The sequence below is a fragment of the Scyliorhinus torazame genome, chromosome 1 (assembly GCF_047496885.1).
Source record: "Scyliorhinus torazame isolate Kashiwa2021f chromosome 1, sScyTor2.1, whole genome shotgun sequence".
NCBI lineage: Eukaryota > Metazoa > Chordata > Chondrichthyes > Carcharhiniformes > Scyliorhinidae > Scyliorhinus > Scyliorhinus torazame.
This window is the reverse complement of record NC_092707.1, coordinates 286,053,091-286,125,179: the sequence shown is the minus strand read 5'-3', so window position 1 is coordinate 286,125,179 and position 72,089 is coordinate 286,053,091.

Genomic DNA, 72,089 nt, shown 5'->3' with positions numbered 1-72,089 from the left:
TCTCAAACTTTATTATATTGAGATTTTCTTGTGAGGGTGTGAGCCATGCCATATTTGAATTTATTTCTGTGTCAGTCAAATGCGGATTGATTACGCCAATGGGGCTGAGACAGAGGTGGGTAATCTCATGGTTGCTTGATCTGTAACGTTAGCTTTGTCCCTGCCTGGAGGTTGAAAACTGACCCCAAGCTTTTGCTGGTTTGCTGGTTGTTCTAATTAATGGGTTTTCCAAATCTCAATTGCATCTAACAGTCATTTGTGTACTTTTAGTAGCTGTCTGTCTGTATTTGCCAGAGCCTAATCTTGGAATGGATTGGTTAACTAAGTATACAATCATAGAATAGAACCATAATATGGGTACAGCACTGAAGGAGATAATTTGCACCATTGTGTCCATGCCAGCTCTCCGCATATATTGCAGCATGTTCTGTAAAGACTAACTTGCTCTTACAGACTTCTTTTTAAATAGGATAATTTCAATACCACTGTATGCAAATATTTTTGCCTGGATGCGAGTAGGGGAAGATGCTTATTACTCAGAATCAAACATTATTCAAGAATGATGAAACTAATGATATAAATTGTCTAATCTTACAAAGTCTTTTAATAACAGTGGACTTTCTATTGTAAGGTGAAATTAGATTCATAGATGTTTACAACATGGAGACCATTCGGTTCACCCTGTCCATGCCGGTCATCTGACTACACTAATCTCATTTTCCAGCCCTTGACCCGGAGCTCTCGAAGTTGTGGCAGTGCAAGTGAATATCTAAACACTTCTTAAATGTTGCAAGAGTTTCTGACTCAACCACGCTTTAAGGTAGTGAGCTCCAGGCTCCCACCACCCTCTAAGTGAAAAAGGTTCTCCTCAACTCCCCTCTTAGCCTTCTACCCCTTACATTAAATCTACGCCCTTGGTTATTGACCCCTCTACTAGTGGAAAAATGCTTTCCTATTCGCCCTATGTATGCCCTCATAATCTTATACACCTCTATCCGGTCCCCTCTCAGCCTTCGCTGCTTCAAGAGAAACAGCCGCAGCCTATTCAATCTTTCCTCATAGCTCACTCTTCACCCAGGTAGCATCCTGGTAAATCTCCTCTGCAGCCTCTGCAATCACACCCTTCCTGTAATATAGTGACCTGAACTGCATGCAGTACTCCAGTTGTGGCCTAACCAGCATTTTATACAGTTCCAGCATGGCCTGCTGCTCTTGTATTCTCTGCCTTGGCTAAAAAAGGCAAGTATCATACAGGCCTTGCTTAGACACCTTAGATATCTGCTCTGCCATCTTGAAGGATCTGTGGCTATGCACTCCAAGGTCCCTCTGACCTTCAGTACTTTCAAAGGTCCTACCATTAACAGTGTAATCCTTTTCCTTGTTACGCCTCCCAAATTCATTACCTCACATTTTTCTGGGTTGAATTCCTTTCGCCACTTCTCTGCCCACCTGACCAGTCCATTGATATCCTCCTGCAGTCTACGGCTACCCTCCTCACTATTAACCACCCTACAAATTTTCAAGTCATCGACAAACTTCTTGATCATATCCTCGACATTTAAATCCAAATCATTAATGTACACCACAAATTGCAAGGGCCCCAGCACTGAGCCCTGTGGAACCCCACTGGAAACAGACATCCAGTCACAGAAACATCCCTCCACCATCACCCTCTGCTTAATACCTCTCAGCCAATTTTGGATCCAATGTGCTACTTTGTCTTGAATCCCATGGGTCCTTACTTTCTTGACCAGTCTGCCATAAGGGACCTTACTTGGGTATCCAGGTGGCATGAACTGGGCACAGAGCTGCACAAGCTGAACCTGGCTCGGCTGGTGGAACAGATGATAGCAGATTTTTTTTTTTTTTTATTAAATATTTTATTGAAAATTTTTGGTCAACCAACACAGTACATTGTGCATCCTTTACACAATATTATAACAACACAAATAACAATGACCTATTTTATAAACAAAAAATGAATAAATAATAAATAACAAAAAATGAAAACTAGCCCTAATTGGCAACTGCCTTGTCACAAGTAACACTCTCCAAAAATATAATTTAACAGTCCAATATATAATTATCTGTAGCAACGACCTATACATACTATACAGTATATATTAACAACCCTGAGAGTCCTTCTGGTTCCTCCCCCCCCCCCCCCCCCCCCCCCCCACCCCCGATCCTGGGCTGCTGCTGCCTTCTTTTTCCCATTCCGTCTATCTTTCTGCGAGGTATTCGACGAACGGTTGCCACCGCCTGGTGAACCCTTGAGCCGACCCCCTTAGGACGAACTTAATCCGCTCTAGCTTTATAAACCCCGCCATGTCATTTATCCAGGTCTCCACCCCCGGGGGCTTGGCTTCTTTCCACATTAGCAATATCCTGCGCCGGGCTACTAGGGACGCAAAGGCCAAAACATCGGCCTCTCTCGCCTCCTGCACTCCCGGCTCTTGTGCAACCCCAAATATAGCCAACCCCCAGCTTGGTTCGACCTGGACTCCTACTACTTTTGAAAGCACCTTTGTCACCCCCATCCAAAACCCCTGTAGTGCCGGGCATGACCAAAACATATGGGTATGATTCGCTGGGCTTCTCGAGCACCTTGCACACCTATCCTCCACCCCAAAAAATTTACTGAGCCGTGCTCCAGTCATATGTGCCCTGTGTAATACCTTAAATTGAATCAGGCTTAGCCTGGCGCACGAGGACGACGAGTTTACCCTGCTTAGGGCATCTGCCCACAGCCCCTCCTCGATCTCCTCCCCCAGCTCTTCTTCCCATTTCCCTTTTAGTTCATCTACCATAGTCTCCCCTTCGTCCCTCATTTCCCTATATATATCTGACACCTTACCATCCCCCACCCATGTCTTTGAGATCACTCTGTCCTGCACCTCTTGTGTCGGGAGCTGCGGGAATTCCCTCACCTGTTGCCTCGCAAAAGCCCTCAGTTGCATATACCTGAATGCATTCCCTTGGGGCAACCCATATTTCTCGGTCAGCGCTCCCAGACTCGCGAACTTCCCATCCACAAACAGATCTGTCAGTTGCGTTATTCCTGCTCTTTGCCACATTCCATATCCCCCATCCATTCCCCCCGGGGCAAACCTATGGTTGTTTCTTATCGGGGACCCCCCCAAGGCTCCAGTCTTTCCCCTATGCCGTCTCCACTGTCCCCAAATCTTCAGTGTAGCCACCACCACCGGGCTTGTGGTGTAGTTCCTCGGTGAGAACGGCAATGGGGCTGTCACCATAGCCTGTAGGCTAGTCCCCCTACAGGACGCCCTCTCTAATCTCTTCCACGCCGCTCCCTCCTCCTCTCCCATCCACTTACTCACCATTGAAATATTAGCGGCCCAATAATACTCACTTAGGCTCGGTAGTGCCAGCCCCCCCCCTATCCCTGCTACGCTGTAAGAATCCGTTCCTCACTCTCGGGGTCTTCCCGGCCCACACAAAACCGATGATGCTCTTTTCAATCCTTTTTAAAAAAGCCTTCGTGATCACCACCGGGAGGCACTGAAACACAAAGAGGAATCTCGGGAGGACCACCATCTTAACCGCCTGCACCCTCCCTGCCATTGACAGGGATACCATATCCCATCTCTTGAAATCCTCCTCCATCTGTTCCACCAACCGCGTTAAATTTAACCTATGCAATGTGCCCCAATTCTTAGCTATCTGGATCCCCAGGTAACGAAAGTCCCTTGTTACCTTCCTCAACGGTAGGTCCTCTATTTCTCTACTCTGCTCCCCTGGATGCACCACAAACAACTCACTTTTCCCCATGTTCAATTTATACCCTGAAAAATCCCCAAACTCCCCAAGTATCCGCATTATTTCTGGCATCCCCTCCGCCGGGTCCGCCACGTATAGTAGCAAATCGTCCGCATACAAAGATACCCGGTGCTCTTCTCCTCCCCTAAGTACTCCCCTCCACTTCTTGGAACCCCTCAACGCTATCGCCAGGGGCTCAATCGCCAGTGCAAACAATAATGGGGACAGAGGGCATCCCTGCCTTGTCCCTCTATGGAGCCGAAAATATGCAGATCCCCGTCCATTCGTGACCACGCTCGCCACTGGGGCCCTATACAACAGCTGCACCCATCTAACATACCCCTCTCCAAAACCAAATCTCCTCAACACCTCCCACAAATAATCCCACTCCACTCTATCAAATGCTTTCTCGGCATCCATCGCCACTACTATCTCCGTTTCTCCCTCTGGTGGGGCCATCATCATTACCCCTAACAACCTCCGTATATTCGTGTTCAGCTGTCTCCCCTTCACAAACCCAGTTTGGTCCTCGTGGACCACCCCCGGGACACATTCCTCTATTCTCATTGCCATTACCTTGGCCAGGACCTTGGCATCTACATTTAGGAGGGAAATAGGTCTATAGGACCCGCATTGTAGCGGGTCCTTTTCCTTCTTTAAGAGAAGCGATATCGTTGCTTCAGACATAGTCGGGGGCAGTTGTCCCCTTTCCTTTGCCTCATTAAAGGTCCTCGTCAGTACCGGGGCGAGCAAGTCCACATATTTTCTATAGAATTCGACTGGGAATCCATCCGGTCCCGGGGCCTTTCCCGCCTGCATGCTCCTAATTCCTTTCACCACTTCTTCTACCTCGACCTGTGCTCCCAGTCCCACCCTTTCCTGCTCTTCCACCTTGGGAAATTCCAGCCGATCCAAGAAGCCCATCATTCTCTCCCTCCCATCCGGGGGTTGAGCTTCATATAATTTTTTATAAAATGTCTTGAACACTCCATTCACTCTCTCTGCTCCCCGCTCCATCTCTCCTTCCTCATCCCTCACTCCCCCTATTTCCCTCGCTGCTCCCCTTTTCCTCAATTGGTGTGCCAGCAACCTGCTCGCCTTCTCCCCATATTCGTACTGTACACCCTGTGCCTTCCTCCATTGTGCCTCTGCAGTGCCTGTAGTCAGCAAGTCAAATTCTACATGTAGCCTTTGCCTTTCCCTGTACAGTCCCTCCTCCGGTGCTTCCGCATATTGTCTGTCCACCCTCAAAAGTTCTTGCAGCAACCGCTCCCGTTCCTTACTCTCCTGCTTCCCTTTATGTGCCCTTATTGATATCAGCTCCCCTCTAACCACCGCCTTCAACGCCTCCCAGACCACTCCCACCTGGACCTCCCCATTATCATTGAGTTCCAAGTACTTTTCAATGCACCCCCTCACCCTTAGACACACCCCCTCATCTGCCATTAGTCCCATGTCCATTCTCCAGGGTGGGCGCTCTCCTGTTTCCTCCCCTATCTCCAAGTCCACCCAGTGTGGAGCGTGATCCGAAATGGCTATAGCCGTATACTCCGTTCCCCTCACCTTCGGGATCAATGCCCTACCCAGCACAAAAAAGTCTATTCGCGAGTAGACTTTATGGACATAGGAGAAAAACGAGAACTCCTTACTCCTAGGTCTGCTAAATCTCCACGGGTCTACACCTCCCATCTGCTCCATAAAATCTTTAAGTACCTTGGCTGCTGCCGGCCTCCTTCCAGTCCTGGACTTCGACCTATCCAGCCCTGGTTCCAACACCGTATTAAAATCTCCCCCCATTATCAGCTTTCCCATCTCTAGGTCCGGAATGCGTCCTAGCATCCGCCTCATAAAATTGGCATCATCCCAGTTCGGGGCATATACGTTTACCAAAACCACCGTCTCCCCCTGTAGTTTGCCACTCACCATCACGTATCTGCCCCCGTTATCCGCCACTATAGTCTTTGCCTCGAACATTACCCGCTTCCCCACTAATATAGCCACCCCCCTGTTTTTCGCATCTAGCCCCGAATGGAACACCTGCCCCACCCATCCTTTGCGTAGCCTAACCTGGTCTATCAGTTTCAGGTGCGTTTCCTGTAACATAACCACATCTGCCTTAAGTTTCTTAAGGTGTGCGAGTACCCGTGCCCTCTTTATCGGCCCGTTCAGCCCTCTCACGTTCCACGTGATCAGCCGAGTTGGGGGGCTTCCTACCCCCCCCCCCTTGTCGATTAGCCATCACCTTTTTCCAGCTCCTCACCCGGTTCCCATGCAGCTGTATCTCCCCCAGGCGGTGCCCCCCCACCCATCCTCTCCCGTACCAGCTCCCCCTCTCCCCAGCAGCAGCAACCCAGTAATTCCCCCCTCCCACCCCCCCCCGCTAGATCCCCCGCTAGCGTAATTACTCCCCCCATGTTGCTCCCAGAAGTCAGCAAACTCTGGCTGACCTCGGCTTCCCCCCGTGACCTCGGCTCGCACCGTGCGACGCCCCCTCCTTCCTGCTTATCTATTCCTGCTATGATTATCATAGCGCGGGAACCAAGCCCGCGCTTCTCCCTTGGCCCCGCCCCCAATGGCCAACGCCCCATCTCCTCCACCTCCCCTCCTCCCCCCATCACCACCTGTGGGAGAGAGAAAAGTTACCACATCGCAGGATTAGTACATAAACCCCTCTTTGCCCCCCACATTCGCCCCACCACTTTGTTCGAACGTTCTTTTTAATAACCCGCTCATTCCAGTTTTTCTTCCACAATAAAAGTCCACGCTTCATCTGCTGTCTCAAAGTAGTGGTGCCTCCCTCGATATGTGACCCACAGTCTTGCCGGTTGCAGCATTCCAAATTTTATCTTCTTTTTATGAAGCACCGCCTTGGCCCGATTAAAGCTCGCCCTCCTTCTCGCCACCTCCGCACTCCAGTCTTGATAAACGCGGATCACCGCGTTCTCCCATTTACTGCTCCGAGTTTTCTTCGCCCATCTAAGGACCATTTCTCTATCCTTAAAACGGAGGAATCTTACCACTATGGCTCTGGGAATTTCTCCTGCTCTCGGTCCTCGCGCCATCACTTGGTATGCTCCCTCCACCTCCAACGGACCCGCCGGGGCCTCCGCTCCCATTAACGAGTGCAGCATCGTGCTCACATATGCCCCGACGTCCGCTCCCTCCACACCTTCAGGAAGACCAAGAATCCTCAGGTTGTTCCTCCTTGCGTTGTTTTCCAGTGCCTCCAACCTTTCCACACATCGTTTCTGATGTGCCTCCTGCGTCTCCGTCTTCACCACCAGGCCCTGTATATCGTCCTCATTCTCGGCTGCCTTTGCCTTCACGACCCGAAGCTCCCGCTCCTGGGTCTTTTGTTCCTCCTTTAGCCCTTCGATCGCCTGTAGTATCGGGGCCAACAGCTCTTTCTTCATTTCCTTTTTGATCTCTTCCACACAGCATTTCAAGAACTCTTGTTGTTCAGGGCCCCATGTTAAACTGCCACCTTCCGACGCCATCTTGGTTTTTGCTTGCCTTCCTTGCCGCTGCTCTAAAGGATCCACTGCAATCTGGCCACTCTCTCCTCCTTTTTCCATCCGTATCCAGGGGGGATTCCCTTCTGGTTTACCGCACAGTGTTTTTAGCCGTCAAACTTGCCGTTGGGGCTCCTATCAAGAGCCCAAAAGTCCGTTTCACAGGGAGCTGCCGAAACGTGCGACTCAGCTGGTCATCGCCGCACCCGGAAGTCCTGAAAGCAGATTTTAAGAGGTGGGATGTGCTGCCAGTGTCACTGGCAGGGCGGGTGCAGACAGTAAAAATGATGGTGCTGCCAAGGTTTCTGTTTGTGTTTCAGAACCTCCCAAACTTCGCCCCTAAGTCATCTTTTAGGACGGTTAATGGGTTGCTTTCTGGGTGTGGGAGGCGATGACATCGTGGGTTAGGAGGGCTTTTTTGGAGCAGAGGCGGGGGTGGGGGTTGTGGGTGGGGGGTGGGGGGGGGGGGGCAGGCGTTGCTGAATATGATGAATTACTACTGGGCGGCGAATATTGCTATGGATAGGAAATGGGCCATGGGAGAGGGTTTGGTGCGGGGACAGATGGAGGCAGCATTGTGCAGGGGAACGTGTTTAAGGGCTTTGCTGTTGGTTGCTTTATCGTTCTTGCCGACCTAGTACTCCGTGAGCCCAGTGGTGATGTTGGTCCTAAGGGTGTGGAGGCAGCGGCGGCAACATCAGAGGCTGGAGGGCGCTCGGTGTGGGCGCCAATTTTCAATAACCATAGGTTTGCACCAGCGGGGCTGGATGTGGGATTTTGGGGGCGGCGGCAGGCGGGGATTGAGCGCTTTGGCGATCTGTTTATAGGGGGCAGATTTGCGAAGTTGGAGGACCTGGAGGAAGAGTATGAGTTGTCCAGGGGGAATGGCTTTAGGTACCTGCAGGTTCGGGGCTTCGTAAGGAGAGAGGTTCTGTCCTTTCCTGGGCTGTCGCCCCTGGGGTTGCAGGACAAGGTGCTATTGAGGGACGAGATTGGGGAGGGGAAGGTGTCCGATGTCTATAAGTATTTGATGGAATGGGAGGGTGCCCAGTGATGTGTTGGGTGTTCTGAATCACATACAGGTCACCAACACTTGACATAGTGCAACACTATTTTATTGAATCATTAACTGTTTAAACATACTTAGGCTGTGGGTTAATCCGATACTAGTTTTAACTAAAGACCTCTGCCTTGAGACATGGGTGAACGGAGGGCGAACGCGTCCTCATCATGTGCGAGGCTAAGCCTCATCTGGTTCAAGGTGGTGCTTAGGGCTCATATGACGGTAGCGCGGATGATTAAGTTCTTTGGGGGGGGGGGGGTTGAGGATAGTTGTGGGTGGTGTGCGGGAAGGCCATAGAATCATGTCCACGCGTTCTAGGCGTGTCCAAGATTGATGGGGTTCTGGCAGGGGCTCTCGGATGTGATGTCCGAGGTGCTGGGTGTGGAGGTGGTCCCGAGTCCAGCGGTGGCTATATTTGGGGTGGCAGAAGACCCGGGAGTTCAGGGGGTGAGAGAGGCCTTTGCCTCTGTGATAGCCTGGAGATGGATTTTGCTTGGATGGCGGGACTCAGAGCCGCCGAAAGCGGGGGTGTGGGTGAGTGACCTGGCAGAATTCCTGAGGCTGGAAAAGGTTAAGTTCGCACTGAAGGGGTCGGTGGATGGGTTCACCTGAAGGTGGAAGATGTTTATTGGTTTCTTTAAGGAGGTTTGAAGGGTCAGCGGGGGGATAAGGGAGTCGCAATGGGAAGGCTGTGAGAAGGGGTTGGTGTCAGGCAAGCAGGGGAGAGTGTTTTTTTTAATTGAATTGCTTGGTCGTCTCCTCCCTTGCCTCCCTCAACAACCTGGGATACATCTCATCAGGACCTGAGGATTTATCTTCTTTCAACGCTGCTAAACCTGCTCATATCTCCTTTCTCTCTATGTTAATTTTCTCTACTATTTCACAGTCCTCCACCCTGATGTCTACACCTGCATCCTCCTTTTCCATTGTGAGCACTGACACAAATGTTTATAATAAGTGTGCTTTTTCAATTCATTCAGTAGGCACTGTTGGCTAGCTCAGCATTTATTGCCCATCCCTAATTGCCCTTGAGAAGATGGCGGTGAGCTGCCTTCTTTAACCGCTGCAGTCCATCTCAGGGATTACATAGCACACACTATTTCTAACTGCTGGTGAAGGCTGTGCTAGTAAGCAGTCCTATGAAAGTGAATTGAAGCAGCTCAAGGGTTAATGGAAGAAAATTGTCTGAAGTAATTCAACAGATCCATGTTCAGACAGTAAATAATGAAAGGACAGGTTATAGAATTGTCACAGGATTAGTATGAAGGGGAATAGAGATTGAATCAATCCAAAAATGTCTTCCCATTCTTGTTTGGTGCAGGGGGGATATATCGCAGCAGGTGCTGATGGTGCAAAAAAGGACTTGCCTAGAAAATTCAGGTGAACCGCTCTTGCTTGAAGATATTAATGCATGTACAGAATTACAAGATAGGAAACATTACATATAACAATGAATAGGAAATGCTTTGGCTGTCGAGAATTCTATTACAATACTGTTGGATTAGTTTATAAAATAATTGTTCTATAGTGAAGTGGATATGCAAGGCACTCAGACTACTAGATTCCCTTAATACATTATCAGTGATTATAAGGTAATTGAAGAGTATCAGATTTTCCAGCAGTCTAGCTGGACAATTATTATTGTGAGAGAGCTGGTTTCAGCTGAGTGATTTGCAGGAAACAGTTTACAATTAAATTACTTAAAATATCCATGCAGTTCTTCAAACAATATCAGAAATCAGAAACATTCTTGATTGATAAATTTTTTGCATCTAATGTTATTATTGACTCAAGTTCCTGAGCTTAATTCAGTCTTAAAAACTGGGTTTAGTCATAAATTAAAGAGCTGATTGCTAGCTCTATCATTGACATGACAAGAGTTGCCTATGGCAGAGTTGCCTATGGCAGAGTTACCTATAGCAGAGTTACCAATGACAGAGTTACTTATGGAAAAGTTACCAATGGCAGAGTTGCCTATGGCAGAGTTGCCTATGGGAGAGCAGAGTTACCGATAGCAGAGTTACCAATGACAGAGTTAATTATGGCAAAGTTACATGACAAGAGTTGCCTATGGCAGAGTTGCCTATGGCAGAGTTACATATGGCAGTTACTTATAGCAAAGTTGCCTATGGAAGATTTGCCGATGGCAGAGTTACGTATGGCACTAAAGGCAAAGTTATCGATGGCAAAGTTACCTATGGCAGAGTTACTTATAGCAAAGTTACATATGGCAGAGTTACCTATGGCAGAGTTACTTATAGCAAAGTTACATATGACAAAATTACTTGTGGCAAAGTTACCTACAACAAAGTTACCTACAACAAAGTTACCTATGGCTGAATTACTTATGGAATAATTACTTACAGCAGAGTTATCTATGGCAGAATTATCTATGCCAGAGTTACCTATAACAGAGTTACCTACAGCAGAGTTATCTATGATGCACGATCAATTACACAGAGACGAGAGTTGAATACAACTGAGGCTTTATTACTCTAAGATGTGTGGCCTCCTACAGCAGCTGGCGAAATGGCTGCTGTATAGGGAGCACACATATTTATACTCCACCTACTGGGCGGAGACAGCAGGCAGGGACTACCCACGTACCTGTAGTACAGGGCCTTACCACACATCTCCTAATATATACAACAGTGGCGATTACCACATTCATCCCCTGTTAAAATTGAGTACGGTGGGGGTGGTGGAGAACTATATACAGAGCAAGTTTAATATACAGAAGCGAAAAAATATTTCTTTCTGAAGTCTAGTACAAGGTGGGTTGATAGTCCTGAACCAATTATAGATTTAGCCGGTCCGAGGCCTTGATGTGGCGTTGGGAGCGACGCAGTGGTGGCAGCGATTCTGGTCCTCGGTGACTCCGGGAGCATGCTGAAATCCTCTTCATCCTCGGGCGTGGGCAGGGGGAGGACGGATGGTCCTGGGGGGGTTGCTGCTGGGTGCGCTGGAGGAGGAGGGAGTGGAGACGGGCCGGAGGGGCGTGTGTGTGTGGAACCTGCTGGTGCCAGGTCGTATGCTGGTGGCCATCAGGGTACGCTACGTAGGCATACTGGGGGTTAGCGTGGAGTAACTGCACCCTTTCAACCAACGGGTCAGCCTTGTGGAGTCAGACGTGCCTACGGAGGAGTACGGGTCCTGGAGTTGAGAGCCAAGTCGGGAGGGACACCCCGGATGTGGACTTCCTGGGGAAGGCAAAGAGACGTTCATGGAGTGTGTCGTTAGTGGCGGTGCATAGTAGCGACCGAATGGAGTGCAGTGCATCGGGGAGGACCTCCTGCCAGTGGGAGGCCGGGAGATTTCTGGACCGTAGGGCCAGTTGGACTGCCCTCCAGACTGTCCCGTTCTCCCTCTCCACCTGCCCATTTCCCCAGGTGTTATAGCTGGTCGTCCTGCTGGAGGCGATACCCCTGCTGAGCAGGAACTGACGCAGCTCATCACTCATGAAGGAGGATCCCCTGTCACTGTGGATGTAGGCGGGGAAGCGGAACAGAGCGAAGATTGTGTTGAGGGCTTTGATGACGGTGGCAGATGTCATGTCGGGGCATGGGATGGCGAAGGAGAATCTGGAGTATTCATCGACCACACTGAGGAAATACGTGTTACGGTCGGTGGAGGGGAGCGGCCCTTTGAAATCCACGCTGAGGCATTCAAAGGGGCGGGAGGCCTTCACAAGGCGCGCGCGGTCCGGCTGGTAGCAGTGTGGTTTGCACTCCCCATAGACCCGGCAGTCCCTGGTGATTGCCCTGACTTCCTCGACGGAGTGGGGCAGATTGCGGGCTTTTATGAAATGGTACAACCGTGTGACCCCCGGGTGACAAAGGCTGTCGTGCAGGGTCCGGAGTCGGTCTATTTGTGCGCTGGCACATGTACCTCGGGATAGGGCATCTGGGAGCTCGTTGAGCATGCCGGGGCGATACAAAATCTCGTAGTTGTAGGTTGAGAGCTCGTTCCTCCACCTCAAGATTTTATCATTTTTGATCTTACCCCACTGTGTGTTATTGAACATGAAGGCTACCGACCGTTGGTCAGTGAGGAGAGTGAATCTCCTGCCAGCCAGGTAATGCCTCCAATGCCGCACAGCTTCAACGATGGCTTGGGCCTCTTTTTCGATGGAGGAGTGCCGAATCTTGGAGGCATGAAGGGTTCGTGAGAAGAATACAACGGGCCTACCTGCCTGATTGAGCATGGCGGCTAGGGCGACGTCTGATGCATCGCTCTCGACTTGAAAGGGCAGCGTCTCGTCTACTGCGTGCATCGCGGCCTTGGCGATATCGGCTCTAGTACGGTTGAAGGCTGTTGAGCCTCGGCCGTCAGGGGGAAAAGGGTGGACTGGATGAGTGGGCGAGCCTTGTCCGCATAGTTTGGGACCCACTGGCCGTAGTATGAAAAGAACCCCAGGCAGCGTTTGAGGGCCTTGGTGCAGTTGGGAAAGGGGAGCTCCATGAGGGGGCACATGCAGTCATGATTGGGCCCCAGAACTCCGTTCTGGCCCACATAGCCGAGGATGGATAAGCGTTCTGTACTGAATACGCACTTCTCCTTGTTATAGGTGAGGTTTAGGAGAGTGGCGGTGTGGAGAAATTTGGCAAGGTTGGCATCGTGGTCCTGCTGGTCGTGGCCACAGATGGGGACATTGTCTAGGTACGGGACGGTGGCCCGCAACCCGTACCGGTCGACCATTCGGTCCATCTCCCTTTGGAAGACCGAGACCCCGTCGGTGACGCTGAAGGGAACCCTGAGAAAATGGTAGAGGTGGCCATCTGCCTCAAAGGCAATGTATGGGTGGTCCGCCTTCCGGATGGGGAGCTGGTGGTAGGCAGATTTGAGGTCTACAGTTGAGAAGACCCGGTACTACGCAATCTGATTGACCATATCAGATATGTGTGGGAGGGGGTACGCGCGGGTTGCGTGTACCTATTGATGGTCTGGCTGTAGTCCACGACCATTCTGTGTTTCTCCCCAGTTTTCACCACTACCACTTGGGCTCTCCAGGGGCTGTTTCTGGCCTTGATGATGCCTTGCTGAAGCAGCCGCTGGACCTCAGACCTGATAAAGGTCCTGTTCTGGGTGCTGTACTGTCAGCTCCTGGTGGCGGCGGGTTTGCAATCCGGGGTTAGCTTTGCGAATAGGGAAGGTGGGTCGACCTTTAGGGTCACGAGGCCGCACAAAGTAAGGGGTGGTAGGGGCCTGCTGAATTTCAAGGTTAGGCTCTGGAGGTTACACTGGAAGTCCAGGTGGAGTAGCAGGGCAGCGCAGAGGTTGGAGAGGACGTTGAGGCGGAAGCCACTGAATTCTACGCCGTGGACCTTGTGTGTGACTATACAGTACCCCCGGATCGCCACGGAGTGGGATCCGGAGGCCAGGGAGATTCTTTGAATGGCGGGGTGTACCGCAAGGGAGCAGCGCCTTACCGTATCTGGATGGATGAAGCTTTCGGTGCTCCCAGAGTCCAGCAGGCAAGAGGTCTCGTGCCCATCGATCTTCACGCTTGTCGAGGCGGTGGCTAGATTGTGGGGGCGAGACTGGTCAATCGTGACCGAGGTGAGTAGTGGTTGGTCGTCGCTGGTGTTGAACGATGGGGTGCCCGGGAGCATGGGTCCTGGAACAATGCTGGTGCCCGTGTGCCGTGGGGAAGACAAGATGGCGGCAACTGATGATCTTGGGGTGGACAAGATGGCGGCGCCCACAGGCCGCACGTGGCGGGGGTTGAAAAAGATGGCGCCGCCCGTGGGCCACATGTGGTCCGAGAAGGGGAAGATGACAGCGCCCACTGGCCGCGCGTGGTCTGAAGGGGAGAGGATGGCGGCGCCCACTGGCCGTGCGTGGTCCGGGGAGGTGAACATGGTGGCGCCCATTGTCCGTACGCGAGGAGGGTCGGGGCAATAGCGCGACTGAGCGGGCCTGGCACACCGCAGCTAAGTGCCCCTTCTTGCCGCAGCCCTAGCAAAAGGCGGTGCGGGCCGAGCAGCGTTGGCGGGGGTGTTTCTGTTGCCCGCAGAAGTAACATCGTGGGGCCCCGGGGTTGGCTGGCTGGTGCGTGGCACAGGCGTATTGGCTCGGTGAGGCCCCCGGTGGGGCGGCCGTCTGCGGAGTCCACGATGTGTAGGAGGGGGTGGGCCATGCGGCTGGGGGTGTAGGCCTGAATATTGCGCGAGGCGACTGTCATCGATAGTGCCAGTTTTTTTGCTGCTGCGAGGTCGAGCGTGGCCCCCTCTAAAGGTCGCTGCCGTATGATGTCTGACCCTATCCCCTAAACGAAGGCATCCCGCATGAGGAGGTTCGAATGTTCCGTGGCCGTGACGGCCTGCCAGTCCCAGTCTGACCAGGGGAATTAAAGCACGCCAGAAATCTTCTATGGATTCACCAGGGAGTTGACTGCAAGTAGAGAGTACGTGTCTGGCGAAGAGCGATTCGTCTGCTGGCCGTAATTCTCTTTCAGTAGCGCCATGGCTTCATCGTAGTTCGGCGCGTCCTGGATAAGAGGAAAGACGTTGGAGGTCAGCCGCGAGTAGAGTATCTGGATCTTCTGAGCTTCCGGGATTGGGTCTGGTGCAGACCTGATGTAAGCTTCGAAACAAGCTAGCCAGTGTTGAAAGTCCTTTTTGGCGTTGCCTGATTGCGGATCCAGCTGCAGGCGATTCGGTTTGATGCGGAGGTCCATCTTCTGAAAATCTTAGAGTAATAAATTGATGCACGATCAATTGCACAGAGACGAGAGTTGAATACAACTGAGGCTTTATTACTCTAAGATGTGTGGCCTCCTGCAGCAGCTGGCGAAATGGCTGCTGTATAGAGAGCACACATATTTATACTCCGCCTACTGGGAGGAGCCAGCAGGCAGGGACTACCCCCGTACCTGTAGTACAGGGCCTTACCACACATCTCCTAATATATACAACAGTGGTGATTACCACAACCTATAACAGAGTTAACTATGGCAGAGTTACTTGTAGCAGAGTTCCATATGGCAGAGTTACTTATTGAAGAGTTACCTATGGTAGAGTTACTTATGGTAGAGTTACCTATGGCCAAGTTACCTATGGCAGACCTATCTACGACAAAGTTACCTATGGAGAGATACCTATGGCAGAGTTATTTATGGCAGAGTTACTTATTACAGAGCTACCTATAGCAGAGTTACCTATGGCAGTTAACTATAGCAGAATTACCTATGACAAAGTTACCTGTGACAAAGTTGTCTCTGGCAGAGTTATCTATAGCAGAGTTACCTATGGCAAAGTTGCCTATGGCAGCGTTACCTATGGCAAGTTACCTATGGCAGAGTTACTTATAGCAGATTTACTATGCCAGAGTTACCTATGGCAGTTATCTATAACAGAGTTAACTATGGCAAAGTTACCCATGACAATTACCTATAGCAGAGTTAATTATCGCAGAGTTAACTATGGCAGAGTTAACTATGGCAGAGTTACTTATAGCAGAGTGAATTATAGCGGAGTTACCTATGGCAAAGTTGCCTATGGCAGTGTTACCTATGGCAGAGTTACTAATGGCAAAGTTAACATGTGATTCCATGTGATTCAAAACAAACCTATTGGACTTTAACCTGGTGTTGTAAGACTTCTTACTGTGCCCACCCCAGTCCAAAGCCGGCATCTCAACATCAGAGTTATCTATGCCAGAGTTATCTTTGCCAGAGTTACCTATAGCAGAGTTAACTATGGCAAAGTTACCTATGGAACAGTTACTTATAGCAGAGTTACCTACGGCAAAGTTATTTATAGCACTGTTACTTATAGCAGAGTTAGCAATGGCACAGTCATTTATAGCAGAGTTAACCATGGCAAAGTTACCTATGGCAGTTAGCTGAAGGCCATCCGTGGACCTTCCTGTCATAATCAGGGAGTAGTGAGGAAGGCAGCCTGGCTAAATTTTCCCCACCACCAAACTTGTCATGGGGTGGGCATTAAATTACATCCTGTGGGTGTAAATGTGTGAGAGTGTGAATATCTATCTGTGTGTGTGTGTGTGCATAAGCATGTGTGTCATTGCTGAAAATAGATAAATGAGCTAAAAAAAACTTTTTTTGTTATAGTTATATCTTTCTCAGATTTCTCGGGAAGGAAGTGAGATCAAAACTGAAGGGGGAGGGGACTTCCGGGTGCGGCGATGACCAGCTGAGTCGCATGTTTCGGCAGCTCCCGGTGGAACGGACTTTTGGGCTCTTAATAAGAGCCCCAACGGCAATTTTAACGGCTAAAAGTACTGTGCGGCGAACCAGAAGGGAATCCCCCCTGGATACGGATGAAAAAAGGAGAGGAAGGTGGCCGGATTGCGGTGGATCCTTTAGAGCAGCGGCAAGGAAGGCAAGCAAAAACCAAGATGGCGTCGGAAGGTGGCAGTTTAATATGGGGCCCTGAACAACACGAGTTCTTGAAATGCTGCGTGGAAGAACTCAAAAAGGAAATGAAGAAGGAGCTGTTGGCCCCGATATTACAGGCGATCAAAGGGCTAAAGGAGGAGCAAAAGACCCAGGAGCGGGAGCTTCGGGTCGTGAAGGCAAAGGCTGCCGAGAATGAGGATGACATACAGGGCCTGGTGGTGAAGACGGAGATGCACGAGGCACACCATAAACGATGTGTGGAAAGGCTGGAGGCGCTGGAGAACAACGCGAGGAGGAACAACCTAAGGATTCTTGGTCTTCCTGAAGGTGCGGAGGGAGCGGACGTCGGGGCATATGTGAGCACGATGCTGCACTCGTTAATGGGAGCGGAGGCCCTGGCGGGTCCGCTGGAGGTGGAGGGAGCATACCGAGTGATGGCGCGAGGACCGAGAGCAGGAGAAATTCCTAGAGCCATAGTGGTGAGATTCCTCCCTTTTAAGGATAGAGAGATGGTCCTTAGATGGGCAAAGAAAACTCGGAGCAGTAAGTGGGAGAACACGGTGATCCGCGTATATCAAGACTGGAGTGCGGAGGTGGGGAGAAGGAGGGCGAGCTTTAATCGGGCCAAGGCGGTGCTTCACAAAAAGAAGATAAAATTCGGAGTACTGCAACCGGCAAAACTGTGGGTCACATATCAAGGGAGGCACCACTACTTTGAGACGGCGGATGAGGCGTGGACTTTTATCGTGGAAGAAAAATTGGAATGAGCGGGTTATTTAATAATAATTTAAAAAAAAGAACGTTTGAAACAAAGTGGTGGGGCGAGTATGGTGGGCGAAGAGGGGGGTAAAAAGGGGGGAAAGAGGAGTTTTATGTTATTAATCCTGCGATGTGGTAACTTTTCTCTCTTCCACAGGAGGTGGTGGGGGGAGGAAAGGAGGTGGAGGAGATGGGGCGTTGGCCATTGGGGGCGGGGCCAAGGGGGAAGCGCGGGCTCGGTTCCTGCGCTATGATAATCATGGCGGGAATAGGGAAGCAGGAAGGGGGGGCGTCGCACGGTGCGAGCCGAGGTCACGGGGGGAAGCCGAGGTCGGCCAGAGTTTGCTGACTTCTGGGAGCAACATGGGGGGTGTAACTACGCTAGTGGGGGATCTAGCGGGGGGGGGTGGGAGGGGGGAATTATTGGGCTGCTGCTGCTGGGGAGAGGGGGGAGCTGGTATGGGGTGGGATGGGCGGGGGGCACCGCCTGGGGGGGACACAGCTGCGTGGGAACCGGGTGAGGAGCTGGAAAAAGGGGATGGCTAATCGACAAGGGGGGGGTAAAAAGCCCCCCAACCCGGCTGATCACGTGGAACGTGAGAGGGCTGAACGGGCCGATAAAGAGGGCACGGGTACTCGCACACCTTAAGAAACTTAAGGCAGACGTGGTTATGTTACAGGAAACGCACTTGAAACTGATAGACCAGGTGAGACTACGCAAAGGTTGGGTGGGGCAGGTGTTCCATTCGAGGCTAGATGCGAAAAACAGAGGAGTGGCTATATTAGTGGGGAAGCGGGTAATGTTTGAGGCAAAGACTATAGTGGCGGATAGCGGGGGCAGATACGTGATGGTGAGTGGCAAACTACAGGGGGAGACGGTGGTTTTGGTAAACGTATATGCCCCGAACTGGGATGATGCCAATTTTATGAGGCGTATGCTAGGACGCATCCCGAACCTAGAGGTGGGAAAGTTGGTAATGGGGGGAGATTTCAATACGGTGTTGGAACTAGGGCTGGACAGGTCGAGGTCCAGGACTGGAAGGAGGCCGGCAGCAGCCAAGGTGCTTAAAGATTTTATGGAGCAGATGGGAGGAGTAGACCCGTGGAGATTTAGCAGACCTAGGAGTAAGGAGTTTTCGTTTTTCTCCTATGTCCACAAAGTCTATTCGCGAATAGACTTTTTTGTTTTGGGAAGGGCGTTGATCCCGAAGGTGAGGGGAACGGAGTATACGGCTATAGCCATTTCGGATCACGCTCCACATTGGGTGGACTTGGAGATAGGGGAGGAAACAGAAGGGCGCCCACCCTGGAGAATGGACATGGGACTAATGGCAGATGAGGGTGTGTGTCTAAGGGTGAGGGGGTGCATTGAAAAGTACTTGGAACTCAATGATAATGGGGAGGTCCAGGTGGGAGTGGTCTGGGAGGCGCTGAAGGCAGTGGTTAGAGGGGAGCTGATGTCAATAAGGGCACATAAAGGAAAGCAGGAGAGTAGGGAACGGAAGCGGTTGCTGCAAGAACTTCTGAGGGTGGACAGGCAATATGCGGAGGCACCGGAGGAGGGACTGTACAGGGAAAGGCAAAGGCTACACGTAGAATTTGACTTGCTGACAACGGGTACTGCAGAGGCACAGTGGAGGAAGGCACAGGGTGTACAGTACGAATATGGGGAGAAGGCGAGCAGGTTGCTGGCCAACCAATTGAGGAAAAGGGGAGCAGCGAGGGAAATAGGGGGAGTGAGGGATGAGGAAGGAGAGATGGAGCGGGGAGCGGAGAGAGTGAATGGAGTGTTCAAGGCATTTTATAAAAAATTATACGAAGCTCAACCCCCGGATGGGAGGGAGAGAATGATGGGCTTTCTGGACCGGCTGGAATTTCCCAAGGTGGAGGAGCAGGAAAGGGTGGGACTGGGAGCACAGATTGAAATAGAGGAAGTAGTGAAAGGAATTAGGAGCATGCAGGCGGGGAAGGCTCCGGGACCAGATGGATTCCCAGTTGAATTTTACAGAAAATATGTGGACTTGCTCGCCCCGCTACTGATGAGGACCTTTAATGAGGCAAAGGAAAGGGGACAGCTGCCCCCGACTATGTCTGAGGCAATGATATCGCTTCTCCTAAAGAAGGAAAAGGACCCGCTGCAATGCGGGTCCTATAGACCTATTTCCCTCCTAAATGTGGACGCTAAGATTCTGGCCAAGGTAATGGCAATGAGGATAGAGGATTGTGTCCCGAGGGTGGTCCATGAGGACCAAACTGGGTTTGTGAAGGGGAGACAGCTAAATACGAATATACGGAGGCTGCTAGGGGTAATGATGATGCCCCCACCAGAGGGGGAAGCGGAGATAGTGGTGGTGATGGATGCCGAGAAAGCATTTGATAGAGTGGAGTGGGATTATTTGTGGGAGGTGCTGAGGAGATTTGGTTTTGGAGATGAGTATGTTGGATGGGTGCAGCTGTTGTATAGGGCCCCAGTGGCGAGTGTGGTCACGAATGGACGGGGATCTGCATACTTTCGGCTCCATAGAGGGACAAGGCAGGGATGCCCTCTGTCCCCATTATTGTTTGCACTGGCGATTGAGCCCCTGGCAATAGCACTGAGGGGTTCCAAGAAGTGGAGGGGAGTACTTAGAGGAGGAGAAGAACACCGGGTATCTCTGTATGCGGATGACTTGTTATTATATGTAGCGGACCCGGCGGAGGGGATGCCAGAGATAATGCGGACACTTCGGGAGTTTGGAGAATTCTCAGGATATAAACTGAACATGGGGAAAAGTGAGTTGTTTGTGGTGCATCCAGGGGAGCAGAGCAGAGAAATAGAGGACTTTCCGCTGAGGAAGGTAACGAGGGACTTTCGTTACTTGGGGATCCAGATAGCCAAGAATTGGGGTACATTGCATAGGTTAAATTTAACGCGATTGGTGGAACAAATGGAGGAGGACTTCAAGAGATGGGACATGGTATCCCTGTCACTGGCAGGGAGGGGGCAGGCGGTTAAAATGGTAGTCCTCCCGAGATTCCTCTTTGTGTTTCAGTGCCTCCCGGTGGTGATCACGAAGGCTTTTTTCAAAAGGATCGAAAAGAGTATCATGAGTTTTGTGTGGGCCGGGAAGACCCCGAGAGTGAGGAAGGGATTCTTACAGCGTAGTAGGGATAGGTGGGGGCTGGCACTACCGAGCCTAAGTGAGTACTACTGGGCCGCCAATATCTCAATGGTGAGTAAGTGGATGGGAGAAGAGGAGGGAGCGGCGTGGAAGAGATTGGAGAGGGCGTCCTGTAGGGGGACTAGCCTACAAGCTATGGTGACGGCCCCATTGCCGTTCTCACCGAAGAAATACACCACAAGCCCGGTGGTGGTGGCGACTTTGAAAATTTGGGGACAGTGGAGACGGCATAGGGGAAAGACGGGAGCCTTGGTGGGGTCCCCGATAAGAAATAACCATAGGTTTGCCCCGGGGAGAATGGATGGGGGATTTGGAATATGGCAAAGAGCAGGAGTAACGCAACTGAAAGATCTGTTTGTGGATGGGAAGTTCGCAAGTCTGGGAGCGCTGACCGAGAAATATGGGTTGCCCCAAGGGAATGCATTCCGGTATATGCAACTGAGGGCTTTTGCGAGGCAACAGGTGAGGGAATTCCCGCAGCTCCCGACGCATGAGGTGCAGGACAGAGTGATCTCAAAGACATGGGTGGGGGACGGTAAGGTGTCAGATATATATAGGGAAATGAGGGACGAGGGGGAGATTATGGTAGATGAGCTGAAAGGGAAATGGGAAGAAGAGCTCGGGGAGGAGATTGAGGAGGGGCTGTGGGCGGATGCCCTAAGTAGGGTAAACTCATCGTCCTCGTGTGCCAGGCTAAGCCTGATTCAATTTAAGGTGTTACACAGGGTGCATATGACTGGATCACGGCTCAGTAAATTTTTTTGGGTCGAGGATAGGTGTGCGAGATGCTCGAGAAGCCCAGCGAATCACACCCACATGTTCTGATCATGTCTGGCACTACAGGGGTTCTGGGTGGGGGTGACAAAGGTGCTTTCGAAAGTAGTGGGGGTCCAGGTCGAACCAAGCTGGGGGTTGGCTATATTTGGGGTTGCACAAGAGCCGGGAGTGCAGGAGGCGAGAGAGGCCGATGTTTTGGCCTTTGCGTCCCTAGTAGCCCGGCGCAGGATACTGTTGATGTGGAAGGAAGCCAAGCCCCCGGGGGTGGAGACCTGGATAAATGACATGGCAGGGTTTATAAAGCTGGAACGGATTAAGTTCGTCCTAAGGGGATCGGCTCAAGGGTTCACCAGGCGGTGGCAACCGTTCGTCGAATACCTCACAGAAAGATAGAGGGAATGGAAAAGAAGAAGGCAGCAGCAGCAGCCCAGGGGGGGGGGGGGGGGGGGGAGAGGAACCAGAAGGACTCTCAGGGTTGTTAATATATATGTATAATATGTATAGGTCGCTGCTATAAATAATTGTATATTGGACTGTTAAATCATATTTTTGGAGAGTGTTTATCTGAGACAAGGCAGTTGCCATTTAGTTTTAGTTTTCGTTTTTGTTATATATTATTTATTCTTTGTTTATAAAACAGGTCATTGTTACTTATACTGTTATATTATTGTGTAAAGGATACACAATGTACTGTGAGGTTGACCAAAAATTTTCAATAAAATATTTTTTTTTAAAAACTGAAGGGGGAGAGAAAACCCAAACTTCATTGCCCAGATTGTTTCAGTCCCTAGGCACCTAATGGCTACTGGAAAGAAACACAAACTATGTCATTAATAATCTCTTGTTGGAACAAATCTTGCCTCCTGCTCCCATCAGAACCTCCCTCAGTGACAAGGGGAATGTTACCCATGATAAGCTTGTTGCCCCCGTGGCTTCGTTATTCTATTTGACTGTAATTGGTAAAATCAGGGACTGGGATTAAGCAAATGTCTATAAAGTTTAATATTCAGCCATCCGAGGCTAAACACTCAGAATTAAATACGATTCAGAAAATAAATTCTCGATATCACCGATTAGGGCCTCCACGCCATGAGCACTGGAACACGTTTCTGTTAAATCACTGATTTCCTAAATGCTACGATTGAGCTTTCTTCCCATATTAGTTCACAGTAATGTTTGACTAAATGAAATGAAATGAAATGAAAATGAAATGAAAATCACTTATTGTCACAAGTGGGCTTCAAATGAAGTTATTGTGAAAAGCCCCTAGTCGCCACATTCCAGCGCCTGTTCGGGGGGGAGGGGTGCTGGTACGGGAATTGAACCGTGCTGCTGGCCTGCCTTGGTCTGCTTTAAAAGCCAGCTCTTTAGCCCTGTGCTAAACCATACTTACTTACTTATACATACATAAATACATACTTTAGTACATTGATACAAACATAAGCTGGAATTGATATGCTGAAAGTTGGCAACTTATGTCACCACTGAATCTCATATAGAAAGCTTTCCCCCCCACCGCCCAAAAAATAAATGCACAGGGACACAATGATACTCGCCACTAGATCTCAATCTGCTCTACATATATAAACACTGTGATATTGGAGGCTGTGCCACTATTTCTAGAACGATATCTCATGACTTACATTTTAGGTGAACATGTTACTAATTTGAAAAAATACCACATGTTTTTCATTTGGTTTAGTGGTAAAATATTACAGCCTTGAACTGACACTGTGCAAATCGAAATAAAACAGGTTAACACCTCTGTTAAAATATCAAACAAAGGACTGCACAGTGCCGTTTTAAGACGTACATTTTGTTCCTCAGGCAATTTAAAAGAAATTCCATATGAGACCATTGATGTACAGTCCTAGAAAATTAATAATCTCCATTTCGAAACAAACATATACTTCATACATTTTGAAGTTTAATTTTTTAAAACTCGAAGTTCAGCAAGGGCCGCCCGTGACCCACTGTTTCTCTCCAGTTATTGGACCGTTTTCTTTTCCCCATTCCCATTCCTCATTTTTCCTGCTGATTAGTGTCTCCTCACACACAGAGAATGTCCGCCTGCCTGTTCAGAGTGAGAACACCTTCCTCGTACTGCAGATTTGCTCATTTCACACCAATGTCAAAATTACTTATTAAATTCAGCACCTTCCGATACTGTATAGCAAAGGAGGCCTTGATGTGTTGCTGTTCAAACGCTAACTGACAATCAGCATATGTAGCTGGTGTGCCTGCTGAACTCATTTACTCAGATAAAAATGTCACAGCAATATGCTTTAAATCGTTCTCCCCTTTCATCATCATTAATTGCTAGTTATGGAACTCTTTTTTTTTGCTCTAATAAGGCAGTGTTAGGACGCTGCCTCTGCCAGTCTGATTAAGAATTAAAAACTGTGCAAATCCATTTCAGCGGTGGCATTATTTCATCAGGAGATGATTTTTGCTCTTAATTAGCCACTTGGCCACAAGGGACGACGCAGAGTCACGGGTGTGATACAGCCTGAAGGGGAAAGAGATCAGTCTGAGAGACAAAGCTGGTGACTGGGGAGTAATTGTCAGCCCATGCCAGAGTGAGCTGCTTATAACAGTGGCAATATGTTCCGCTATAATTTCAGGGCTGCGTCCCTCTTATTTAAATACCATATATTTCAGGCAGTGAAAGCAATATTTAACTAAACCGTCTCTTTGCTCCCCCCCCATCCCCCCACCGCTGAACTCCTCATCCCCAGCTTCGAGATTGAGTGCAATTTCATTAGGATCGAGTCCCCGTCATGGAAGCACTGGCTAATCCATTTATCATCGAAACAGAAGAAGTGTTTGTCTTCTTTACATTTCATTTAACGTCAGGGAGATTCAGTGGAAGGTTTTCAGGCAGGGATACTAACTCAGTTGGGTCTCAAGCATGGAACGGTACTTAAAGATTCAGTGATGCCCCCATATCTGCACAGATGTTCAAAATGTTAATCACTCCCTAACTGATAATATGGTCAAAGATACCAACAACTTCCTCAAGCAATTCTATCTAATCCGCTGACTTGAATAGGATACCTTAGTTTGACCATGAAGAGGCAGGATTGGTCAGGATGGTGGTGAGTGGGGGTGTTCAGGGAGGCCTATGTTGTAATAAGGCACGAATCATAGAATAATAGAATGATGCAGCGCAGAAGGAGGCCATTCAGTCCATTGTGCCTGTGATGACCCTTTGATAGAGCTATCCAATTAGTCCCAATCCCTCCTCCTTCACCATAGCCCTGTGATTTCCCCCCCCCCCTTCAAGTATTTATCTAATTCCATTTTGAAAGATACCACTGAATCTTTTTCACTGTCCTTTCAGGCAACACATTCCAGATCATAACAACTTGCTTTGTGAAAAATCTTTCCTCATGTCACCTCTGGTACTTTGACAATGCCTTTAAAAGGAGATCTTCAGGCTACTGACCCTCCTGCCACTGGAAACACCCCCATTTACCCTATCGAGCGGGATTCAAGTTTGCTGCTTATTTTGCATCTTATTGACTTCAAGGTGGGTAAAATCAGTCAGGGTGCAAGTGTGCCCAATCTGACCATGGCAAGTTCCCGTCCGTCTGCCCGCCCCGCCAAGTTAGGTTAAAATTGCCGCTAACTGCCCCCAGGTATCCCTACAGTGTTCACTCAGGCCATTAATAAGAACTTGCTTTGGCTGCTGTTCAGTCATTGCATCCTTACACACCTGTGTACACCTGACATGTGCAGTCCTTACAGACATGTGTATACCTGATATGTGCAATCCTTACATGTGTATGTTGAGCATGTGCAATCCTTACATGCATGTGTATGTCTGACATGTACAATCATTACACGCATGTTTACATTTAACACATACAATTCTTACATACATGTGTATGCCTGATACATGCAATCCTCACATACATGCATACGTCTGATTTATGCAAAGTGCTTTAGGCTGGCACAAATTATCAAGCTACAAAAGCCTTTGCTCCATTCTCAATAAGTGTGATTGGAAAGACAACATGGGTAAATACTTGAAGGAGTAAAAATTGCCAGACTATGTGGGATAAAAGCACAGGGAAGTGGCAAGTGTGAATAATTGGACAGCTGCTTCGCTGAGTCAGCAGGAATGATAGGCCGAGTGGTCTTCTCCCGTGTTGTATCACTCCATGATTCTATGGTGCATTCAGACAGATTTGAATTCAGTAAAAATGGATCAACTTGAGAAATGTCCTTTGGCCTGTCAATTGTAGTGAGCTCCCAGGAGTCTGTCTCATGAAATGCCAAACCTTACTGTGTTTCATTCTAACTTTCCAACATTTACTGGTGCTCTGTGGCTCTGGTGACGCATCATATAATCCGGGACACAGAGAAACTGGGTTGGAAGTTTGACTAGGCAGGAGGGGGAAGGGCTGACAGAGGAGAATTGAATTAAAGATGATTCAGCCATGATATTCCATCATTCAACCTGCAGGAGGAGGAAACAATACCGACAATGAATATTGAGCTCATCTGTTCAATCTTATTAGACATCAGAGCATCAAACAATTACATTTTGACTCTAATATGTGAAATTAAACATAGGTTAGACAGCATTTGAAAATGGAATGATACCGATTGAAGATTCTTTTAAAAAGGGCAGCGTCCTTTATTAACTGGTGTTTTCAGAGAGATTCCAATGTTCAGCAGCTGAATGTTTGACACTCTCAGGCAGATGTCTATCAGATGTCTGAGCAGTGAAGTTGACAACTGTTATGCGTTATATGTTATGTTGGTGAAGTGTCCATTTAAGAGGTGAGTCACATGAGCACTGGTGACATCATCAGTCAGGTGCACTGGCTTTAGACTCACTCGATGTATTTGAGCCTGTGAGAGTGCACAGCATAAGATAAATACAACCCTACCTGTTGCGTTACAGCAACCCATGAGTTGTATATTCTCTAGTTCCGACTGTGGCCTTGTAAATGACCCAATACAAAATACCAACCTGAGTTGGATGCATTCCTGGAGGCTTCATCAATTGATCTCCTGCCTCCCACTGCCCTGCCAACCAACCACCACAGCCCCCATAATTGGCCACTCAACATGTCCACCCTGGCCTTCTACATTAATTGGAAAGCGGCCAGCCGCTTTATGACACAATTGGATGATTCTTGCCCGTCAAATCAAACTGCAAGTCTTCTTTAAATTGCTCCTTTGATGTTCTTCCGTGTGTGTTGAGGGGAATTGTCTTTAATTGCTGGGAATTCCAGGACATTCCTGAAGAGCTGCCTACTGATTGGTGGTGGGGAGTGAGTCTGTTGATTCTGGCTTGGCCCGGGCGGCGGGAGGAGGCAGTCCCACTTGAACAGCTGACCATGTTCCCACCATTGGCGAGCTGAGCACCCTATGGTCTCAGGTTTCAGGGTAGGGAAGGGTTGCAGCGGGTGGAGGAAGATGGATCTTGTCATGGAGAGCTTGGTTGCCTCTTTCATTGTGTCATTCAATAAGGCATGGCAGGAGCCCAACTTGCATGTTTAAAATACCCCTTCTTGAATCAGACAGTTGTTCTTCATGCGGAGGCCTATGAACATGGTGAGAGCTGGAGTATCAGGGCAAGATGTTCCAAATGTAACTTGATCCTATTCTCGTTATCTATCACCAACAGCCAGCGATTGAACATGGCCCTGATGGTGTCACACCCCAATTTTCATTTGCTCTACTGGCCTGGAGCTGAACAGTAAACCTTTGAACATTACAGTGCTGGATACATTGGCATCTGCTGACCTTATGGCCATTATTGAATGGTCTTGGATATTATCAATATCCTGGGGGTTACCACTGATCAGAAATTGAACTGGACTAGCCATATAAATACTCTGGCTACAAGAGCAGGTCACAGACTGGGAATCCTGTGACGAGTAACTCAGCCCATGATTCCCTAAAGCTTATTCACCACCAACAAGGCACAAGTCAGGAATGTAAAGGAATACTCCCCACTTGCCTGAATGAGTCTATCTCCGACAACACTCAAGAAACTCGACACCATCCAGGACAAAGCAGCCCACTTGATTTCTCTCCCTTCCACAAACATTCCCTCCCTTCACCACCGACCAATAGTGGCGGCTGTGTGTACCATCTGCAAGATGCACTGCAGGAACTCACCAAGGTTCCTGAGACGGCACTTTCCAAACTCACAACCACTACCATCTAGAAGGACAAGAGCAGCAGATACCTGGGAACAACACCACTTGCAGGCTCCCCTCCAAGTCACTCACCATCCTGACTTGGAAAGATACCACCGGTCTTCACTGTCACTGTGTCAAAATCCTGATATTCTCTCCCTCACAACACTGTGGTTGTACCTACAACTTTTTCTGTGGATTGCCACCTTGCCATGGTAGAGTAGCTTGAGTATTCTGTCGATCCCAAGCGCAATGCCATAGGGACTCCTAAACGCCTGGCAGGGTCACCCATGATGGTAAGGTCAGAGGGTAGGAATCACACGAAGTGCAACCCAAAACAAGCTCTCAATGGTGGATCAGGAGGAAGATACATGTGTGATACCAATGGCTGTGATGGCAGGTTAAAGCTGCAGCACCTGGGAGATCCTAGTCGTTGAGGTTCCGTTGCCTCTGGAACTGAATTTTCCTTCAGTCAAGGATCGTGTGTCTGCTTATATGTGGCAGAATACCCACATTAAAAGATGCCCACATCAGCTAGGAGGAAAGGCGTACTAACATTAGCTTTCTTGAAAGTGCCAAGAGCACCAGCATCGAGGCCATGATCATCCGAAACCAACTCAGCTGGGCCGGCCATGTGTTTAGGATGTCAGAGTCCCAACTGCCAAAGCAAATCTTCTTTATCCAACTCAGGAAGGCTCTCGAACAAGAGGTGGGCAAAGGAAGCGCTTCAAAGACACCCTGAAGTCTTCACTCAAGAATGCAACATAAATGTCAACGGCTAGGAGATGCTGCTCTAGGATCGGGCTCAGCCATGCAAGGACCCACAGAACCCATGATCAGTAACACGGAGTTTCTTAGGTGAACAATCATACTTATTAGCGAGTGATCGACGAAGAAGAAGAAGAAATTGTACCTACAGTACAAGGATTGCAGGGTTCAAGAAGGCAGCTCACCACCACCTTCGAAGGACAAGTAGAGATGGGCAGTAAATGGTTGCCTGACCAACGATGTCCACATCCTATAAAAATAAAAAAAGAACTGGAAAAAGTTAAGACACATAGCAACTTTTAAACAATTACTGGATGTGTGGTGGTGGTGATGTTGGGGGTGCCGAGGAAAGAATCAAAGGGAAGGTCTCTGATAGGGTGGGAAGCAGATCAAACAAGAAAAAGGATGACGGCACGAGATAAAAGAAGATGGGAAGTCTAAAGATAAAATAGGTAGACCTAAAGGAGGTGTGTAGGTTGGCACGGTGGCACAGTGGTTAGCACAGCTGCCTCACAGCACCAGGGACCCGGGTTCTATTCCGACCTTCGGTGACTGTCTGTGTGGAGTTTGCACTTTCTCCCTGTCTGCGTGGGTTTCTTCCGGGTGCTCTGGTTTCCTCCCACAGCCCAAAGCTGTGCAGGTTAGGTGGATTGGCAATGCTAAATTAATGACTGGAGTTACTGGAGTACGAAGATAGGGTGGGAGCATGGGTTTAGGTCGGGTGCTCTTTCAGAAGATTGGTGAAGACATGATTGGCTGAATAGTCTCCTTCTACACTGCAGGATTCTATGAATGGCAGAGACTAGAGGAGGTGTGTATGGCGGGGTCGAGTGAAGGTGAGTATAGTAGAGTCTAGAGCAGTGTCTTTCAACCTTTTTTTCCGGTGACCCATTTTTACCTACCTTCGGGACCCACGCCAGCCGACCTTCGGGACTCACGCCAGCCGACCTTCGGGACCCACGCCAGCCGACATTCGCAACCCGCCATTTTCTCTCACCTTTAATGCGAGAGGTGAGCTTGCTTGGTCCTCATGATCTCACTCCAATCAGGTTCACAGGAGGAGAGGTCTATGCACATATCGAGTGCAGGATTTAGGCGGTTCCTTTGTGCCATCTTCATCTTTGTGAGGCCAGAAAATCCAACCTTGCACACGTCGGTCATTGTGAAGGACAAAAGCAACAAAATGCTTGTTTTACTCAGCTCCGGATACTTCTCGGAGACGCTACTCCAGAATGCTGACAGTTTCATTGACTTGTGCCATGTTTTTAATGTGCTGTCAAAGCTGAAGCGCAGAAGTTCAGTCAACTTCAGTTGGAGTCAGGCTTGCCAGTCCATTTACAGTTTCCTTACTAATATTGTTTTCTTCAATGTGCTGTGGCAGTGTGGGAAACATGTAATAATTTTGGCTTTGCACTCGCAATTGCCAAACTTTCAATGACTTTTGGAAATCTGCGATTTCTTCACAGTGCCGAAAGCAATCATCACCCTTCTCTTGCAATTTGAGGTTCAATTCATTTAGAATTGAAAAAATGTCTGCAAGGTAAGATATAGTTATCATCCAAGTTTCATCAACAAATGAGTCAGCCAGAGAGGACAATTTCTCGAGGAGGAAAGTGTTGATTTCGTACCTCAGTTTGTAAACTCTGAGTAACTCTTCAAGCGGATGAAGTCGACCGTCATTGGGATTGACTGGTCACTGTTTCGATTCAATGCTTTAATGTAGTCTAAAAAGTCAGCAAAAACATATACCCACCCTTCAGTACACAGAGGGCGACAATGTGATGAGTTCCCATGGCTTTCATTATATCCCTTACCAAATGTTCAGTTCTGTCCATGATTAAACCCGGGAGGGATGAGGAATATATACTCATTCCAGATCATTTGAGTAATGTTTAGGGATGCAAACCAGTTCGAGGTCATAGCCTTGTTAATCATCGGTAATCACCGCGCAGTCAGCTGCGGGCATGCCGCGATCACACTTTGACCCGGGTTAAGTTCCATACACCCCCGGGCTGCATGCGCACTGATGAGCGGGCACGCATGCACAGTGCGCCAACATTTTTTTAGCTGGTCACGGCCGCCATTTGTAAAGCTGCTCGCAACCGACATTGTTAAAAGCGGCTGTTGCGCGTGAATTCCAGCGATCGGGAACGCCGCGATGGACGGCTCTGCCACCCTCCCGACACCCACCCATGACCCACCCGCGGGTCACGACCCCCACTTTGAAAATGCCTGGTCTAGAGGAGGTGTTAATGGCAGGGTAAAGAGGAGGAGGGAATTGCAGATTTTAGAGGAGTTGTAAATGCTGGGGTCTTGAGGAGGTGTGATAGTCCGAGACTAGAGGTGGTATAAATGTTGATATTTGGATGAAATGTGAATCGCAGTGTCTAGAGGAGGTTTGAATCTGGGGCGTTTAGAGGAGGTTGAATGGCTAGAGGATGCGTAAATCAAGGTTTTTCAAAGTGCAGGTCTGACCCATGGGTGGGTTGCAGGCGGGTGTCGGGTGGATCATGGAGCAATCAGTGGTGCAGTCCCATGGTGGTCCTGACCACAGTAGAAGCACCCAACAGCTGCTACCAGTATTTGTATTGAGAATGGTGGCCGCTGCCGCCTTTTAAATTAGAAGAAATGAGGCTGTGTGCATTCTTCCAACCAGAAGCAGCAGCAGTGAGCAGGTCACATGCCCTGCATGTACACTTGATGTCAGGTGTCCTCCATGTATGTGCTTTTGGCACCAAATCGCAGAGGAAAACTTCTTCCATTTACTAGCTGCTGGCAAGCAAGACTGTGAAGATGGATCACGTTGTTAAAAGAAAGAGACAGCCAGAGACCCAAATAGACAGAGTACCTACTGGCCAGGATCTCCCATCCGAATCTGCTGGAGAGAGCTGCACAGGAGAGTCCAGGGAAGGACCGAGCAGTGCGAGTGTTAGCTCTCTACAGAGCTACAGGGCCTGTGGTTAACAGCCCACAAAGAAGAAACTCAACACAGGAACAAACCAGTATAAAGATGATTTCTTGAGTAATGGTTTTGTCAATTATGGCAATGCAAATAAGGATGCAAATCCCATGTGAGCAATATGCGGCGAGGTACTGCAAATGAGAGGAGGACTTTCAGACTTTGAATTATAAGTGGTTCATATCTTGTGTGCTTTGATGCAACATGATTAGTACACAATCCTCCAAATAAGGATGGAAGTTATGCTCCAGAATGACAAAGGAATGTTATTTTTTGAAGAATCAAAAATATACAATTAAATAAGCTCCTGCTATCAAAATTGGTAATTGGATACTCAATTAATAAACGCTTTTGGTCTCAGCCACTTGATTTAACTTTATTAATGGGCGGCACGGTGGCACAGTGGTTAGCTCTGCTGTTTCACAGTCCCAAGTTTAATTCTGGCCTCATGTGACTGTCTGCGTGGAGTTTGCACACTCTCCCCCTGTCTGCGTGGGTTTCCTCCGGGTGCTCCGGTTCCTCCCACAGTCCAAAGATGTGAAGGTTAGGTGGATTGGCCACGCTAAATTTCCCCTTAGTTTCCAAAAAAGGTTAGATGGTGTTACTGTGTTACGGGGATAAGGTGGAAGCATAGGGTGCTCTTCCCAATGGCCGATGCAGACCTGATGGGCCGAATGGCCTCCTTCTGCAGTGTAAATTCCAAGATTCTATGATCACTAATAGAAATAAACAGAGGGCAATTTTAAATGAAAACTTTCGATAAGAAACACAATCAGAGATTTCACATCCATGATGGAATTTAGTATTTCCATTTTTTAAAATCAAAAACCAGTGTTAGATCAAAAGATCATAAGAAATAGGAGCGGAATTGGGCCATCCGGCCAATCAAGTCAGCTCTTCCATTCAGTCATGGCTGATATGTTTCTCATCCCCATTCTCCTGCCTTCTCCCCATAAACCCTGATCCCCCTATTAATCAAGACGGCTTAGACTGCTTTGTACAGCTTATACAACTGGGCTGTTGTGAATATTTTTAAAATTGGTATTTAAAATTATTAAAATGGTTAAATTACACAAGAGCTATTAACTGATGTTATATTTACAGGTATAGAATCATAAAATTTATAGTGCAGAAGGAGGCCTTCGGCTCATCGAGTCTGCACTGGCCCATGGAAATTAAGCCCACAATTCCAGCCTCTCCCCGTGACCCCACCTAACCTTTTGGACACAAAGGGCAATTTATCATGGCCAATCCACCTAACCTGCACATCTTTGGACTGTGGGAGGAAACCGGACCACCCGGAGGAAACCCACGCAGACACGGGGAGAATGTGCAGACTCCACACAGACAGTCACCCGTGGCCAGAATTGAACCCGCGACTCTGGAGCTGTGTGACAGCAGTGCTAACCACTGTGCCACCGTGCCACCCGTGACACTGTACTGTTTCCCTGAGACACTAGTAATACAGTTACCTTGAGAACTGTAGCCATACTGTTACCCTAAGACACTGTAGCCATACTGTTACCCTGAGACACTGTAGCGATATAGCCATACTGTTACCCTAAGACACTGTAGCAAGATTGATCTCCTGAGACACTGTAGCAATACAGTTACCCTGAGACACTGTAGCAATACTGTTTCCCAGAGACACTGTAGCCATACTGTTACCCTGAGATACTATAGCAATACAGTTACCCTGAGACACTGTAGCCATACTGTTACCCTGAGACACTGTAGTAATACAGTTACCCTGAGACACTGCAGCAATACTGTTTCCCTGAAACACTGTCATAATACTGTTCCCCTGAGACACTGTAGCCATACTGTTACCTTGAGACATTGTAGCCAGATTGTTACCCTGAGACACTGTAGTAATAGTTACCCTAAGACACTGTAGTAATACAGTTACCCTGAGACACTGTAGCAATACAGTTACCCTGAGACACTGTAGCCATACTGTTACACTGACACACTGTAGCAATACTGTTACCCTGAGACACTGTAGCAATACAGTTCCCTGAGACACTGTAGCAATACAGTTACCCTGAGACACTGTAGCAATACTGTTACCTTGAGACACTGGAGCCAGACTGTTACCCTTAGACACTGTAGTAATACAGTTACCCTGAGACACTGTATGTGGCGGTGTGTATTAGGGGTATTACGGTACCCAGTGATGCCGAGAGGCTATTGGTGGACAGACACTGGGTCCTGATTGGATCTGCCGCCTACTGGCTCCACCCAGTAAGGCGGAGTATAAGAACCTGGGTTCTCCCAGCAGCCGCATTCTGTAACCGAGCTGCTGGGGAACAGGTCTGCATAATAAAGCCATCGATTGACTTCATCTCATCTCGTCTCGTGAGTGATTGATTGTGCTACACTGTAGTAATACAGTTACCCTGAGACACTGCAGCCATATTGTTACCCTGAGGCACTGTAGTTACACTGTTTCCCTGAGACACTGTAGCCATACTGTTACCCTGCGACACTGTAACCATACTGTTACACTGAGACGCTGCAACAAATACTGTTACCCTGAGACACTGTAGCAATACAGTTCCCTGAGACACTGTAGCAATACAGTTATCCTGAGACACTGTAGCCATACTGTTACCTTGAGACACTGTAATAATACTGTTTCCCTGAGACGGTGCAGCAATACTGTTACCCTGAGACCCTGGAGCAATACAGTTACCCTGAGACACTGTAGTAATACTGTTACCTTGAGACACTGTAGCAATATAGTTACCCTGAGACACTGTAGCCATACTGTTACACTGAGACACTGTAGCCATACTGTTACACTGAGGCACTGTAGCAATACAGTTGCCCTGAGACCCTGTAGCAATAGTTACCCTGAGACACTGTAGCCATACTGTTACCTTGAGACACTGTAGCAATATAGTCACCCTGAGACACTGTAGCCATACTGTTACACTGAGACACTGTAGCAATACTGTTATCTTTAAACACTGTAGCCATACTGTTACCCTGAGACACGAGCAGTACAGTTACCCTGAGACTCTGTAGCAATACAGTTACCCTGAAGCACTGTAGCCGTACTGTTACCCTGAGACACGAGCAATACAGTTAACCTGAGACTCTGTAGCAATACAGTTACCCTGAAGCACTGTAGCCATACTGTTACCCTGAGACACTCTAGCCATACTATTACCCTGAGACATTGTAGCAATACTGTTTCCCCGAGACACTGTTGTAATACAGTTACCCTGAGACACTGCAGCCATATTGTTACCCTGAGGCACTGTAGTAACACTGCTTCCCTGAGACACTGTAGCAATACACTTATCCTGGGACACTGTAGCCCTACTGTTGCCTTGAGACACTGTAGTAATACTGTTTCCCTGAGACACTGCAGCATTACTGTTACCCTGAGACACTGTAGCCGTACTGTTACCTTGAGACACTGAAGCCATACTGTTACCCTGCAACACTGTGGCCGTACTATTACCTTGAGACACTGTAGCAATAAAGTTCCCTGAGACACTGTAGCAATACAGTTACCCTGAGACACTGTAGCAATACGGTTACCCTGAGACACTGCAGCCATATTGTTACCCTGAGGCACTGTAGTAACATTGTTTCCCTGAGACACTGTAGCCATACTGTTACACTGACACACTGTAGCAATACTGTTACCCTGAGACACTGTAGCAATACAGTTCCCTGAGACCCTGGAGCAATACAGTTACCCTGAGACACTGTAGTAATACTGTTACCTTGAGACACTGTAGCAATATAGTTACCCTGAGACACTGTAGCCATACAGTTACACTGAGACACTGTAGCCATACTGTTACACTGAGACACTGTAGCAATACAGTTGCCCTGAGACCCTGTAGCAATACAGTTACCCTGAGACACTGTAGCCATACTGTTACCTTGAGACACTGTAGCAATATAGTTACCCTGAGACACTGTAGCCATACTGTTACACTGAGACACTGTAGCAATACTGTTATCTTGAAACACTGTAGCCATACTGTTACCCTGAGACACGAGCAGTACAGTTACCCTGAGACTCTGTAGCAATACAGTTACCCTGAAGCACTGTAGCCGTACTGTTACCCTGAGACACGAGCAATACAGTTACCCTGAGACTCTGTAGCAATCCAGTTACCCTGAAGCACTGTAGCCATACTGTTACCCTGAGACACGAGCAATACAGTTACCCTGAGACTCTGTAGCAATACAGTTACCCTGAAGCACTGTAGCCATACTGTCACCCTGAGACACGAGCAATACAGTTACCCGGAGACTCTGTAGCAATACAGTTACCCTGAAGCGCTGTAGCCATACTGTTACCCTGAGACACGAGCAATACAGTTACCCTGAGACTCTGTAGCAATACAGTTACCCTGAAGCACTGTAGCCGTACTGTTACCCTGAGACACGAGAAATACAGTTACCCTGAGACTCTGTAGCAATACAGTTACCCTGAAGCACTGTAGCCATACTGTTACACTGAGACACGAGCAATACAGTTACCCTGAGACTCTGTAGCAATACAGTTACCCTGAAGCACTGTAGCCATACTGTTACCCTGAGACACTCTAGCCATACTATTACCCTGAGACATTGTAGCAATACTGTTTCCCCGAGACACTGTTGTAATACAGTTACCCTGAGACACTGCAGCCATATTGTTACCCTGAGGCACTGTAGTAACACTGCTTCCCTGAGACACTGTAGCAATACACTTATCCTGAGACACTGTAGCCCTACTGTTACCTTGAGACACTGTAGTAATACTGTTTCCCTGAGACACTGCAACATTACTGTTACCCTGAGACACTGTAGCCACACTGTTACCTTGAGACACTGAAGCCATACTGTTACCTTGAGACACTGAAGCCATACTGTTACCCTGCAACACTGTGGCCGTACTATTACCTTGAGACACTGTAGCAATAAAGTTCCCTGAGACACTGTAGCAATACAGTTACCCTGAGACACTGTAGCCATACTGTTACCTTGAGACACTGTAGCCATACTGTTACCTTGAGACACTGAAGCCATACTGTTACCCTGCAACACTGTGGCCGTACTATTACCTTGAGACACTGTAGCAATAAAGTTCCCTGAGACACTGTAGCAATACAGTTACCCTGAGACACTGTAGCAATACAGTTACCCTGAGACACTGCAGCCATATTGTTACCCTGAGGCACTGTAGTAACATTGTTTCCCTGAGACACTGTAGCCATACTGTTACACTGACACACTGTAGCAATACTGTTACCCTGAGACACTGTAGCAATACAGTTCCCTGAGACACTGTAGCAATACAGTTACCCTGAGACACTGTAGCCATACTGTTACCTTGAGACACTGTAGCCAGACTGTTACCCTAAGACACTGTAGTAATACAGTTACCCTGAGACACTGTATGTGGTGGTGTGTATTAGGGGTATTACGGTACCCAGTGATGCCGAGAGGCTATTGGTTGGCAGACACTGGGTCCTGATTGGATCTGCCGCCTACTGGCTCCACCCAGTAAGGCGGAGTATAAGAACCTGGGTTCTCCCAGCAGCCGCATTCTGTAACCGAGCTGCTGGGGAACAGGTCTGCATAATAAAGCCATCGATTGACTTCATCTCATCTCGTCTTGTGAGTGATTGATTGTGCTACACTGTAGTAATACAGTTACCCTGAGACACTGCAGCCATATTGTTACCCTGAGGCACTGTAGTTACACTGTTTCCCTGAGACACTGTAGCCATACTGTTACCCTGCGACACTGTAACCATACTGTTACACTGAGACACTGCAACAAATACTGTTACCCTGAGACACTGTAGCAATACAGTTATCTTGAAACACTGTAGCCATACTGTTACCCTGAAACACGAGCAATACAGTTACACTGAGACTCTGTAGCAATACAATTACCCTGAAGCACTGTAGCCGTACTGTTACCCTGAGACACTGTAGCCATACTGTTACACTGAGACACTGTAGCAATACTGTTATCTTGACACACTGTAGCCATACTGTTACCCTGAGACACGAGCAATACAGTTACCCTGAGACTCTGTAGCAATACAGGTACCCTGAAGCACTGTAGCCGTACTGTTACCCTGAGACACGAGCAATACAGTTACCCTGAGACTCTGTAGCAATACAATTACCCTGAAGCACTGTAGCCGTCCTGTTACCCTGAGACACTGTAGCCATACTGTTACACTGAGACACTGTAGCAATACTGTTATCTTGAAACACTGTAGCCATACTGTTACCCTGAGACACGAGCAATACAGTTACCCTGAGACTCTGTAGCAATACAGTTACTCTGAAGCACTGTAGCCGTACTGTTACCCTGAGACACGAGCAATACAGTTACCCTGAGACTCTGTAGCAATACAGTTACCCTGAAGCACTGTAGCCATACTGTTACCCTGAGACACGAGCAATACAGTTACCCTGAGACTCTGTAGCAATACAGTTACCCTGAAGCACTGTAGCCGTACTGTTACCCTGAGACACGAGCAATACAGTTACCCTGAGACTCTGTAGCAATACAGTTACCCTGAAGCACTGTAGCCATACTGTTACCCTGAGACACGAGCAATACAGTTACCCTGAGACTCTGTAACAATACAGTTACCCTGAAGCACTGTAGCCATACTGTCACCCTGAGACACGAGCAATACAGTTACCCTGAGACTCTGTAGCAATACAGTTACCCTGAAGCACTGTAGCCATACTGTTACCCTGAGACACTCTAGCCATACTATTACCCTGAGACATTGTAGCAATACTGTTTCCCCGAGACACTGTTGTAATACAGTTACCCTGAGACACTGCAGCAAGATTGATCTCCTGAGACACTGCAGCCATATTGTTACCCTGAGGCACTGTAGTAACACTGTTTCCCTGAGACACTGTAGCAATACAGTTATCCTGAGACACTGTAGCCCTACTGTTACCTTGAGACACTGTAGTAATACTATTTCCCTGAGACACTGCAGCAATACTGTTTCCCTGAGACACTGCAGCAATACTGTTACCCTGAGACACTGTAGCCGTACTGTTACCTTGAGACACTGAAGCCATACTGTTACCCTGCAACACTGTGGCCGTACTATTACCTTGAGACACTGTAGCAATACAGTTCCCTGAGACACTGTAGCAATACAGTTACCCTGAGACACTGTAGCCGTACTATTACCTTGGGACACTGTAGCCATACTGTTACCCTGCAACACTGTAGCCATACTGTTACCTTGAGACACTGTAGCTATACAGTTACCCTGAGACGCTGTAGCCGTACTATTACCTTGAGACACTGTAGCCATACTGTTACCCTGCAACACTGTAGCCATACTGTTACACTGAGACACTGTAGTAATACTGTTACCTTGAAACACTGTAGCCATACTGTTACCCTGAGACACGAGCAATACAGTTACCCTGAGACTCTGTAGCAATACAGTTACCCTGAAGCACTGTAGCCATACTGTTACCCTGAGACACGAGCAATACAGTTACCCTGAGCATCTATAGCAATACAGTTACCCTTAAGCACTGTAGCCATACTGTTACCCTGAGACACTGTAGCCATACTGTCACCCTGAGACACTGTAGCAAAACTGTCACCCTGAGACACTGTAGCAAAACTGTCACCCTGAGTCACTGTAGTAATACAGTTACCCTGAGACACTGTAGCAATACAGTTACCCTGAGACACTATGGCAATACTGTTTCCCCGAGACACTGTAGTAATACTGTTACCCTGAGACACTGTAGCAATACAGTTATTCTGTGATACTGTAGCAATACAGTTATCCTGTGATACTGTAGCAGTACAGTGACCCTGAGACACTGTTGTATTACTGTTATCCTTCAGCACTGTGACAAAAATGTTTCATGCCTGCTTGAGGGCTGGTTTAGCTCAGTGGGCTGGACAGCTGGTTTGTGACGCAGAACAAGGCCAGCAGCGTGGATTCAATTCATAGATTATCATAGAATTTACAGTGCAGAAGGAGGCCATTCGGCCCATCGAGTCTGCACCGGCTCTTGGAAAGAGTACCCTACTCAAGGTCAACACCTCCACCCTATCCCCATAACCCAGTAACTCCACCCAACACTAAGGGCAATTTTGGACACTAAGGGCAATTTATCATGGCCAATCCATCTTTGGACTGTGGGAGGAAACCGGAGCACCCGGAGGAAACCCACGCACACACGGGGAGGATATGCAGACTCTGCACAGACAGTGATCCAAGCCGGAATCGAACCTGGGACCCTGGAGCTGTGAAGCAATTGTGCTATCCACAATGCTACCGTGCTGCCCCTAACCATACCAGCTTACCCGAACAGGCGCCGGAATGCGGCGACTAGGGGCTTTTCACAGTAACTTCATCCTTGTGAAAATAAAAGCTTATTATTATTATTTCATGGTCCTGCTCTCTGGCCTGCTCATGTCCGGCATTAGGGGCAGATTCCCTGCTGACTTTGTGCCCATTATTGGTGCCAGTTTTTTTCCAACACAATCAGCCAATACTGTAACATTCTGAAGTGGACTAACATGGCTCGAGTGAGTTTGTTGGCCAAATAATGATTCATGGTGACATTTAAAAAAACAAAAATTTTTTATTCTCCTCCTTTTTCACATTTTCTCCCAAATTTACACCCACCAACAATAAACAATAATCAGTAACAAATATGTCAATCCCCATATCAATAACAACGATCCCGTCCTCCCACCAAACCCCAAACATTAGCCCGCATGTTCACATAAACAAATGACAAAAAGGAATCAGGAATCACCCATAGTCACCATTAACACACAACGCCCCCCCTCCCCCCAAACCTCCCACCACCCACCCCCAATTAATGTTCAATGTTATCCTGTTCTTGAAAATGCACGATGAATAATGCCCATGAATTGTAGAACCCCTCCATCCTTCCCCTCAGTTCAAACTTAACCTTCTCACGAGTCAAGAATTCCAACAAGTCCCCCCGCCACACCAGGGACCAGGGTGGAGAGGTTGCTCTCCAACCTATCAGGATCCACCTTCGGGCGATCAACGAGGCGAAGGCTACAACATCTGCCTCCGCACCCGTTTCCAACCCTGGCTGGTCCGACACCCTGAATATGGCCTCCCGAGGGCCCAGTTTCACATGCAACACTTTAGAAATCACCCTAAAAACCTCCTTCCAGTAATGCTCTAGCTTTGGACAGGACCAAAACATATGAACGTGATTAGCGGGGCCCCCCCGCAACGTTCACACACATCTTCTACTCCTTCAAAGAATCGGCTCATCCTCGCCCTCGTGAGGTGTGCTCTGTATACCACCTTCAGCTGTATCAGCCCCAACCTCGCGCACGAGGTGGAGGCGTTCACTCTCCGGAGCACCTCATACCAGAATCCCTCCTCCATATCCTCTCCCAACTCTTCCTCCCACTTTGCTTTGATCCCTTCCAGTGGTGCCTTCTCCTCTTCCAAAATAGCTCCGTAAACCGCTGACACTACCCCCTTCTCCAGTCCCTGTCGTCAGCACCTCCTCCAACAATGTGGAGGCCGGCTCCTCCGGGAAGCGCTGCACCTCCTTTCTGGCAAAATCTCGAACCTGCAAGTATCTAAACATTTCCCCCTGCTCCAGCCCATACTTCGCTTCCAGCTCCTTCAGCCCTGCAAACCGACCCCTAAGAAAGAACTCTTTTAGTATCGCAATTCCCTTCTCCTCCCATTTCCAAAAATTTCCATCCCACCTCCCTGGCTCAAATCCGTGGTTCCCCCGAATCGGCATTTCCCTTGACCCTGCCCCCAACCCAAAGTGTTGGCGAAACTGCCTCCAAATTCTCAATGAAGCTATTATTACCGGACTCCCTGAGTATTTTCCTGGGGCTATCAGGAGCAGCGCTGTTGCTAGAGCTTTCAATCCCGACCCCCTGCACAAACTCTCCTCCATTCTGACCCACTGGGAATCAACCCCTCTGACCCAGCTCCGCACCTTCTCCACATTCGCCGCCCAGTAGTAATACATCAGGTTGGGAAGACCCAAACACCCTGCCTGCCTTCCCCTCTGTAGCAGCACCTTTCTAACTCTGGCCACCTTCCCTCCCCATATGACCAAAGTAATCCTTCCCTCAATCTCTCTGAAAAAAGCCTTTGGCAGGAAAATCGGCAGGTATTGAAAAATAAACATAAATCTCGGCAACACGTTCATTTTAACCGCCTGTACCCGACCCGCCAGTGACAGAGGGAGACCGTCCCACCTTGCCAGATCTGCTTTCACTCTCCCCACCAAACTAGAAATGTTTCACCTGCGGAGCCCCCCCCCCCCCGACTCCCGGGCAACCTGCACCCCCAGGTACCTAAAGTGAGTCCCTGCCCTACGGAATGGCAGCTCCCCCACCTTTGCCCCAGCCCCGGCCGAGACACCAAAAAATACTCACTCTTGTCTAGATTTAGTTTGTACCCCGAGAAAGACCCAAACACTCGAAGCAGCTCCAATATTCCCCCTATCGACACATTCGATTCTGACACGTATAACAGCAAATCATCGGCATATAAGGACACCCTATGCTCTATCCCCCCCCCCCCACCCCGCACTATTCCTTTCCATACCCTCGAACTTAATGCGATGGCCAACGGCTCAATTGCGAGTGCAAACAGCAGGGGGGGACATAGGACATCCCTGCCTAGTCCCACGGTGGAGAGAAAAGTATCTCGAGCTAATGTTGTTTGTGCGGACACTCGCCCTCGGCTCCTTATATAGTAGCTTTACCCAGTTCACAAATCTTGGTCCAATCCCAAACCGCTCCAGAACTGCCATCAAGTACCCCATTCTACCCAGTCAAAAGCCTTCTCAGCGTACAGTGCCACAACCACCTATGTTTCCTTCCCCTCTGCCGGTGTCATAACGAAATTCAACACCCTTCTAACGTTTGAAAAGAGCTGCCTCCCTCTCACGAACCCCGTCTGATCCTCACCTATCACCTTCGGAAGGTTCTCCTCCAGCCTACCCGCCAGTACCTTCACCAACACTTTTGCGTCCACATTCAGAAGTGATATGGGTCTATACGACCCACATTCCGTCGGATCCTTAACTTATTATAGCAACAGGGAAATCGATGCCTGCCCCAAAGTTTGTGGCAACACCCCCTTCCCTATCGCCTCCTCAGACATCCCCACCATCAGGGGTGCCAGCTTATCCTTGAATTTTTTATAATTTTCCACCGGTAACCCACCCAGCCCCGCCACCTTCCTGACTGCATCCTCCCGATCGCATCCTTTACCCCCTGCTCCACTATCGCTCCTTCTAATGTAGCCCTTGTCCCCCTCCCCTAACCGCGGGTACACATCTAGAAATTCCTGCATCTCTCGGTCTCCCCCAGGTGGCTCTGACCTGTACGACCTCTCATAAAATTCCTCAAAAACTTTGTTAATCAGATCCGGAGCCACCACCAACTTCCTTGCCCTGTCCCTCACCTGAGCAATTTCCCTTACCGCTGCTCCCTCTGGAGCTGACCTGCTGACCTGCCTTATCTCCATGTTCGTAAACTGCACCCCTTACTCGCCTCAGTTGGCGCACCACCTTCCTGGTAGATAGCTGGTCAAAGCTCACCTGTAGTTCCTTCCTCTTTTCCAGATTCTCTGGGTCCCCATCTTCTGTATAACTCCTATCTACCTCCAACATCTCATCTATTACCGTCTGCCGCTCCACCCTTTCCTCTTTGTCCACCCTGGCCTAAAACAAAATCATCTCACCCCTCACCACCGCCTTTAGAGCCTCCCAGACAACTGCCTTTGACACCTCACCCGTACAGTTGAAACCTACATATACCTTAATTACCTTTTCAATTTTGTCACAGAACACTTGGTCCCCCAAAAGTCCCACATCTAATTTCCACCCTGGCCTCTGCACTACCCCCTTCTCCAATACCATACCCACCCAATGCGGAGCATGATCTGACACTGCAATTGCTGAGTATTCCGACCCCTTATCCCCAGCCAGCAAAGCCTTCCCTACCACGAAAAAGTCGATCCACGAGTATACCTTATGGACTGCTGAGAAAAACAAGTCCCTCGGGTGCAGAAACCTCCAAGGGTCCACCCCTCCCATTTCCACCATTACCCCAGCCAACGCCTTCACCCCCCATGATGGGACCAGCGAGCGCGGCCGTGACCTGTCCAACCTTGGCTCCTGCACCAAGTTCCAGTCCCCCCCCCACTATCAGTTCATGTGTGTCCATGTCGGGGATGGCCCCAAACACTTTCTTTACGAATCCCACATCGTCCCACTTGGGACCGTATACACTTAACAGCGCCACTAACCGCCCCTCCAGCGCCCCTGTCACAATCACATATCTACCCCCCTGATCTGCCACCACTTTTTCCATCTGGAAGCGTACTCTTTTGCTGACCATTACCGCTACCCCTCGAGCCCTTCCATCAAATCCAGAGTGAAACACCTGACTAACCCAGCCCTTTTTATGTCTCACCTGGTCCTTCACCCTCAGGTGAGTCTCCTGCAGCACTGCTACATCGGCTTTCAAACTTTTAAGATGCACAAGCACCCTTGACCTCTTTACCGGACCTGCTAACCACCTCACATTCCACGTAATTATCCTAACTAGGGGTGTCTCACTCTCCCCCCCACCCTTCTTATCCACCATCATCATACCACTGGGCCCTGCCCCATGTGCCTGACCCGCCCCTATCCATTATTAACATCGAACCCCTTCCCTCCCCTCCAAAACCCCCCCCCCCTACATTTCCTCTCAAATAAAATCTCCCAGCATCAATCCCTTCCCCCCTCTCGCTCGCCTCGTAGGCCCATCGATGTCTGCCAACCAGGCTCCAATGTCCGCAGCCCTCCTCTCACCTCACCTCCGTTCACTAGCTGACTTTAGTTAGCTAGCGCGGGTGGCTCCCCCCACCAAGACATGTCGCCCCCTTCCACCCAGTCCCAGAGAAAGAAAAAACAAAAACAACAATTCACTAAAATAAGATATAACCATCGCAACACAGAAGCTAATCAACCCAACTAATAACTTAAACTCTGTAACAATGTGAAGAGAAGTAAATTACAATACACGTCAGTAAAAAGAAAGTTATAGCATTTATACATTTTCCAGCTCCCCAATCACAGTCCACAGTCTCTCTTCCAGTTCCGCTCCTCACGTCTGTCCCAAGCTTCCGCCCTCACGAACGCCTCAGCCGCCTCCGCTGTCTCAAAATAAAAGTCTTTGGCATCATACGTCACCCTCAACTTCGTCGGGTATACCATACCAAATGGCTTCCCCTTTTTGTACAGTGCTGCCTTCACTTGCCCGAACACCGCTCGTCTTTTTGTCAATCCTGATAGATCCGAACTCCAGCACCATCCCACAGCACCTCACGCTCCTGCTTCGCCCAGCTTAACACCTTCTCCTTCATGCAGTACTTATGGAAGCAGATAATTACTGCTCTTGGCAGCTCATTCACTTTGGGCTTCGGCCTTAATGACCGATGAGCTCGGTCCAGTTCGTACCGGGAGGGATTCTCACCCTCCCCCATCAGCTCCGCCAACTTCTTAGCGAAGTACTCTGTTGGCCTTGGACACTCTGCCCCTTCGGGCATGCCCACAATTCTCAGATTGTGCCGTCTCGAGCGGTTCTCCAAGTCCTCGAGCTTTGCTCGGAGTCCTCTGTTGACCTCCACCGCCCTCCACAGCTCGTCCCCCATCGAGGTGAACTGGTCGCTGTGCTGCGACACGGCCTCCTCCACTTCCTTCATCTTCTCGCCCTGCTCTCTCATCTCGGCCGATGTCTTTGCCACAGCCACCCTCACCGGGGCGATTGCCTCCTCCATCAATGACTTCAATGTGACCGCCGTCTCCTTCCACAAAGCCTCCATGTGCCTCGCAATCTGCTTTTCCAGCTCCACAGCCATCACCTCGGTCATCTTCTCCATCGTAAGTAGTGCGGCCCCACCATGCGGTCTGGAATCCGCCATCTTGTCAGCACTTTTTTTTGCTCATCCTCTCATTGAACAGCGAGCCCGGGTTTCCTCCCTTCCTTGACGCTACTTTTCGCATCCTTTAACGGCTTATTATTTTTCTTTTTTTTTTCCATCCTTCTTTCCTTCTTCAATCTTTTTTTTCTTATTTTTTATAGAATTTTTTTTTTTTTCCTTCCTTCAAAAAAAAGGGGAAAAAGAACTTTCACCAAATTTCTTTAAAATTTCTTTCTCTTTTTAGTATTCCTCCAGAATTTCCCTGGGGCCGGACTTCAATCTTCTCACCACATTCTAGGCGGGAGCCACCCGATGTGGGACATCTCACCTACATCGCGCCCTGGCTTCGGGCCTGCTGCCTCAACCTCCGTTTAGCTCCGTCCCCACTGCTCCGACCTCCACGCGCGCTGGGCTCGACGCCTCAGCACCAGCCGCCTGAAACCCGTGCGGGGTTCCTCGCCGGTTTACAAACCGGCCCCGCTTGCTACCCAGGACGGCCCCAAAGGCCGCCAATAATCGGGGGGGGGGGGGGGGGGGGGTGGGGGGAGAGCGAAGAATTGGGGAAACCCCCGAAAGCACCGCAAATAGCGGCCACCGGTGGGAGCTCTTCTTGATGGGGGCGACCCGCTCGCAAACGCCACCGGAAGTCATTCATGGTGACATTTACTGAGATATCTGCACTTCTGTCTTACTGTAGTTCACAGCATGAAATTAGTGCGTTTAATTTTGGGAAAAATACTCATGTGCGGCAATCTAGGTTATGTATGTGTTATTTTGAAAAATATATTTTTAAATAAACCTCAGAAAGCACATATCACTTGTATATTCGTCTTTATTTCTTCATAATTGGAAATTAATAGCAAGAGAAAAATGTATACCTATCACATAAAAAGCTAATATGTGAGTTTATTTCAAAAACATTGCATATTGAAAATTAGAGGAATGCTGCGTCAGCCATTGTGTCAATATTGTAGATTCTGAATCATTCATGCTGTCTTGCTGTCCTGAAAACCACCTCAAAATAATGACGATTTAATGGGAGTATTAATTTTTTGCATTGTGATTGTATCTTTTTTTGCTGCGTAACAGTCTGGATTGTGACATTTGAAGGAAGGAAGTCTTGCCAAATGTAGTGGAGTTTCAATAACTGCGGGTGGTGATGCTTAACAACCAATTTATTTGCTGCTCTCTAATGACACATTTGGAGAGGATTATGCCATTTGCATTGTAAAATTGCGACCATGCATATTATGCAAATTCTATAATTTGCATCATTATAATGGCAAATTGACTCAAGTATGGCTCTGGAAGAGGGAATTTTTAAAGAACAGTCAATGATTATTTTTCAGTTAATCAGCCATTTTTCCTTTATTTGACTACAGCTGCAGTCAATTAATAGCCAATTAATTGACTAACTATACTTATCTTTTGATTTTGTTTTTACACAGTCTACCTTTGTTACTCATCCGAACAGGATAGCTCCCGGGCTTTAGTTCAATGACTTTTCAGATTTTTTACACAGCTCTTCAGGATTATTACCAGCTATCTGTAAACTTCAGCCCATCTGAAACTCGGTTTCTCATAGGGGCAGCATGGTGGCCGCAGTGGTTAGCACTGTTGCCTCACGGCACCGAGGACCTGGGTTCAATCCCGACCCCGGGTCACTGTCTGTGTGGAGTTTGCACATTCTCCCTGTGTCTACGTGGGTCTCATCCCCACAACCCAAAAGGACATGAATAAATGTTGATGTATTTAAGGGGGAAGCTGGATAAAGACATGAGGGAGAGAGGGTTATAAGGCTATATTGATCGTGTTAGTTGAAGGTGATTGGGTGCAGGCTCGTCAGGCGAATAAATTCTGGCACAGACCTGTTGGCCACAATGGCCGTTTCTTGTGCTTTTATTAATTTGGGCGAGATTCTTTTGTGTTTCTTGGCAGTGGGAAGAGGCCCGCCATTGGCCATTGTTGGGGTCTTCTGCCCCTGCCGCTAATAATGGGGTTTCCCATTGTATGCACCCCACGCTGCCGGGAAGCCCATGCTGGCAGTGCACTGTCGACGGGCCTGGAAGATCCCGACGGCATGAACAGCCGGAAGATCTCCCCTTTATAACCTTTTGCAAGAGGATAAACATATTTGCGATTGAGGAGAATGCGCCCTGCATGATCAATGCAGTGTGGTAACTTGGTGTTGCAGCATCTTACTCTGGTAACAGTGCACAATCAGGTATATGTTCAAATGGGACAACAACTTGATTGAAGGTGAATTGATGATTTGCCAAATCCTCTTGTTCACATTTCAATAGTTTTACAAATATCCAGAATGCACAATCGTAGTTTTGATGTGTGGTGTATTGAATCAAAGCTTCTTTACTGTAATCCTTTCATTTCCCCCCATCCTCCACAGCCAGGTTTTGGGATGATTCATTGACCCCCAACAGCCCTGCCACCAAGAGGAAAGACAAGTTTCTGTCCTTGGGAATGAGGAACTGGGTTTTACAAGGATCCTGCCCATTTGCCGCGGTCCTTTAAATTCCGAGGATGCCAAAGCTGGGTCTGTATTTGCCTCCTCCAATGTGTTTGGAGGCTTTTTCCAGACTTCCCCTGAAATTCCTCCCAGTATGCATTGCTGGTATGTCCATTGGAGCAGGCATAACTTATATAATTGGGCAAGAGCAGACCCCAAGGCTTTTACTACAGTAAGATAATCGTTCCTGGACAGGATCAGTTACCTCACGTGTCCTCCAGCAATGAAGATACTTTTCCGCATTGCTTTCAAATGTTCAGGAGGAGGTGATTCCACACCTGGTGGATCAGTTTCAAGTCGTTGCTCCTGTTGTTAAACTTGAGCCATATTGCGGGTGTCAATATATCTACCCTGGTAATGCCAGTGATCACCTCCTTAGAATTTACGGGTGGATAGGGAAGGATGAATGGCTGCTCCAGTTGAGCCAATGGAGTGGACCCGGGATTTTCAGGGTTGTCTGGCACAAGCGGAGCTGGCTTGATGGGCCGATTGGCCTACTTCTGTGCCTTATGGTCTAAACATGAAGGGCCGAATGGACTTATCTTTTGAGGAGCGGTTGAGGACCCTGGGTCTGTGCCCGATGGTGTTTAGAAGGATGAGGGGGGTTATAATTGAAATTTACAGAAACTGAGAGGCCTTGATAATAAGTCTGCGTGGAGAGGATGTTTCCACTGGTAGGAGAAACTAGAACCCGAGGGCACAGCCTTAGATTGAAGGGACGATTCTTTTAAACAGAGATGAGGAGGAATTTCTTCAGCAGGGGTGGTGGTGGTGGGGGTTGTGGGGGGGGGGAAATCTGTGGAACCTTTGCCGCAGAAGGCTGTGGAGGCCACGTTACTGAGTGTCTTTAAGACAGAGATAGATAGGTTCTTTATTAATAAGAGGATCAGGGGTTATGGGGAGAAGGCTGGAGAATGGGGATGAGAAACACATCAGCCATGATTGAATGGCGGAGCAGATTCAATGGGCTCAGTGGCCTAATTCTACTCCTATGTCTTATGGTCTTATGTATCAATTTACGTCACACTAGTAAAACATATGTTGAATCATGGGAGGGTATGAAAGGTTGAGTAATTTTATAAGCGACAATTGCAAAGATAGTTCAGGATCTGGAAAACCCTCATTGAGGGTTTTCTATAATTGGCTTGGTGCCAGACTGATTTAAAAAAAAAAATTAGTGTACCCAATTCATTTTTTCCAATTAAGGGGCAATTTAGCATGGCCAATCCACCTACCCTGCACATCTTTGGGTGATGGGGGCGAAACCCACACAAACACGGGGAGAATGTGCGAACTCCACACGGACAGTGACCCAGAATCGAACCTGGGACCTCAGCGCCGTGAGGCAGCAGGGCTAACCCACTGCGCCACCGTGCTGCCTCCAGACTGATTTCTTAATGAGTCCATGAACACTGAGCCATAAATTGCAAATATAACTCTACAATAAACAGGTATATTAAAGACAAGGATCATTGTGTTTTATCTGAAGCAACTCACATTACAAGAATGTTCCCCTGAGCAAACGTTCCACAGAAATTACAATCTGAAATATTATCAGCACATTTATCATTAAAGCAATAAGCAAAATTAACCAGGTGGGGTTATTAGTCCTTTGACTCTCCAGCTTTGGCTCACAGCTAAAGTAAATTGCATTTGTCAAATTAATCAGAGTAGAAAGCAGAAAGGCATGCATCTTGTTAGATGGATAATATATCTTAAATATGGGTTAGTCTTTAATAATTATTAGATATAACATTACTATATTTTTGTGTTTCCTCTAATCCTTCTTTGGATCTCTGTGTCCAAATCTCTGTCCCAGATGAATCCAAGCATTTCATTATCCCAGAGAGTCTTTACACGGGCAGCACGGTAGCACAGTGGTTAGCACAATTGCTTCACAGCTCCAGGGTCCCAGGTTCAATTCCTGGCTTGGGTCACTGTCTGTGCGGAGTCTGCACGTTCTCCCTTTGTGTGCATGGGTTTCCTCTGGGTACTCCAGTTTCCTCCCACAGTCCAAAGATGTGTAGGTTAGGTGGATTGGCCATGCTAAATTGTCCTTAGTGCCCAAAATTGCCCTTAGTGTTGGGTGGGGTTACTGGGTTATGGGGATAGGGTGGAGGTGTGGGCTTGGGTAGGGTGCTCTTTCCAAGAGCCGGTGCAGACACGATGGGCCGAATGGCCTCCTTCTGCACTGTAAATTCTATGAAACTGTCCCAATATCTTGGTAGAGTACAAAATATGAGCCTCAAATCAGTTGTTGATTCTGTATCACAGCAGCGCAGGATCCTTCTTGCTTTTAGAATAAGTATAGGTTTCTACCCGACGAACAGAACTATAAGTCAGTGATTTCGAAAAGTGTAGTAGAGGTGGCATTGTTAGATATCTGGGGTTACTAATTGGGAAGTGTCGGGTGTCGGACTTTGGTGGGGGAGGGTGGATGGGACTTTGAGAAGGGGATGGGGGGGTTGGACATCGGGAGGGCGATGTGGGGGGATCAAACATTCAGGGGTTGTAGCGAGCGGGTCTAGGGGGAAGATGGTTAGTCAGGGGCCTGGGACAGTCCACTAGGGGGTGAAGGCTATTGGGGCATTTTGTGCGGGGACTGTAGTGATATCATAGTTGTGTTATAATTCACCGACTGACCACTAGGAGTCTCATTAGTATATAAGTGGATGTTAGAGTCAAGCGACCTCAGACTGATTAGAGAGCTGAGAGAGCAGTTGCTTGTGCATGTTCATACTGTTATTCATCTGTTATTTTGTATATAGTTTACCCACAGTTAATGTTAATAAATTGTTTATAGCTTTAGCTAAAAGTGTTGTTGTAATATAAATCAGCCCATTCGACAAGAACATTACATGGTACCAGGGTTGGATGGTATTAAACAGTGAGCAAAAATATCACATCATTGGTGAGGCCTGCCACGAGGTCCACAAAGATTTGAAGATTTTGCAGATTTCATGGTAATGTAGATAGCAACTGGCGTGTGTTTAAACAACAATTACTCTGTTTCTTACTACAGTAAATTTAGGGGATCAATCAGATTCGGGTAAGGGCCTGAAGCAATTGCTATGTTTGATAAGTTTAAATTTGCAAAAGGTGAAGATAAGAGAGAGCAAAATATATTAACACTGTGTGTTTATAACAAGTTTACAGAAGACAGAAAAGTCCATAAATCATTTCATCACCGATTTAAAGTTAAAAGCTAAAACATGTACATTTTCTGCGGTGGAATCTTCCATGATTTGGGACAGATTGTGTTTGGTGTGAATGAAAATAAGCTGAGGGAACGGTTACTGAGGGAATTGGAGCTGTCTTTGGAACAAACAGTTCAGATTTGTCAGGCTCATGAGCTAGCAGCACAGCATTCCAAAATGTTTCATAGAAATGGAGGTGTCTTCTTGGAGGAAAGCTGCCGCCCTTTTACTAAAAAGACGGGAAACTCCCGAAAAAAGGTACGGAACTTCCTGCAGCTCCTTGCACTCCAACAAACAGGTTAAAAATCAGGACAAAGTATTTCTGTGTGTCTGTGTAACTGATGTGGTCAAAGGCATAAATGAATGCAGTATCTAGCATTTGCAAAGTTTTGTTCCAGATGGAAAGGAAAAAAAATCACTTTGCTCAGAATTGTTACTCTAAACTCAACCCCAGATCAGTCAGCACAGTGGCAGACACGGTCTCCAGCGATGAAACATCACTGTTTGTTGGAGTAATAACAGAGAAGAATAATTTTTGGAGACATCAAAACATTTCCAGCACTTAAAAAATGCAAACTGACAGAGGATGGGTTGGTTTTAAGAAGAAATTGTCGTGTGCTCTTGAAAACCAGAGAAGACTTTCACAACAACGTGATGTATGATGAATCTACATCAGAATCAACGCCAGCTACAGTATTAGATAGTTCAGCAGTTCCTGTGCATGAGAATGTCATGGAGAACATTAAATCTACAAGTTCTGAGGAGAAAGGTCAAACTTTGAGAAGATCAATCAGAATCAGAAGAAAACCTGATGGACTCAATTTGTGGATTTGGACTATTTGTATATACTATGCTTGCTGTTCTTGTGTATATATATATATCTATATATATTTGTTAAACCAGTTTTAAACATTTTAAAGAAAAAATGTAATACTGGAAACGACGTGAATCTCATGTCGGTAGCAGGTAAATTATTGGAGAGAATTCTCAGGGACAGGATTTATACCCATTTGGAAACAAATGGACTCATTTAAAAAAAAAAAAATTTTATTAAAGGTTTTCATAAAATATCAATAACAAAATGAGAAAGAAAAAAGAACCCAACAGGGTTAAGTACAAAACACAATCTAAAAAAGCAACCCCCCAAACCCCTCCCCCTGTACATAAATAATAAATTAACATTAACACCCCAACTTAACACAACAGGTGCATACGCCCCCTCAGACCCTCCAGTGTAAATAACATAAACAAAAATAAAGTAAACCCCCCCCCCCCGACTCCCCCCCCCCCCCTCCCCTCCCACCCCCCCCGAGCTGCTGCTGCCATTGACCAATGTCTATCATTCTGCCAGAAAGTCTAAGAACGGTTGCCACCGCCTAAAGAACCCTTGTACCGACCCTCTCAAGGCGAATTTCACCCTCTCCAATTTAATGAACCCTGCCATATCGCTGATCCAGGATTCCACGCTTGGGGGCCTCGCATCCTTCCACTGAAGAAGAATCCTTCGCCGGGCTACCAGGGACGCAAAGGCCAGAATTCCGGCCTCTTTCGCCTCCTGCACTCCCGTCTCCTCTGCCACCCCAAATATTGCGAACCCCCAGCCCGGTCTGACCCTGGATCCTACCACCCTCGACAATGTCCTCGCTACGCCCTTCCAAAATTCCTCCAGCGCTGGGCATGCCCAGATCATATGGGTGTGATTTACTGGGCTCTCTGAGCACCTAACACACCTGTCCTCACCCCCAAAGAACCTGCTCATCCTTGTCCCGGTCATGTGTGCCCTGTGCAGCACCTTAAACTGTATGAGGCTGAGCCTCGCACACGAAGAGGAAGAATTCACCCTCCCTAAGGCATCTGCCCACGTCCCCTCTTCGATCTCCTCTCCCAACTCCTCCTCCCACTTACCTTTCAACTCCACCACCGAGGCCTCCTCCTCCTCCTGCATCACCTGGTAAGTTTCCGAGATCTTCCCCACTCCCACCCACCCCCCCGAGAGCACCCTGTCCTGTACTGTGTGTGGCAGTAGCCGCGGGATTTCCACCACCTGCCGTCTGGCAAACGCCCTTACCTGTAAGTACCTGAAGGTGTTCCCCGGGGGGGAGCCCGTACTTCTCCTCCAGCTCACCCAAGCTCGCGAACTTCCCGTCCACAAACAGGTCCCCCAACTTTCGTATCCCTGCCCTGTGCCACCCTGAAAACCCTCCACCTGTTCTTCCTGGGGCGAACCGGTGGTTCCCCCGTAATGGGGTCCACGCCGAGGCCCCAACTTCCCCCCTATGCCGCCTCCACTGCCCCCAAATTTTGAGGGCCGCCACCACCACCGAGCATGGTGGTATACCTCCTTGGAGGGAGCGGCAGCGGCGCCGTTGCCAGCGCCCCCAGATTCGTACCCACACAGGACGCCGTCTCCAGCCTCTTCCATGCAGCCCCCTCCCCCTCCATCAACCACTTGCGCACCATCGTCGCATTGGCGGCCCAGTAGTACCCACAGAGGTTGGGCAGCGCCAGCTCCCCCCTATCTCTACTCCGCTCCAGGAACACCCTTCTCACCCTCGGAATCCCTCGCGCCCACACAAACCCCATTATACTCCTGTTAACCCACCTGAAAAAAGGCTTCGGCATAAACACGGGGAGGCACTGGAACAGGAACAAAAACCTTGGGAGCACTGTCATTTTGATTGACTGCACCCTACCCGCCAAGGACAGCGGCAACGCGTCCCACCTCTTGAACTCCTTCTCCATTTGCTCCACCAGCCTGGTAAAGTTAAGCCTATGCAAGGCCCCCCAGCTCCTGGCCACCTGGACCCCCTAATACCTGAAACTCCTCTCCGCCCTTTTTAGTGGGAACTCGCTAATCCCCCTCTCCTGGTCCCCTAGCTGAACTACGAACAGCTCGCTCTTCCCCATATTGAGCTTGTACCCCGAAAAGTCCCCGAATTCCCTAAGCATCCTCATTACCTCTGGCATTCCTCCCACCGGGTCCGCCACATACAGCAGCAGGTCGTCCACATAAAGCGACACCCTATGCTCCTCCCCACCCCGCACCAACCCCCTCCAGTTCCTCGATTCTCTCAGTGCCATAGCCAGGGGTTCAATCGCCAGTGCGAAGAGCAGGGGGGACAGGGAACATCCCTGTCTCGTCCCTCGGTGCAACCGAAAGTACTCGGACCTCCTCCTATTTGTGGTCACACTCGCCATCGGGACCTCATACAACAGCCTAACCCACCTGACAAACCACTCCCCAAACCCGAACCTCTTCAGCACCTCCCACAGGTACCCCCACTCTACCCTATCGAAGGCTTTCTCAGCGTCCATCGCCACCACTACCTCCGCCTCCCCCTCCCTCGCCGGCATCATGATAACGTTCAAAAGCCTCCGCACATTCGCGTTCAACTGTCTCCCCTTCACAAACCCCATCTGGTCTTCATGGATGATCTGCGGCACACAATCCCCAATCCTCGTGGCTAAGACCTTCGCCAGCACCTTGGCATCTACATTTAGCAAGGAAATCGGCCTGTAAGACCCACATTGCAGGGGATCCTTGTCCCACTTCAGGATCAAGGAGATCAGTGCCCGGGACATCGTTGGGGGTAAAGCCCCCCCCTCCCTTGCCTCATTAAACAGTGGGCCCAACAGGTCCATATATTTTTTATAGAACTCGACCGGGAAACCGTCCGGCCCTGGTGCCTTCCCTGCCTGCATGCTTCCTATCCCTTTGATCAGCTCCTCCAGCCCAATCGGGGCCCCCAGTCCCGCCACCAGTCCCTCTTCCACCTTTGGAAACCTCAATTGGTCCAGGAAACGGCCCATCCCTCCCTCCTCCCGTGGGGCCTCGGATCGGTACAATTCCTCGTAGAAGTCCCTGAAGACCCCATTGATGCCAACCCCACTCCGCACCACGCTCCCCCCTTGTCCTTAACCCCCCCTATCTCCCTAGCTGCGTCCCGCTTCCGAAGCTGATGCGCCAGCATCCGGCTTGCCTTTTCCCCATACTCGTAGACCGCCCCCTGGGCCTTCCTCCACTGCACCTCCGCCTTCCTGGTTGTCACCATGTCGAATTCGGCCTGGAGGCTGCGCCTCTTCCTCAACAATCCTTCCTCAGGCTCTTCCGCATACCTCCTGTCTACCCTCACCATCTCCCCCACCAGCCTCTCCCTCTCCCCCCGCTCCCTCCGCTCCTTGTGGGCCCTAATGGAGATCAGCTCTCCCCTCACCACCGCCTTCAGTGCCTCCCATACCATCCCCACTCGGACCTCCCCGTTTTCATCGGTCTCCAAGTACCCCTCTATACTTCCTCGGACCCGCTCGCTCACCTCCCCGTCTGCCAACAGCCCCACCTCCAAGCGCCACCCAATGCGGGGCGTGGTCCGAAATGTCTATTGCCGAATACTCGGTATCCTCTACTCTCGCTATCAGCGCCCTACTCAAAATGAAAAAGTCAATTCGAGAATAAGCCTTGGGGACATGTGAGAAGAATGAAAATTCCCTCGCCCCCGGTCTGCAAATCTCCAAGGGTCCACCCCTCCCATTTGGTCCATAAATCCCCTCAACACTCTAGCCGCCGCCGGCTTCCTACCCTTCCTAGACCTGGAGCGACCCAGTGCCGGATCCAACACTGTGTTAAAGTCTCCCCCCATTATCAGGCCCCCCCACTTCCAAGTCTGGGATCCGACCCAACATACGCCGCATAAAACCCGCATCATCCCAGTTCGGAGCATACACATTGAGCAGTACCACCCTGTCTCCCTGCAACTTACCACTTACCATTATGTACCTACCGCCATTATCTGCCACAATGCTCAACGCCTCGAATGACACCTTCTTTCCCACCAAGATCGCCACCCCTCGATTTTTGGCATCTAGCCCCGAGTGAAACACCTGACCTACCCACCCTTTCCTCAGTCTTACCTGGTCTGCCACCTTCAGGTGTGTCTCCTGGAGCATGACTACATCCGCCTTCAGCCCCTTCAGGTGCACGAACATGCGGGCCCGCTTGACCGGCCCGTTCAGTCCCCTTACATTCCAGGTTATCAGCCGGATCAGGGGCTGCCCGCTCCCCTCCCCCGCCGACTAGCCATAACCCCTCCTCGGCCAGCCAATCGCCCGCACCCCACACCCGGCCCGTTCCCCACAGCGGCATACCCCCGTCTCGACCCCTCCACTCGATCCAGCTCCTCCTTGACCTTAGCAGCAGCAACTCGATTCCCCCCCACCCCCCCACCCCCGACCCCCCTCCCCCGGCTAGGACCCATCTTAGCTGGTTTACTCCCCCCATTGCACGTCCGCAAGTTAGCTGACTCCTGCTGACCCCGGCCACTGCCGCCTCCCCTTCGACTCCTCCCATTGTGTGGCACACCCTCCTCTCCCGCTCCCCATCCACAGGCTCTCCCACTCCCCCCTCCGTTCTAAGCGCGGGAAACAATCCTCGCTTCCCCGCCCCGGCCCCACCCCCCCCCAGTCTTCGGCGCGGGAAAAAAGCCCGCGCTCTCCACCTACCAGGCCCCGCCACCAACCAAAACAGTGCCCAACCTGCCCCATCCACCCTCCCCAACCCGAAAGAGAAAAACACAGAGAAAAAGAAACCCAAAACAATGCAAAGGCCCCCCCCCCGAACCAAAAATAGGCATAACATATCCACCGCAGTCCCAATTACCCATCCCGACCCTCAGTCTGTGTCCAGCTTCTCGGCCTGAACAAAGGCCCACGCCTCCTCCGGAGACTCCAAATAATGGTGCCGGTCCTTGTAGGTAACCCACAGTCGCGCCGGCTGCAACATGCCAAACATCACCCCCTTCCTGTGCAGCAACGCCTTCGCTCGATTGTACCCGGCCCTCCTCTTCGCCACCTCCGCACTCCAGTCCTGATATATCCGAACCTCCGCGTTCTCCCACCTGATGCTCCTCTCCTTCTTGGCCCACCTGAGCACACACTCCCGATCGACGAACCGATGGAACCGCCCGCGGAGGCTCGTTAGCCTTGGGCCTCCACGCCAACACCCAGCTCCAGGGGCCCCTGGAAGGACCCCGCTCCCATCAGCGAGTTCAACATGGTGACCACATAGGCCCCCACGTCCGGCCCCTCCAGCCCCTCCGGGAGGCCCAGAATCCGCAGATTCTTCCTCTCCTCGAACTGCTCCTGCCATTTCTTGTGGAGCGCCTCGTGTGCCTCCACCTTTACCGCCAGGCCTAAGATCTCGTCCTCATTGTCAGAGATCTTTTGTCGAGCCTCTCGGATTGCCACCCCCTGTGCCGTCTGTGTCTCCAGCAGCTTATCAATAGAAGCCTTCATTGGCTCCAGCAGGTCCGTTTTAATCTCTCTGAGGCAGCGCTGGATACCCTCCTGTAGCTCCTCCGCCCACTGCCTCCATGCTGCCTGGTCTCCGCCCGCCGCCATTTTGTCCTTCTTCCCTCCCTTCTTCTGGTCCACCACCTTTTTTGTCGCCCCGCTCCTAGTTAAAGCCATATACTGACGGGGAGCTATTATTAACTCCTTCCCACACCGGGAAACGTCGAAAAAGTGCCCTTGGGGGCCCTGAAAAGAGCCCAAAAGTCCGTTTTTGCGGGAGCCGCCGAATGTGCGACTTAGCTCCCCATAGCCGCAACCGGAAGTCTCGAGAGGGAATCCTTTTGGCAGTGTTCGCTTCACCAGTCTGCCCCCAAAAGTCTATGGAAACTCCTGAAAAAGGTCTGAGAGTCGGTTCCAGACGGGAGCTGCCGAATGCGCGACCTACTCCTCCATGGCCGCCACCGGAAGCCTCGTCCCCGCTTCTTCAATGGCCTTGGTAGATCTTTTCACAGTTGTTCCCTCTGCTGCTAGAATTCACCTTTGATAGAGGCCCTCAAGTCAGATTGCAGCTTTAAGCTTGCCCTTCCCCCGCCTGCATGCTGGAAGAGGCTTTTGTCTATTCCTGCAGCTCAAGCCAAATCTTTTACTGTTTCTGCCGGGTCTGGTAACCAAAAGACATACCATTCCTGGGGGACACTGTCGGGGGAATGTTGCAGCCTTCTTCCCACACCGGCAAATGTCAAACAAATGCCTTGGGGGCCCTGTAAAAGAGCCCAAAAGTCCGTTCCAAGCAGGAGCTGCCGAATATGCGACCTAGTTCTGCATAGCCGCACCCGGAAGTGACAAATGGACACATAAATGATAGACAGCATAGTTTTGTGAAGGGGAGGTCATGCCTCACTAACTTGATCGAGTTTTTTGAGGAGGTGACAAAGATGATTGATGAGGGGAGGGCGATGTTGTTTACATGGACTTCAGTAAAGCCTTTGACAAGGTGCCTCATGGCAGACTGATATAAAAGGTGACGTCACACGGGATCAGAGGTGAGGTGGTAAGATGGATACAGAACTGGCTTGGTCACAGAAGGAAAAGGGTAGCAGTAGAAGGGTGTTTTTTCTGAATGGAGGGTTGTGACTAGTGGTGTTCCACAGGGATCTGTGCTGGGACCTCTGTTGTTTGTAGTGTACATAAATGATTTGGAGGAAAATGTGGCCGGTCTGATTAGTAAGTTCGCGGATGACACCAAGTTGGTGGAGTGGCAGATAGTGTTGGGGATTGTCAGAAGATACAGCAGGACATAGATAGGTTGGAGACTTGGGCAGAGAAATGGCAAATGGAGTTTAATTTTGACAAATGTGAGGTAATGCATTTTGGTAGGTCTAACATATGTGCCAGGATTCTCCCTTTTGGGGACTAAGTCCCCACGCCCGCCAAACATTTCCCTTGAAAGTCTGGGGTGATTCTCCGTTTTCCAGGGGGCTAGCAGGGCCCCGGCGTGTGTCCCGCAGCTCTGGCTGACGGCGGGGCCCTGCTGTCCAGACCGTGCGGCCGCCACCGACATGGCAGACCCACATAGCAGGCCCGCGCGGAGTAAGGTAGGTCACCCCCAGATCGCGATGGCCCGCCGATCGGTGGCCCCCAATCGCGGGCCTGGCCACGGCTGAGGCCTCCCCCCGGAATCAGATTCCCCTCGCCCCCCCACCAGGACTGCCACCGCGGCCGCAGGTCCGAGCTCCCACCGGGTGGTACAGATGTAAACCACGCCAGCGGGAGTCTGGCCGGTCGGCGGGGCCTATTTCAGCGGGCCCCGACCGGCGCTGCGGCGACTGTGTGGGCGCGACCGGAGAATCGGCGGCCCGGCGTCGAAGAGGCGTGGCGGGAACTTCCCATGCCCCCGGCGTTTCTTCGACCCGGCGCAGGCTCGTAGAATCCCGGCCATGGACTGGGAATTGAACCCACAATTTCCTGATCCAGAGGTGAGAAACTGTCACCAATTGAGCCACAGCTGGCATCAGAACTGTTTCACTGATACCCAACTCAGCTACATTACTACTGGAAGAACAGGCCTGAGGGTTTACAAAGCTTTCTATTTTGAGCATTTCTTAATTTAGCTAGTTCTGTATTATTAATAGAAAGTCATAAATAACTTGCAAATGCTGCTACAATTAATTTTTTGACAATTTGGTTCCTATTTCATTTTCTCAATAATAACGGATGTTTTCTGTCCTAACTAATCCTCTCCAGAGTCCTATGATTCCAGACCAGACTCCAAAATGTGTTACGACTCAGTTAGGAGCCAGTAATTTTTTTGTTAAAGTGGGTGAACTTTGAAATCCCAGTAACATGTTCAGAGAATAAAACCACAAGTTCCATGAAAGAAACAAGCTGCGGGATTTTCCGCCGGCGGGGGGGATCCTCCGCTTCACCGGCAGTGCATCCACGCCCGCCGGTTTCCCGATGCCGTGGAATGGCCACAATGGGGAACCCCATTGGCCGGCTGCTGGAACGGAGGATCTTGCTGCCGGCTGGGGGTGCACCGCGCCGGTTAAGGGGGCTGGCGGGACGGAGAATCCTGCCCAAGAAATTTTACCCTACACGAGTCAACAAAGCAAACGGTCAATACTTCTACCCTGTAGTCTAACGCGCAGAATTAACATGAGGTAAACATGAATTAACAGGCAGGTTGTGGTAAAACACACCACAAACTGAAAGTTAAATGGCAGGCACAAACAAGACAGATCCTATACAAGTCTCAGTAACCCACCCACACGTTAGTCAACACAATGACTCAAACATTCTTTAAACCTGCCTTCCTCACAAGTTATTTTAGCTCTGCTCCTTCAAAGAGCTATCTGATTCCCAGCCGGCAGCAGCTCTACTCTAATTGAGTTTTATGGGTACATTCCTCTCCCAAAATGCACACTATTCCAGATATCTCTCAATTCTGTTCCCACGTCCTGCTTTCTTGGCCTCCTTTTCCAGCTGAGCTGAGCTCCTATTGCTACTGCGCCCCATCTTGTCTTGGTAAGACCCACACTCCATCATCGAAACGTAGGCATGGTTCACATTCTCAGTCAGGCTGCAGCCAGCAACTGCTTCTAGGCTTCCTTGAGCCCCAACCCTTCGTAGTGTGGAGTTAATAACTCCCAGGGCTTCTCTCAGGCCCAGACCCCTCAGCAGCATGAAGCTAACGGCACCACATTAGCTTTGTGGGGCCGACTCACTTCACGGCCTGCTCCTGACGAACTGACCTTTGAGCTGATCTGTCCAGCGAATATCTTCCAATGGGGTTCTGCTCCCTGCTCTGAGGCAGGATTGAATGGATCATCCCATGGTGAATTCTGTGCCCTGAATATTATAATCTCCAGTCAACCAAGGGACACCACTACCTCTGCCCCCACTCCCCCCACAGGTGTGAAATGAACATTCACACTCGCAGAAATTCCAAAATTATAGATTTCATCAAAAGAGTTTCATAGAAACAGGAGGCGGCCATTCTTCTACTCGAACCTGTTCCACCATTCAACAGGAATGTGCTGATCTGGGACCAACTCATTAAACACTCCTTTATCCGAGATAAATAAGGATCACATAGAAACCTATAAAAGTCTAGCAGGCCAGGACAGGGTGTTCCAATGGTCAGGGGTCACAGTTTGAGGATACAGGGCAGACTGTTTCGGACAGAGTTGAGGAGCAATTTCTTTGCCCAGAGAGTTGGTGAGTCTGTGGAATTCACTACTATAGAGAGTATTGAGGCCAAAACATTGTGGACAGAATTCTTCGTCGGCTGACGCCAGAATCGGGAAACGCGATTGGGTGGAGAATCGGATTTGACGCCGAAATGGTGGGCGCTCACGTCAAAGCCCCCTCGTAAAATCGCAATTCTCCGCTGTGGCGTCAATGAGTTCCTCTCCGCACGTACAATAAACAGCTTTGCCATATCATTAGCAGGCCTGACCCGGTATTCACGGGGGCCTCAGCGATTCTCCCCCTCCAGCGGGGCGAATTCCTGATGGCGCGGTTCACTTTTAAGAATCAAGAAACAGGCGCCGTAGCTGCTGAGGGAGAGAGAGGAGGTAGGACACGGAGATGCGCGACTGTGGGCTGCCGGTCGTGACACTGGTCGGGCTGGCTGGGGTGGGGGGAAGGGCCGTGGGACCATGGTGACCCCCCACGGGACTGGGGCGGCGTCCAAGCACGGACCGCCATTGCAAGGCAGCCATCTTGCTGTGCACTCCACTGACCACCCACCTTGGCCACTAATTCTGCAGAGTAACATCAGCCGTATTGGTGCCCCACCATCGCATCACAGCCCCCACCCTCCCAGCCGACCACCCCCTGCACCCCAACCCCCTTCCTCCACCCCACCATGCCCGTAGCCCAGCCCCGACCCTCCACCCCTCAGCCCCGCATCCAAGCCCCCACTCACCCGCCCCATCACTCCTGCACCCCAGCCCCCACTTACCTACCCCACCATCCCCGCACCCCAGCCCTCACCCCTGCATCCCACTCTCTGCCAGAACACCCCCAACTGGCCGCCACCCACCGGCGGGGCAACACACGACCTGCCCAAGGGCAACGCTCACAGTAACCCCTACAGGGGGGTATAGGACGGGGGCACGGAGCATACCACTGGTATGTGTGCCAACTAATAGTACTCCTGGCAGCAGGGATGAGCGCCAGGGCCAGAGGCGCCCACGGTGCTGGTCACTTACGGGGCCATGGGGTGCGGGGATGGGGGAGGGGTGGGACATGGGGGGGCAGAGTTTGTAGTGCCAACAGGGTCACCGTGTAATCAGGTGGACCTGGCTGGCACGGGGGTACGCACCACGCTAACATGTTGGCCTTTCACTCCCTGCAGTCAATGGATATTGGAATAGCAGCAATGGTGGCCTTCCTGCTAGTGGCTGCAACCCTGGGGGATGCCCTGCGGCTGTACGAACTGGAGCTGCTCGAGGAGGAAGATAATGCAACAGCGGAGCACGCCCCAGAGGAAGAGGAGGCAGTTGCTGAGGATGGAGAGCTGGCCGCCCAACAGGCTGAAGAGGAGGAGGTGCAAAGGAGGTGTCACATGAGGCTTTGCGTGTACCGGCAGAGCCTGTCATTCGAGACCTGCTGGACCGGTATGGGTACCAGCATGTGGTGCAGGGCGGGGTCTCGGACACCCTCTGGGTTGGGGGGGGGGGGGGGGTAATGGGTGTGTGGGAAAGGGGTTGGTACCAGGGGCACGGTGCTGTCTACTCACCCTGGTCACCCTGAGGAGTCTGTGCAGTTTTTTTCCTGCACTGCTGGCCAGTCCGAACAGTGTTACTGGTGGCACTGACCGCCTCTGCCACCTGCTCCTAGGCCAACAAATAGTGGCGGCTGGCAGCCTCCTTCCCGGGCAGGGGTACAGGGTGACCCGCCTCTCCTCCATGGCATTACAGAGAGCCTCAGGCTCAGCGTCGGTGAATCTTAGGGCTGCTTTCCTTGCTGCCATCTTGTTGGCTGGGATGGTTTGTGTGGAGTGAAGTGTGTATACACGGCTGCAGCTTGTCAGCCTCCTGAGTGTCAATCCCGAATCTGGCGAATCCCTCGAGTCTCAGAAACGTAGAATTCCATTGTATGTGTTTTCAAGAAGCAGTTAGATATATTTCTTGAGATGAAAGAAATCAAAGGATATGGGGGGAAAGCGGGAACGAATCACTGAGCTGGATGATCAGCCGTGATTATAATGAATGGCGGAGCAGGCTCGAAGGGCCAGATGATCTCCTGTTGCTCCTATTTTCTATGTCTCTACCCCTTAATATCTTTGGACAACAAAAACCTATCAATCGCAAACTTCAAATTTATAATTGATCTAGCATCAATAGCCATTGGTTGAAGAGAATTCCAAACTTCCACCTCCTAGGGTGTGCAAATTGTTTGCTGATTTCGCTCCTGAAAGTCTGGCTCTAATTTTTAGACAATGCCTCCGAGTGCACTCCCCAACTTGCAGAACTAGGGCTGGCAGAAATAAGCTATCAAACCCCTCTTAATGGGCGGGATTCTCCGAAATGGAGGCAGAGTGTTCGCGCCGTCGTGAACGCCGTCGAGATTCACGACGATGCGAAACGGCCCCTATCCCGACCGATTCAGGGCCCGATAATCGGCTAGGAGCGGCGCCGCGTCATTTACACGCACCAGGCCTTGGCGCCGCATAACTGGCATCACCCGTGCATGCATGGTTGCCGTCCTCTCTGAGTCCACCCCGCAAGAAGATGTCTGACGGATATTGCGGGGCTGCGGAAGAAAGGAGGTCCTCCTTCAGAGAGGCCGGCCCGACGATCGGTGGTCACCGATCGTGGGCCAGACCCCATTTGAGGCCCCCCCCCGGTGCAGGATCCCCCCTCGCCCCCCCCGCAGGCCGCCCCCCCCCCCCAGCGTTCCCGCGCTGTTCCCGCCGGCAGCGACCAGGTGTGGATGCCGCCGGGGGGGAACCCGTCGTTTTGGGCAGGTCGCTCGGTCCATCTGGGCCGGAGAATCGCGGGGTACCGGTGAATCGCCATTTTGGCTGTCTCGGGCGATTCACTGTACCGCGCCGCGCAAAACGTGATTGTGCCGATCTGGCCGCTTCCGTGAATCGCGGGAGGGCGTCGGACCGGCATCGCGGGAAAATTTGGCGACCCAGGCAATTCTCCCAACCGGCGCGGGAGCGGAGAATCGCGCCCAATACCTTTGATTAAACCCTTAACCTTCAATGTCCTGAGCCCCCTGCACTATGCCAAGGGATCTCAATGCAAACTCAAGGAGAAGCATCTCACCTTTTTATGAGAAATACCCTGCAGCGGGATTATCCGGTTCCCAGCCGCGTGTTTTCCGCAGCGCACTGTTTGCTGGCCCGCACGGGATTCTCGCTTCCTGCCGCTTGTCAATGGAATTTCCCATTGAAACCCACCCCATGCCACTGGGAACCCCACTGGCGGGGGTGGGCTGCCAACTGGAAAAGAGAATCCCAACGGGGGGGAGAATTCCGGCCAGTCTTGCCCCAATTTTTCTTCCCTTGCCCCATTTTCCCCACACTGTTCTTGCTTCTAAGTTGTGCACCAATGAGATTTTCAGTTATGACTAAAATTGACCTGAAACATTAACTGTGTTACTCACTCCAGTTTTTCATCATTTTATTTTGGACTGCAATGTCCTTGATATGTATGTCCCTGTCAGGCAGTGAAGAGATGGTCGAGTGAGGGAACCATGGTTGACAAGAGAGGTTGAATGTCTTGTTAAGAGGAAAAAGGAGACTTATGTAAGGCTGAGGAAACAAGGTTCAGACAGGGCGCTGGAGGGATACAAGATAGCCAGGAGGGAACTGAAGAAAGGGATTAGGAGAGCTAAGAGAGGGCATGAACAATCTTTGGCGGGTAGGATCAAGGAAAATCCCAAGGCCTTTTACATATATGTGAGAAATATGAGAATGACTAGAGCGAGGGTAGGTCCGATCAAGGACAGTAGCGGGAGATTGTGTATTGAGTCTGAAGAGATAGGAGAGGTCTTGAATGAGTACTTTTCTTCAGTATTTACAAATGAGAGGGGCCATATTGTTGGAGAGGACAGTGTGAAACAGACTGGTAAGCTCGAGGAAATACTTGTTAGGAAGGAAGATGTGTTGGGCATTTTGAAAAACTTGAGGATAGACAAATCCCCCGGGCCTGACGGGATATATCCAAGGATTCTGGTTTAGCACAATGCTGGTGCCAGGGGCTGGTTTAGCACACTGGGCTAAATCGCTGGCTTTTAAAGCAGACCAAGGCAGGCCAGCAGCACGGTTCAATTCCCGTACCAGCCTCCCCGAACAGGCGCCGGAATGTGGCGACTAGGGGCTTTTCACAGTAACTTCATTTGAAATCTACTTGTGACAATAAGCGATTTTCATTTCATTTTCTATGGGAAGCAAGAGATGAAATTGCAGAGCCGTTGGCAATGATCTTTTCGTCCTCACTGTCAACAGGGGTGGTACCAGGGGATTGGAGAGTGGCGAATGTCGTGCCCCTGTTCAAAAAAGGAACTAGGGATAATCCTGGGAATTACAGGCCAGTTAGTCTTACTTCGGTGGTAGGCAAAGTAATGGAAAGGATACTGAAGGATAGGATTTCTGAGCACCTGGAAAGACACTGCTTGATTAGGAATAGTCGGCACGGATTTGTGAGGGGTAGGTCTTGCCTTACAAGTCTTATTGAATTCTTTGAGGAGGTGACCAAGCATGTGGATGAAGGTGAAGCAGTGGATGTAGTGTACATGGATTTTAGTAAGGCATTTGATAAAGTTCCCCATGGTAGGCTTCTGCACAAAGTAAGGAGGCATGGGATAGTGGGAAATGTGGCCAGTTGGATAACGAACTGGCTAACCGATAGAAGTCAGAGAGTGGTGGTGGATGGCAAATATTCAGCATGGATCCCAGTTACCAGTGGCGTACCGCAGGGATCAGTTCTGGGTCCTCTGCTGTTTGTGATTTTCATTAATGACTTGGATGAGGGAGTTGAAGGGTGGGTTAGTAAATTTGCAGACGATACAAAGATTGGTGGAGTTGTGGATAGTGAGGAGGGCTGTTGTCGGCTGCAAAGAGACATAGATAGGATGCAGAGCTGGGCTGAGAAGTGGCAGATGGAGTTTAACCCTGAAAAGTGTGAGGTTGTCCATTTTGGAAGGACAAATATGAATGCGGAATACAGGGTTAACGGTAGAGTTCTTGGCAATGTGGAGGAGCAGAGAGATCTTGGGGTCTATGTTCATACATCTTTGAAAGTTGCCACTCAAGTGGATAGAGCTGTGAAGAAGACCTACGGTGTGCTGGCGTTCATTAACAGAGGGATTGAATTTAAGAGCCGTGAGGAGATGAAGCAGCTGTACAAAACTTTGGTAAGGCCACATTTGGAGTACTGTGTACAGTTCTGGTCGCCTCATTTGAGGAAGGATGTGAAAGCTTTGGAAAAGGTGCAAAGGAGATTTACCAGGATGTTGCCTTGAATGGAGAGTAGGTCTTACGAGGAAAGGTTGAGGGTGCTAGGCCTTTTCTCATTAGAACGGAGAAGGATGAGGGGCGACTTGATAGAGGTTTATAAGATGATCAGGTTAATAGATAGAGTAGACAGTCAGAGACTTTTTCCCCGGGTGGAACAAACCATGACAAAGGGACATAAATTTAAGGTGAATGGTGGAAGATATAGGGGGGATGTCAGAGGTAGGTTCTTTACCCAGAGAGTAGTGGGGGCATGGAATGCACTGCCTGTGGAAGCAGTTGAGTCGGAAACATTAGGGACCTTCAAGCAGCTATTGGATAGGTACATGGATTACGGTAGAATGATATAGTGTAGATTAATTTGTTCTTCAGGGCAGCACGGTAGCATTGTGGATAGCACAATTGCTTCACAGCTCCAGGGCCCCAGGTTCGATTCCGGCTTGGGTCACTGTCTGTGCGGAGTCTGCACATCCCCCCGTGTGTGCGTGGGTTTCCTCCAGGTGCTCTGGTTTCCTCCCACTGTCCAAAGATGTGCAGGTTAGGTGGATTGGCCATGATGAATTGCCATTAGTGTCCAAAATTGCCCTTAGTGTTGGGTGGAGGTGTTGTCCTTGGGTAGGGTGCTCTTTCCAAGAGCCGGAGCAGACTCAATGGGCCGAATGGCCTCCTTCTGCACTGTAAATTCTATGATAATCTATGATTAATCTAGGACAAGGGTTCAGCGCAACATCGTGGGCTGAAGGGCCTGTTCTGTGCTGTATTTTTCTATGTTCTATGTTCTAATGTCATTGTTTTTTAAAAAATTTCCCAATTAAAGGGCAATTTAGTGTAGCCAATCCACCTACTCTGCACATCTTTGGGTTGTGGGGGGTGAGACCCACGCAGATACGGGGAGAATGTGCAAACTCCACACGGACAGTGACCCAGGGCCGGGATTCAAACCCAGGTCCTCAGCGCTGCAGTTGCAGTGCTAACCACTGCGCCACATGCCGCCCTTTGTCACTGTTTTAAAGAGTCTGTAAATCGTTAGACTATTATCTCAGATGATGTTGAATTGCTCTTCGATGCACACAATGAAATTTCAGTTCCAGTGCATAATAATCATTGAACATCTGGGGCGTCATTCTCCGACCCCCCGCCGGGTCGGAGAATGGCCGTTGGCCGCCGTGAATCCCGCCCCCGCCCCCGCCGAAGTCTCCGAAGGGAGAAAAGTCGGCGGGGCGTTAATGGCGCCGCTGCCGCGGAGAATGTCACGGGTCTGCGCAAGGCAGCCGATTTTCGGCCTGCCGATATTCTCCCTTCCGGATGGGCCGAAGTCCCGTCGACGTGATGACCGTTCACGTCGACGTGAATCAAACCTCCTTTTCATCGGCGTGACCCGGTGCTCCAGGCTCACGCCGACCAGCGAGGAGGTGAGTGACGGCCTGGGGGGTTGGCTCTGGGCAGGAAATGGCGTGGCCGCAGACTGATTGCCTGAGGAGAGGTGTGTCTCGGCTTGTGTGTGTGTGCGGCGGGGGGGGGTTAGAGTAGGTTGGGCTCCGGGGGAGTGCCGGGAGGGGGTCCGTGCCGGGGTGGAGGTTGGGGGTTGGGGAGGGGGTCCGTGCTGGGGTGGAGGTTGGGGGTTGGGGAGGGGGTCCGTGCCGGGGTGGAGGTTGGGGGGGGGTCCGTGCTGGGGTGGAGGTTGGGGGTTGGGGAGGGGGTCCGTGCCGGGGTGGAGGTTGGGGAGGGGGTCCGTGCCGGGGTGGAGGTTGGGGAGGGGGTCCGTGCCGGGGTGGAGGTTGGGGAGGGGGTCCGTGCCGGGGTGGAGGTTGGGGGGGGGGTCCGTGCTGGGGTGAGTGTTGGGGAGGGGGTCCGTGCCGGGGTGGAGGTTGGGGGGGGGGGGTCCGTGCCGGGGTGGGTGATGGGAGGGCAAATGAGTTGGTCCACCTGGCCAGGTGCCAGCCTCCAACAGTTGGACCCATGCGGTCCATGCCACCTGGCTGGGGGGAGGAGGGGATATGGGCAATGATGACATGTCGTCGTTCCCCTCCCCCCCACCAGGCCGTCATGTTTTCAGACCATCCAGCGATGTTGGCCGCCGTGGTGGCAGCCGCTCATGTTGCCCTGGATGAGGAGGAGGAGGAGGAGGAGGAGGAGGAATGTGCCAGAGAGGCGGCGCAGGCTGCCGCAGAGGGGCAGGCGGCAGCCGCCCAGGCTGGAGGGACACCTGACCGACAGGACGAGGAGGGGGAGGAGGACGTCGCGGCCCCACGGCAACGGAGGCACCCGAGGGCGCCCCGTGTGTACCGGCCCCGGCAGTCATACCAGGACCACACGGACCGGGAATGCAGGAGGAGACTCCGGATGAGCCGGGAAACCGTGGCACACATCTGCCACCTGCTGGCACACCTGTCACCGCGTGGCACTGGCGGGGGACACCCTCTCCCCGTGTCCGTCAAGGTTACGGTGGCCCTGAACTTTTATGCAACGGGGTCATTCCAGGCACCGAGTGGGGACCTGTCCGGCATATCGCAGACATCGGTGCATCGGTGCATCCGGGCAGTGACAGATGCCCTTTATGCCATGGCGCACCGCTACATCCGCTTCCCCGTGGACCGGGCCAGCCAAGATGCCCGGGCCGTGGGCTTCTCTGCCATTGCCGGGTTCCCCATGGTCCAGGGCGCGATCGATGGGATGCACGTCGCCGTGCGGCCACCTGCAGATAACAGGGCCGTGTTCACTAATAGGAAGGGGACCTATTCGATGAACGTACAGGTGGTCTGCGACCACCGCATGATGATCCTGCACGTCTGCGCCCGTCACCCAGGCAGTGTACACGACTCATTCGTGTTGTCGCGGTCATCCATCCCCGGCATGTACGAGGGACGCCATCCCCGGCTGAGGGGCTGGTTGCTGGGTGACAGGGGCTACCCATTGCGATCGTGGCTGATGACGCCTATACGGAGGCCACGCAATGAGGCGGAGAACCGCTACAATGATGCTCATGTAGCGACAAGGGGAGTGATCGAGAGGTGCTTTGGCGTGCTGAAGATGCGTTTCAGGTGCCTGGACCTCTCTGGGGGCGCCCTCCAGTATCGGTCAGATAGAGTCGGCCGCATCATTGTGGTGTGCTGCGTCCTGCACAACACAGCCCAGCAGAGGGGCGATGTGCCGCAGGCAGAGGAGGGCGGAGTGGAGGAGCAGCAGGAAGAGGCCCAGTCCTCCCCAGATGAGGGGGATGGGGGCAATGGTCAGGGCAGACGGGGTAGACACAGACGGGTGGCTGTCCACCGTTGCCGGCTGGCCCAGCGGGCACGGGACAGACTGATAGACGCCCGCTTCACTGACTAGATGGGCGTGGGAATCGGGTAGTATGGCCACAGACCGCACACCATGACAACAGCCGACCACCCACACCCCCCACCCATCCACCCACCCAGCACCCTCACCCCCCTCCCCAACCCCACACACCCCACCCGCATGCACACCACCCCCCCACTCCCAATTGCCAATCCACCGGCGGCACAACGGGCCGGGCCCACCCAGTTGCGGGTGGACGCGTGTCTATCGCAGGCCATGGAGAATGATGACAACCCGCCTCCGATGAGCTCCTGGCTCTACATCGTTGGACTATGTCTGACCCATGGCCACAGTACCACCATCCACCCGGACCATCCCTACATGCGGCTGTGACACTGCAGCGCACGGTCCCGTCCTCTGCCCGGGGGATGTTGATGGCGGCCCAGGGGGAAGGGGGCAGACTCACCTGGGGCTGAGGTAAGACCACCCCTCACACACACACTTGCGCTCAACGTACATGACACCCCCGCACACTTTGGACAGAGCACAAAGGCAGCTTCGGTAGGTGTAACATTGACTTTAATAACCAAAGGAGTTCATGCACGTGCCCTAGCGCCTAAAACTCATCTGTGCCCTGCACCCATGCCAACTTACTCAGTGTCTAATTGTTTGGCCTTACGGGCCCTTTGACTACGTCTACGTGGTTCCCCAGACGGTACAGCAGAACTGGAGGTGGACTCCTGTGATTCCTGCCCTCTGACACTGGATCCCTTTGGCGGCCGTTTCCTGGGGCGTCCTGGCCTAGATGGGCCAGGCTGCGGCCCGGGCGACTGGGATGGCGAGCTGCCAGCCTGTCCTGCCCGTTGCCCACCCGATGCACCTGGGACGGAAGGGGGGGAGTCCGAGGTGTCGCGGTGTACCGGGACCTCCCCTACAGAGGGAGCCGGGACGGACCACACCACCTCCTCCTCCCTCGGGGTGCCCGATGGCCCCCAGGCCTCTACATGGGTGGGGGATGCGAACGGACTGGCCATCCGACGCGCCCCCGACATCTGGCGCTGCCAGTCCTGGAGGCCCGTGCTGGTATCGACAGGGGTCTGCAGGTTTGCAGCCATGGAGCCCAGGGGGTTGTCGAACCCTGTCTGCGACAGTGCGACGCCAGCTCGCACATGGCCACTGGCGCCGATGCCCTCAGCGATGGCCTGCTGAGACTGGGCCATGGCCAGCAGAGACTGGGCCATGGCCTGCAGAGACTGGGCTATGGCCTGCTGAGACTGGGCCATGGCCTGCTGAGACTGGGCCATGGCCTGCTGAGACTGGGCTATGGCGTGCTGAGACTGGGCTATGGCGTTGAGCGCCTCTGCCATCTGGCGCTGGCACTGGCTCATGGCCTCCTGTGAGAGGGCAGCCATTTCCTGGGCCACAGACGCCGCCTGCACGGAAGGCCCCAGGCCTCGCAAACCGTTCCCCATGTCTGACACCGTCGCACCCATTGCCTCCACCGCGGACGCCACCCGTGCGGTGTCAGCCTGGGTGGCACGCATGACCGGGACCACTCCCAGCTCCTGGACGCGGGTGGACTCCTCCACCTGCGACCGCAGCCGCCGCAAGCCACCCGTCACCCTATTCGCTCGTCTCCGTGTCGGTGGTTGCATCGGATCTATGTGTGGGTGTGGTAACTGCAGGAACCCGGGATCCATCTGGGCGGCAGATGTTCGCTTGGCCTGGGCTGCCCTCCGACCGCCCGGTCCCTCTGCTGCTCCTACCTCCACCTGCTGTACCGGGACGGCTGTGTTGTGTGCACCAGTGAGTGTACCAGACGCCTCATCACTAAAGTGCCCAACCGTGGTGAGTGTTTCTGCGATGGTGGAGGGTGTTGGTGACAGCAGTGGCGTTGTGTCGTGCTCTTCGTCCCACTCTGAGTCCATGGCACTTTGGGGTGGGGGTTCGTCTCCACCCATCCACTCTGAGTCACTGTCCGGTATTTCGTCTTCCCGGGTAGGGGTGTCCTGGGTAGTGCTGTCCCGGGTAGTGCTGTCCCGGGTAGTGCTGTCCCGGGTAGTGCTGTCCCGGGTAGTGGTGTCCCGGGTAGGGGTGTCCTGGGTAGTGGTGTCCCGGGTAGGGGTGTCCTGGATAGTGGTGTCCTGGGTAGTGGTGTCCTGGCTCGGATGTGACGGGGGCCTGTGGCTGCCCCCCTCATCGCTGGGTGGTCGCTCCCGCACGTGACGGGGGTGTCGTCTCCCTGTTGCTCCAGGTCTCTCCGTCTCCCGTGGTCTCCGAGGGGCATCCTGCGGGCGTCGCATGCAGGAGGGTCCGGGTCTCTCCGTCTCCCGTGGTCTCCGAGGGGCATCCTGCGGGCGTCGCATGCTGGAGGGTTCGGGTCTCTCCGTCTCCCGTGGTCTCCGAGGGGCATCCTGCGGGCGTCGCATGCTGGAGGGTTCGGGTCTCTCCGTCTCCCGTGGTCTCCGAGGGGCATCCTGCGGGCGTCGCATGCTGGAGGGTGCGGGTCTCTCCGTCTCCCGTGGTCTCCGAGGGGCATCCTGCGGGCGGTCTGCATC